At 39.6% G+C, this 72,089-nt stretch overlaps 1 protein-coding gene across 1 annotated transcript; it reads right to left on the bottom strand.

The window, feature by feature from the left end:
- Window positions 1-31,018: 31,018 nt before the first annotated feature.
- On the bottom strand, window positions 31,019-59,872 carry LOC126267147 (uncharacterized). Its single transcript, XM_049972079.1, has 2 exons — window positions 59,263-59,872; window positions 31,019-35,373 (listed from the first exon to the last, which is right to left on the bottom strand). Exons 1-2 carry the CDS (start codon window positions 59,278-59,280, stop codon window positions 33,805-33,807), a joined length of 1,587 nt encoding a protein of 528 aa, XP_049828036.1. The 5' UTR covers window positions 59,281-59,872; the 3' UTR covers window positions 31,019-33,804.
- Window positions 59,873-72,089: the final 12,217 nt, after the last annotated feature.

Below are 72,089 nucleotides of genomic sequence, written 5' to 3'. Positions count from 1 at the left end.
AACCAAATCAAGTATCAGGTGTAAAAGAAGATGTGCAGTTGAGTCACTGAGAAGGTAAAATCATTTTGAAGCAGCAGCTGTGCAGTAGTATGAAATACAGGGAAAAGTCATAGTCATAGCAGTATACAGACCACCTACAGGGGATATGCACATTTTCATTAATCATTAGAAACACTGCTTAACATTCTGTTTACTCAAAGAGCCACTTTAATTGTTTGTTGGGACTTGAGTATTAATCTTATGAATGAAATTGGGCCAAAAGATCAGTTCTCGAATTTAATATGTAGTTTCAACCTATTTCCCCACATACAGAAACCCACAAGATTAATATATAATGTATACTGTCTTATAGATAATATAATTTCAAATGTAGATTCTACAGATGTAGATTTTACAAATACTGAATTGGTATTATCAGACCACAAGTAAAAGTATTAGTTGTAAGTATTCTGCACTGACATAACTTAATTGAAAACTCACGAGAAAGTAGTGAAGTCATTACAACAAACTGAAAACTCAGAAAAGTCTGCAGCAGTTTTATGCACACAACCTTCATTGAGGCAACCAGCTCTGTCAGAGATCATTTTACAAGACATGGGCTGCATAGAAATCAGCTAGGCTAGAAATTACTGGCCAAAGAAATTCTCCAAGCAATAAAATCGGTAGGGGTAGATATGCACAAAAATCTTGCACTACCTGCAATAGGATCATTGCCAATGATAACACAAATGAAGACTGCACCAACAGCACATGAGGAGAAAACATCTCTGGCTACATCTCTAGAAGAAATTAGGCCCACATCAGCATCAGAATGGGATCCATCATTGTTATCATTGGAATCATCAGAAGAAGTAATAGAAAATGGATCAGCTATAGAAGCACCTTCACAAACCACAGCAGAAATTACACCAGCAACAATAACTACATCCCTGTGAAAAGGAGGGAATAGAACTACAGCAGAAGAAGCAGTATCAAGTGTTGTGGGTAAGTGGAAAACAGTGCCTCCTGCCTGTCTACATGTTTTTTAGTGGTACACAGCAAGAAGAAGCCCATACAATAGTGCAAATGATATTATAGCTCCTAACCAAACTGTTCATTCTAAAGACAATAACAATTCTGATCTTAAAATTTGCTACCTGAATATTCAAGGAGTATAGGACAATGAATTTATTGTAAATCATTTTGGACTAGAGAACAAATTTGATACTTTTCATCTGAGTGAACACTGGGCAACAGAGAGTGAACTTACAGCTATCAAATTTGACAACTATAAAATAGCAAATGGTTATTGTAGAAAAGTGATTAAAGGGGTGGTGTTGCATAGTATACTAACCAGTCACTCAGCCACTCCATTAATAGGTTGGATCTAGACTATCTGTGTGATGAACAGAATTTTGAAGCCACTAGTATAGTTAGTGACAACTTTAAGTTAGTGATAATAGCCTCATAAAGATCATGTAAGGGTAACATTAGTGTATTTTTAGAAAAACTCGACTTGCTTTTAGATGTATTTTGACAGTCAAAATGGTTACATTGTGACATTATAATAGGTGGAGATTCGAATGCAGATTTTGATGTAACAACAACCAGGCATAGTGCCACTGGGCTCAAAAATCTAACAAGGCAGTGCAATCTGCACTTCATCAATAACACACACACAAGAGATGAAGCATGTCTTGAGAATATCTTTGTCAGTTTCAGTACTATAGAAGAATCATGTGATGCGACAGTACTCCCGTTCTCAGATCATGATTCTGTATCATTATGTTATGTAAGTAGGTTCTGTGCTGATAAGAGTAACATTGATAAGTCTATCCCAAAAATGGTAATCACTAGATCAGTCACAAATGATAAAATTGACAGGTTTTGTAAGTCCCTTACTAACAGAGACTGGTTTGGCAAATGGTCTGGTGGCACAAATTATAGTTTATGTAAAGACCTGATTGCATTCCAATAAAGAAATGGAAAATAATCGACAAAGGCTCAAAAGGCAAGGGTATAAACTAACAAAACTCGTGGTATACTGCACAACAAACCAAGTTATGTTGTTGCACAGTATACATAAAAATCCAAAGACCAACCATGCCAGATCAGCCTATGTTCAGTGTAAGAGTATAGAGAATTCCACAAATAAATGCAAAGCTGCATGGGAACTAATAGATAATATTACTAAAGATGAAAGAAATATAAAAATGTGTATATTCCCTCAGAAATTCAATGATTTCTTTATTAAATCAGTGCAAGAAATAGGAAATGCTATCACCAAACCTGACATTAGCTCACCTGAGATTCTTTCAAAAAATGTCTGTAAACCACTAGTAAATACAGATTCAGATTCAGATTCTTTATTGGTCATTCAGCATTATTACATGCAATAGACTTCGTCAGTTCACTTAACCTATTAACTTTGCAAAATAAATTTTTACATATTTAAGTTGATATTGGGCATTTCTAAAAATTCTTCTAATTCTTGTGTACTTTGAAAATGCAGGCATAATTACTGAATCACAGCATGGTTTCAGGAAAAACTTGTCTATTTTTGTTGCTATAGACTCAGTAGTTCAACACGTACATCAAGTATTGTACTGTATTATAGATTGTACTGCAAAATTTTAAAGAAAGTAATACAGAAGTCAAAAGCCCTTTTCTATAAGGAGAAAATAGATAAATCTAATAATAAAATTAAAACAATATGGAACATTATAAAAAGTTAGACAAAGACTAAAACAAGTGACACAGATGACCTAAAATTCAGGCATGGGGGTAACTTAATAGAAAATCAAAAAAGTGTGGCTGAAATTTTTAACAAACATTTCCTGTCAGTAACCCAACAAATAGGCTGTAGCCCCTCTGTTGAGGAAGCTATGTCAGGATGCATACTCCAACATAATACCAGAAATTTACATTAATCCTATCACTGTAGAGGAAATTCAAACAGTCATCTGATCTTTAAAATGTAAGAACTCTGCAGGAGTAGATCATGTAGCCAATAATTTACTGATATATTAAAAACAAAGATTCCAAGACTTACCAAGCGGGAAAGCGCCGGCAGACAGGCACATGAACAAAACACACAAACACACACACAGAATTACGAGCTTTCGCAACTGGCAGTTGCTTCGTCAGGAAAGAGGGAAGGAGAGGGAAAAATGAAAGGATGTGGGTTTTAAGGGAGAGGGTAAGGAGTCATTCCAATCCCGGGAGCGGAAAGACTTCCCTTAGGGGAAAAAAAGGACAGGTGTACACTCGCACACACACACACATATCCATCCGCACATACACAGACACAAGCAGGTCTGCTTGTGTCTGTGTATGTGCGGATGGATATGTGTGTGTGTGTGCGAGTGTACACCTGTCCTTTTTTTCCCCTAAGGGAAGTCTTTCCGCTCCCGGGATTGGAATGACTCCTTACCCTCTCCCTTAAAACCCACATCCTTTCATTTTTCCCTCTCCTTCCCTCTTTCCTGACGAAGCAACTGCCAGTTGCGAAAGCTCGTAATTCTGTGTGTGTGTTTGTGTGTTTTGTTCATGTGCCTGTCTGCCGGCGCTTTCCCGCTTGGTAAGTCTTGGAATCTTTGTTTTTAATATATTTTCCCATGTGGAAGTTTCTTTCTGTTTTATTTACAATAATTTACTGAAATTTTCATGTAAATGGATTAGTGATATTCTGTGCCATATTCTGTTAACAGCCTTCTCTAAATTTTATCCAGTTCCATACAAAAACAAAAAATAGTGAGAGAAATAAATGTAACATGTGGAAATCGACCAATAGACAGAATGGATGTGTCTAAATTTCTTGGAGTACATATTGATAGCAAAATGAACTGGTCCTTCCATATACAACAGACCCTAAAAAATTGAGCTTCGCTATGTATGCTATCAGAATGATGTCTTCTATTGGAGATTTAACCACTATGAAGTCCACATACTATGGGTATTTTCACTCCATTATGTGTTACGGAATTATCTTCTGGGGAAATTTAGCTTTGGCAAAGAAAATTTTTGTGGCCCAGAAAAGGGCTATTAGAATTATGTGCAGAGTACCTCCTAGGACATCATGCCGTAACCTTTTCAAAAAGCTGCAACTAATGACCACTGTATCCCAGTACATATATTCGCTGATGTGTTTTGTAATTAAGAACCTTGCACAATTTTCATCAAATAAGAACTATCACAAATATAATACAAGAAAGGAAGAAAATCCTCATTGTGAACTTAAGAACCTGACAGTTGTTCAGAGAGGTGTCAAATGCTCAGGAACAAAAATTTTTAACCATCTCCCTGACCAGATAAAATGTTTAAGAGAAAATGAATCTCTTTTTAAAGCAAAACTAAAGGAATATTTGTTAAATATGTCTGTTTATACATTAGAAGAGTTTTATGATGCAAAAAGGGAATTAGCATTTAGATAGAATTATCCATCTTGTTAACAAAGAAATGTGCTTGCAATTTTTCTCCAAATTAAAACATGAAATTTTGTATTAACACTCAAAGAAATCTGCTGTTAGATGTACAATATCTGTTTTTCCTCTAAACTTTGTATTAACTAAATGCACTCGTGTAGAACATTTTTTATATATTTAATGAAGACTGTTTTGTATCTTTTGTATGTTTGTTGTTTTCTATGTTTGACTCGTTCCATATCTCATGTGACGTGCTCACAATACAAGATCCACAGAACATGAAATAAATAAATAAGTGTTTGAGGATAAAGGATTTGATAAAGTCACCTCCTATGATCTAAGTAAGGCTTTTGATGGTGGACAGCATAAAATACTCCTAGAAAAAATGGAGTACTATGGCATTGTAGGTAACAGCCTTAAACTATTAAAATCACTACAGGAATGCAAGAAAGTTATGTGTATAGGTAAAGAAAAGTCTAGTATTGAATTAATTAAAACAGGTGTACTACAGGGATCTATACTGGGGCCTTTTATGTTCCTAATAATGATCAATGATCTGCCATCATTTAACGAGTCCATGACAGTACAATTTTCATTCATTGTAGTAATGATTTCAGTAGCCCCAAAACTTGTATTGCAGAGACAATGGCTCAAGCATCCTATTGATCTAAAGCAAATGGCTTCCTGCTGAATGATAACAAAATTCAGCAGATGGTTTTTAGTCTAAAAGACAAGCCTCCATCAGATGATCCTAGCTGTGTTAAGTTTTTTGTGGTATATATAGATAAAAAATTATCCTGGGGTCAACATGTATGATGTATTAGTGGTAAATTGTCTAGAGTGATGTATTTGCTACAGCGTCATATGGACTGTGTATTTTGCATTTTTACAAAGCATCCTAACATATGGTTTTATGTTATGGGGGAACTTGAGTTCAGTGCATAACATCCTAATACCACAAAAGAAATCCATTTGGATAATTACTGGTTCTCCATATTAAGCACACTGCAAACCATTGTCCTGTGAACAAAAAATAAAGACTGTATATTTACTATGTTTTACGTCACACAAAAAGGAGTTACTGGAAGCAAGACACAGAGAAAATATACATTTCTGCAACACGAGAATGAGCAGATGCATTTATACTCTTTACCACAGCCTGTCAAAGTCACTTAATAGCTATGAACTGATGGACAGAAATTATTTAATAAGCTTCCACAATATCTATAAGAACAACATGAACAAGCATTCAAACAAAATCTGTACGAATGGCTAGTTGCTCATCCATTCTATGATATAAATGATTATTTCAAATATAATTGTGTAGTATTAATGACATGCTTCTTGTTTTCTTTGAATTAACAGTTATGTTGTGTTATATGCCTGATGTTGCCTATTGCTGTAATTGCCAAATGACAAGAAAGCTATTATTATTATTGTTATTATTATTATTATTATTATTATTTCTTTTCTTTCTCAGGTGTTATGTCTGGTTAAAAATGGAAAGTGATGCAGACCTTGATCAAGCATGAATTCTTTTTAACTGTATGGTATATGTTACATTGCATTTACGAATGTTCGGGTAATTGAACATGTATCAATAATTACAGATTTATGTAGTTGTATATACAAGTTTGGATTTAGCTCTATTGTGTTGATGTACTGGTGGATATTGTGTGGTATGACTCCTGTAGTTGATAGTATAATTGGTATAATGTCAACTTTATCCTGATGCCACATGTCCTTGACTTCCTCAGCCAGTTGGATATATTTTTCAATTTTTTCTCCTGTTTTCTTCTGTATATTTGTTGTATTGGGTATGGATATTTCGATTAGTTGTGTTAATTTCTTCTTTTTTTTTCATGAGTATGATGTCAGGTTTGTTATGTGATGGTGTTTTATCTGTTACAATGGTTCTGTTCCAGTATAATTTGTTTTCATCATTCTCCAGTACATTTTGTGGTGCATACTTGTATGTGGGAACGTGTTGTTTTATAAGTTTATGCTGTATGGCAAGTTGTTGATGTATTATTTTTGCTACATTGTCATGTCTTCTGGGGTATTCTGTATTTGCTAGTATTGTCCATCCGCTTGTGATTTGATCTACTGTTTCTATTTGTTGTTTGCAAAGTCTGCATTTATCTGTTGTGGTATTGGGATCTTTAATAATATGCTTGCTGTAATATCTGGTGTTCATTGTTTGATCCTGTATTGCAATCATGAATCCTTCCGTCTCACTGTATATATTGCCTTTTCTTAGCCATGTTTTGGATGCATCTTGATCGATGTGTGGCTGTGTTAGATTATATGGGTGCTTGCCATGTAATGTTTTCTTTTCCCAATTTACTTTCTTTGGATCTGTTGATGTTACGTGATCTAAAGGATTGTACAAGTGGTTATGAAATTGCAGTGGTGTAGCTGATGTATTTATATGAGTGATTGCTTTGTGTATTTTGCTAGTTTCTGCTCGTTCTAAAAAGAATTTTCTTAAATTGTCAACCTGTCCGTAATGTAGGTTTTTAATGTTGATAAATCCTCTTCCTCCTTCCTTTCTGCTTAATGTGAATCTTTCTGTTGCTGAATGTATGTGATGTATTCTATATTTGTGGCATTGTGATCGTGTAAGTGTATTGAGTGCTTCTAGGTCTGTGTTATTGGTATAGGATAAGTATTTATAACTTTTGTCTTGTTTCTTGCTGTCAATTCTGTTTTCAGTATTTTTGTTAGTCTTTGTCTATATTTTTCTTTTAGTTCTTCTAATATTTGTATTATCTATTCCTATTTTTGGTCTATATCCTAGATATTTATAGGCATCTGTTTTTCTCCATCGCTTCTATGCAGTCACTGTAGTTATCCAATATGTAATCTTCTTGTTTAGTGTGTTTTCCCTTGACTATGCTATTTTTCTTCCATTTGTCTGTTCCAAAAGTCATATTTATATCATTGCTGAATACTTCTGTTATTTTTAGGAATTGGATGAGTTGTTGATTTGTTGCTGCCAGTAGTTTTAGATCATCCATGTATAGCAAATGTGTGATTTTGTGTTGGTATGTTCCAGTAATATTGTATCCATAATTTGTATTATTTAGCATGTTGGATAGTGGGTTCAGAGCAAGGCAGAACCAGAAAGGACTTAATGAGTCTCCTTGGTATAGTCCACGCTTAATCTGTATTGGCTGCGATGTGATATTATTTGAATTTGTTTGGATATTAATTGTGGTTTTCCAATTTTTCATTACTATGTTTAGGAACTGTATCAGTTTAGGATCTACTTTGCATATTTCCAATATTTGTAGTAACCATGAGTGGATTACATTATCAGTAGCTTTTTGGTAATCAATGTATGTATAATGTAGCGACCTTTGTTTAATTTTAGCTTGATATATCACCTCTGCATGTATTATCAGTTGCTCTTTACATCCTCGTGCTCCTTTGCATCAGTCTTTTTGTTCTTCATTTATAATTTTGTTCTGTGTTGTATGTGTCATTAATTTCTGTGTAATGACTGAAGTTATTATTTTGTATATTGTTGGTACGCATGTTATGGGGCGATATTTAGCTGGGTTTGCTGTGTCTGCTTGATCTTTAGGTTTCAGATAACTTATTCCATGTGTAAGTGTATCGGAGAATGTGTATGTGTCTGCAATGTAACTGTTAAATAATTTAGTTAGATGTGAATGTGTTGAGGTGAACTTCTTTAGCTAGAAATTTGCTATTTTATCTTTTCCAGGGGCTTTCCAATTGTGAGTACAATTAATTGCTTGTTCCAAAATTATCACTTCAGGCATTTATGGTATCATCTTGTATGTGTCTGTTTCTGCTTGTATCCACTGTGCATGCGTGGTATGTTGTGCCAGGTTTGACCATATGTTGCTCCAGAAGTGTTCCATGTCTGTTATGTTTGGTGGATTGTCTATTTTAATGTGTGTGTATTATCTATTGTCTGATAAAAAAATTTTTTGGTTTGTGTTGAATGTTTGGTTTTGTTTCCTTCTATTTTCACTTTTTTTTGTATCTTCTAAGTCGTTTGGCAAATGCTTGTAATTTTTGCTTCTTTTCATCTAATTGCTCTATTGCTTCTTGTTGTGAGATTTTACCCAACCTTTTTCGTTTTTTGTCTGATATTTCATTTCTTTTAAATTGTGTTAGCTGTCCGATGTCTTTTCTCAGTTTTTCTATTCTGATCTGTAGCCTGTGTTGCCATGCTGGTTTTGTGGGTTTCTTCCGTGTTTTGGTTGGTTCTGATCTCTGCCTAGTGTGTATATTTAGTGTAGTGAGTGCTCCTATATAAACCACTAGTTGTAACTCTTCCAAAGTTGTATTTTCATTTATTTAGTTGTGTGTGATTGTGTTGATAGTTGTTATTCTTGTTTTGACTTGTGGGTTATTTGGTGGTGCATGCAAGAATGGTCTAATGTCTGTATTTGTGTCTTTGTATTCTATCTATGTCAGCTGAAATTTTTTTTTTCTATATCTAACATGTGTGTCACTTCGTGTTCTATTTGTGCTTGTTCTGGTGGCTGTCTTAAGGTTTCGTTTTCCTCTGATTGTGTAATTGATGCGTGTTGTTGTTTGTTTGTTTGCTCTGGGATGTTTGAGTCCATTACTGTATTTTCTTCTTCTTCTGACTGCACATTATTTTGTTGTAGTATTTGTTGTACATGTTGTTTGATGTTTTCTAATTCTGACTAGGGTATCCTGTTATTTTTGATTATTACACAGATCTGATCAGCTAGTCACTGTTCTGTAAAAAATTTTAATTCTGGGTATCTGGTAATAAATGTTGTGTATACTTGTGATCTGTATCCAGTTGTGATGGTTCCTAAGTTTGTTGCTTGGTAATAACAGAACATGAGGTGTCGGTTAACTTCATCTGACCATCTCATCCTCTGTCTTTGTTTTCGTTCTAGAGTGGTTGCAGGAAGCATATCCTGCAAAACACCTCTATTTGGATTTAAATCATTTTCTGTGAGGCTAGCAGTGTCGTTACCATTGTGGACGGGCATAGGGTTCAAGCGTCATCCCCGACCATGACAGCGCTTGTGCGAGGCTTCATTAGTTCTGTGCTGAACCAACTAATCACACTAAAAGGGGGGTTAGCCCTATTAGTGGTTTGTTCTTTTCATCGCCTTTTATGACTGGCAGAACATACCAGAGACCTATTCTTTTCCCGGGCCTCCAAGGGTTTTATTATTATTATTATTATTATTATTATTATTATTAAAAAAGCATACTTCAGGTATAAAAAAAATTTGCACATAAAACTGTAGAATTTATAAATATCCTAACAAATGAGTCCTGAGTGGAAGTACTGTCTCCAACAGTTATAAATGGTGCATATAACTCATTTTCTTGAGTCCTCATGGGATATTTTGAAACGTACATTCCAAAGATGCTGTCAAGAACTAGATCGCATGGCAATACGAAGCCGAGCTCTTATCGCAGTGCTGGCATAAAAATGTCTTGTGGTACACTAAAGAGACTTATTTCTGCAATGAAAATATCTAGAGACCCACAGTTCATACAATATAATAGGAATTATAAGAAAGTATATTGAAAAGTAATTACCAAGGAAAAATTTATGAGTAATTAGAACTTAAAAAGACAGTCTGAAGACAAATCAAAAGCTATACAGGCTATTGTGTAGCCTGAAACAGGGAAGAGATGTGAAAACCAGGATATCATACTCAAAAATGTAGAATAGGTCAAGATCAAAAAACAAGTTATTTCATAAACATAACCATTTCATTAATTTCTTCATTCACAAACCAAGAAAAACTAGAAAATTTAAAAACTGTGTTTCATAAGGACAGAGCCAACAAATAAATATGAAGTTTTAAAAGCAGAAAAAGCTTGTAATCTAATATTTCAGCAGGAGGAGATGCAGAGCCAGTGTCTGTCATAACAATGACAGCTCCACCAGCTGCAAGGCCCTTGGCATACATAGCCAATCCATCATTTAGCAATGGAGTATTTCTGGAAAGGCTGATAATCTCAAAAGTAAAACTAAATTTAAAAATGGTGACAAGTATAAGATAGGAAACTTTTGACAAATATCACTCCTTCTGGGATTTTCCAAAATATTAGAAAAATTGGTGTAGCCCAGAATAAAAAAACTTTGTGATTTATGGTCATTTAGATATTTAATATCAAAATAACCATAAATTACTAAACATAAATCAGCATGGCTTCCAGGTAGATAAAATACAGAAACAGCAGTAATGTGCTACACTGAACAAATACTCAAAAATATAGAAAACAGTATAGCAGGAGAAAATTTAGATCTCTGCAAACCATTTAATACTTTCAATCATGGCATTCTTTTAGAATAAATTGATGTGTCAGAGAAAAAGTGGTTTGAATTGTATCTACAAAACAGGACAGACTGTAGGACTGGTGTCTATTTTTATTTATTTATTTATATTAAAAACAAAGATTCCAAGACTTACCAAGCGGGAAAGCGCCGGCAGACAGGCACAATGAACAAAACACACAAACCCACACACAGAATTACTAGCTTTCGCAACTGATGGTTGCTTCTTCAGGAAAGAGGGAAAGACGAAAGGATGTGGGTTTTAAGGGAGAGGGTAAGGAGTCATTCCAATCCCGGGAGTGGAAAGACTTCCCTTAGGGGGAAAAAAGGACAGGTGTACACTCGCACACACACACACACATATCCATCCGCACATACACAGACACAAGCAGATATATTTAAAGGCAAAATATGTCTGCTTGTGTCTGTGTATGTGCGGATGGATATGTGTGTGTGTGTGCGAGTGTACACCTGTCCTTTTTTCCCCCTAAGGGAAGATTTTCCGCTCCCAGGATTGGAATGACTCCTTACCCTTTCCCTTAAAACCCACATCCTTTCATCTTTCCCTCTCCTTCCCTCTTTCCTGAAGAAGCAACCATCGGTTGCGAAAGCTAGTAATTCTGTGTGTGTGTTTGTGTGTTTTGTTCATTGTGCCTGTCTGCCGGCGCTTTCCCACTTGGTAAGTCTTGGAATCTTTGTTTTTAATATATTTTTCCCATGTGGAAGTTTCTTTCTATTTTATTTACATCATATTTATTTATTTATGTATCCTTTGACAAAATACATTGTATTGATCAAGATATATTTTCATTTCATGCACCAACAGGTACATAGTATTTACTGTCAACTGTTTAACAAAAACATAATTTATTACAAAATTATTCTAGGGCTATTTCATATTAAATTAGGTGTTTTACAATTTTTCTTTTGATACAATAATGGTATTGCAATTGTTTTGAACTGTAGTGCACATAAATTCATTTACACTGTAATAACAGTTTTCTATTAGAAAATTTATGGGACATTTTTTGAAAATATTTCTCTGTTTATTTCTCTCAAGAATGAAGGGAGTTTTTCAAGGGCTTTTTTTGTATTTTGTGGTGTTGTGTGTAGGCTAATGGAAGAGGTCCCGTTTTCTTACGTCATGGTTGTGTTGTGTGTTGTTATCTCTAGTATCAGGACACTATCTGAATTTTGTCCAACAGAGGAGTTCATATAGGTATATAGTGGGTAATGTTAGTATTTTGAGAGATTTAAATGCTGGTTTACATAAATCTTTCCATTTAAGGTTGTTTATCACTCTTATGGCTCTTTCTTGTAATTTAAATATTTTATTAATGTTTGTTTTCAAGGTACCTCCCCACAAAGTTATGCCGTAACTTAATGTCATATGAATTAATGTATAGTATATTGTTTTCAAAATGACTGTATCTTTTAGATAGCTGAATTTGTGCAGTGCATATTGGTTGGCTCTGAGTTTCCCCCTTATATATTCTATATGCTTATCAAAGTTTACATTTTCATCAGTAATTATCCCAAGGAATTCTATATATTTGGTGTTCTCTGCTATGCACTCATCTATGCACACATTGATATCTTTGCCATGAAAGTTTCAAAGTCTGAAGTTTACACGAAGTGTTTTAGTAATATTGATGTGCAGGTTTAATTTACTAAATCTTTGGATGGCATTATTTACTTCTACACTGGCTTATATTTCTAGCTCTCCTGTACCATTATCTGTGAACAGTAGAGTTATGTCATCTGCACAGGTAAATATACCACCATACCTAATCATATTTTGGATGTGATTTGTGTACAGAATGTAGAGTATTGTGCCAAGGATGGAGCCCTGTGGCACAGAGAAGTGTAAAATTCTAGCTTTAGATCTTATTTTTTCAACGGTAGTTTTTGTAGTTTCAGTATATTGGCTCCTATTTGTAAGGTATGAGAGAATACAGTCTCCTGCATTTCCTCTTATGCCATATACTTCTAATATTTCTACTAAAGCTTTGTGGTTTACACAGTTGAATACCTTTGTTAGATCCATAAACAGTCCTACACATTTATTTTTAGAGTCCAAGTTTGTTATGACATTTTAGATGAGATCTACTACTGCATCTATGGTGCTTTTATCTTTCTGGAAGCAAAACTGTCAGCTTACTCTAAACCAAACTATACTAAATTTAATATCAGATGCAATACAAAGTGCAAGTAGGAGTACCACAAGGCAGCATGCTTTGTCCCAACTTGTATCTTGTCTATATAAACCACATCCAAGTATCAGATGGTGCAGCAAATGTCATACTATTCACAGATGATAATAAGCTCTAGTATGATAATAAGCTCACCAAAGCAACTGCTGTAAACAGCTACTGATCAAGTCATAAAGGATGTCTACTGTTGGTTCAAAGCAAACTGGCTGACTCTAGATTTAAATAGTACAGATTATATGCAGTTTGGGAAAATAAGCCACAACATAGATCTCGATCCGGTGTTGGGTGACAAAGCCATAGACTGGGAGACATCCATGAAAACTGCTAACAACTCAAAGGTAAGCAAACCATATTTGTAGAAAACTTTATGACAGACTGCCTGTCAACATTAGAAAGTTAGAAGATGAAAACAAATTTTAAAGTAGAATTTGAAAATTTTTTACTCAAATAATTGTTCTACTCAATAAATAACTATGGAGGCCAATAAACATATTCTGATAATGTTTATATTAAGTAAAAACTGAAAATACTGTCTTTCATCCCTAAAAATTTTATTGTATTTGCATGTCTAATGGACTGCTGTTCCATGATGTAAAAGTTTTGCTTAATTACTGTAGAACATTTAAGGATTTGCTGTTTAGAGAGAACAAAAGGAAAGCTGTGTAGAAATCAGACTATGCTATTTTAATACCATAAGCATATGCATACTTAAAGTTGTGTTACTATGTATTACATGATTATGTATTGGTCTGTGTTAATATATATTGTACGACCATGTATTGTCCTGTGTTACAATGTATTGCATGACCTTCTATTATTTTGTCTGTCCTTTTTTTTTACTTATTTTCATGTTTTATTTTCTTTAAATTGTTTCCCATAAATTTATGTGTATATTTAGATAACATTCATACAATATTTATTGTCTATGGGTGGATAAATAAAATAAAATAAATGTATACCATCAATGTGTGGAACTAAGCACTGAAATTGGTAATAGCACATATGATGTCAAAGCTATTTTCTTAAGAATCTGTTACTGATCACTAGCCCAACAAGCTGCATTATTTTATTTTTCATCTTTGAAGAGCAAATTTAAATGAACCACAAATTAACTGCAGTAAATTGTAAAGATGATTGTGAGAAAAGTCTGAATTATCCCTCTGTCAACTTAAAATAAATGTATTTTCTTTTAATATGAATTTGTCTGGTCTATGTGATCTGATACTACACAGTGTACTACAGACGAGTGATAAAAATATTAATATATATGTTGGTAACATTACAAATTACATTTGGGCAGGTTTATGTAAGATTTTCTGCACTGAATAGTTCATGAGTAGAAGTTAATCAGAGCCAGCAGATTTACTGTATGACATATTCTTCTTTAGAGCAAAAATAGTGGCACAGCAAATTACACTAAATGGCTTTACTAGATTTTTATTGTTTTCTTTAGACTTGATACATGTAGGGAACTTACTGAACAGCTGAGGTCCATGAAAAATGCTCTCTTTTGACATGGTTGTGTAGCAGCATGTAACACAAGCAGATCTGAGTTTATTCTAATGCAACATTAGTGAATTTCCCTGTTCTCCTTTAGCCTGCCTGTGGTTGGTACTATGTAGATTGTTAAGGAATGTTATACTTTCTAGAACACATTTGCAATGAATTGATGAATAAGCATTCCAGTATCAAAAAGTTTTTTTTATAAACTCCAAAACTGTTTTTGGTGAGCTGTGATGAAGCATAGTCAAGTGATCAGTTGAATTTGGTCAACCACAGCACAAAATTCCACTAGACAATGGCTTCAAAATAAAAGCTGAAACTAATCATGGAGTAAAATAAAAAACTTTTTAACAACTGAAATCATCAATTGAAGATAGTTGTAGAGCAATAATTCTCTCGAAATGTCGAGAAACTAATAATCTACAAGCAAGACGGTATTAGTATCTCCAGTCTTCTGAAAAGGGCCTAAAATTTTGTTCGCATTAATGAACCTCTGGAGTCTAAAAATGCTAAGGACAGTTGGAGAATTACCCCAGAATATCACACCATATAATACGTGCATAAGATGCACTGTTTTCTTACTGATAAATGCATAATTGCAGCATACTGTAAACAATGCAGCCAGTACTTATTTTAGCATTTACCAGGTCAGTGTGTCTATTTCATTTTAAATTATCTTTTAGACAAGAAGCCAGGAATTAGAAGTTTGTATTAGTTTCAATTAGTCACTTATTTGGTTGGTTACATGTGACTGAGACAGGTTTGTGTTTGTGTTGTGTGGAAGTTCATGGATACATGAAGTTGCTGAGTAGTTAACATCACTGCTTTCAGGACTGCTGCAGGGTGATCCTCTTCGAGGAGCACAGTTATGTTGCCTGAAAATATAACAGTTCTGTGAGCACCAAAACACAAAACAAACCAGAATGGAAAGCAAATTGGACAGAAAACTCTTAATTCAATTAGGACTAGCCATCATCCAGATTCCAATACTGTAATAAGCATGTAATGGATCTATTTTGTATATTACCTTAATACACTAATTATATCATACACAGCCATTCTAAATTAGACAAAGAGCAAGTTAATCATAATGTAAACAAAGTAATGTGGTAATGATTTTTAAATACTAACATATCAAACTCCTAAAACTCAGTCAATTTGTGAGAACATCTGAAATCTTCATATTCTGTTTTAATTATTATATGATGAAAATGTATTTTACCAAGTTGCTCATTTTTTGTTTATTGGCCAATATCCATAAAGCAATATTCAGAATATTATAAGAGAAACTATTATCTATGTTCACAAGCAATGTATGCATTAAAGTTTACTGGTATTCAAAGTAATTATGAAGTAACTAAACCCAAAATATGTAAGCAAGTTGTCAAAAGATATTTTCCATGTAAAATACAAAATTACTGTAAATGTTAACCAATAGCTTTGATAAAATGTATTTTGAAAACATGGTAGGAACTGTGTACTTAATTTTGTTACTGTGCAGTTAATGAAATTTTCAATGTCATTGTTTATTCTGCGTACTGATGTTATTCAAATATTACCATTGTTTTCTGCCTAATTTGTATGTGTGTAGCAAATAGTATTGTTTATACTGTAAATTGGGGCTACATTGTTCCTATGGAGGTTACTTTGCTCCAGAAATGAAATAAGTTTCAAAGCCCTCTGGAGAGGAAATCTTCAACTAAGATCAAAAACTTTTATCTTTAAATCATAGATGGCATCACAAAAATAAATAAGTGAGTTTACATTTTCAACAACTGTGGGGCTACTTTGCACCACTCACAAAATTAACCCCACTCATTTTTGCAAAATGTATTTTAGTTATATTTCTGTATTATTTCTCATACATATGATTCATGAATATAAAAGAAAACCAAGCTCACATTGGTACATCAATTATTCAGCCCAACAGTCGGAACAATGCCTGGAAAGTATCAGGAATGGTACATTTTCCCATAGAAAGCCTGCATATTACTTCAAAATCTCAAGATGTATAATTTTAAACAAACTTAAACAAAATCATCAAAATACCCCAGGAATGAGGCCTGTTTTAATGGAGATGAGGAGAATGCATTTGCATTGTATATAGATATGATAAGTGATTATAGCTTCCCCTTAAATTCTGCTGATCTACATTATGTAGTAAGATCTTATCTTGATAGAACAGGTCATAATATAAAAGCATTTTCCAACAATATACCAGGGAAAGGTTGGACAAAAGGTTTCCTTCTATGATATTCTCAATTGACTGAAAGATTTGCCACCAACATCAAATGCAGCAGGGCAGCTATTGATGAAACCATGTTGCGTAAATAAATTGAAAATCTGTCCGATGTAACCAGTGATGTAACAACATCATACATCTGGAATCTAGATGAGACAAATCTCACAGACGATCCTTGGTAAAAGCAGAGTTATCTGTTGCCAAGGTGCAAAATAACCAGAAAGGACTTGTAACTTTTCTAAATCTAGTTACTGCCTTATGATTTGTGGCAGTGCAGCAGGGGAATTTTTGTCACCCTGTGTCACCTACAAGTCTGGGCAGCTGTGGAACACATGGATGGAGTGAGGTCCAGAGGGATGCAGGTACAATAATTCTAGTTCCATATGGTTTGATGCAGTGATCTACAATGACTGCTTTGAAACCATACTGTTGCCCAAGCTGAAGAAACTGGAAGGAAAAAAGGTTGTGATTGCTGACAATCTCTCTACACATTTGAACATCAAAATTTTGCAGATGTGTGGAGCAAATGACATTCATTTCATGTGTCTTCCAACAAACGCAACTCATATCACTCAACATTTAGATGTTCACTTCTTTCATCCAATGAAAGTTGTGTGGTTGTAGGTACTGTGTGAGTGGAAGCAAACACTTGAAGGAATGAAGTGTGCTGTTCTTCATAACTACCAGTTTCCTGCTTGATGAAAAGAGCTCTTGATTTGATGCAGCCAAATGTAAAAAGTAACCTTGAAATTGGCTTTAGGAAGTGTGGGATACTTCTTTGTGTTGTTGAACCATTGCTTGAATGCATCGGACACAGAGAGGTGCCACAAGATGATCTGAGTAATTCATTTCTGTTCATTCTTCAAAGAAAGGAAACTCTCAACATTCCTGGGGATAAATGTCACACAAAAAGAAGAAAGATTCCAGACTTACCTGGGAAAAGTGTCCCTCATGCAACTACTACCTGTAGTAGAATGGTGAAGAATGTGGGTGTTACAACAGAAACCGCTTCACAAGCACCTGGAGGTCAACCAGGAAAACATAAAAGAAAGCAAAATTGGCATTCTAAGAAAAGTGAAGATCACTATACATGAGAATCTTCTGATGAAGAATCCCGGGAGTCTTATAGAAAGTGATGTCTTCTAGAAGTAGAGTATGAAGAACAAGAGGGAAACCTACAGAACTCTCAAGGTCGGCAAATTAAACCAGTAAAGAGAGAAGTGGGTGCTTTTGTAATATTTTGTTATGAGAATCATCTGTAATGAGACTGGGGGAACAATAAGTGCTATGACTATGTCAAAAAATCATGGAAATGGCCATCAAAACCAGATGAACTCTTTTATGAATGGAAAGACACTGCAGGAGGTATAAATCCACCAAACATAGTGAATAAAAGGAGCTTTTTCCAAATTCCTAAACTGAGTGGTGTTGAGTGACAACACCAAATTGTGCAGTAATTAGGTTATGGTACTTAGGTTCTATAAACATGTTGTATTTTTGGCGAACAGTACATTCAAGAAAATATAATATTTACTTTTTTATAAGAATAATTTTGCAATTTTGAAAAATAAATACTTTATTTTTATATGTGGATTTTTTTCTGTTTAATAAATGTTAAAATTGAACTTTACTATGTGTCTAACATTGCTCCATATGATTTTTCCATTACAATTAAATCAATTTTGAAAGTGGAGAAAAATAACCCACCCTTATGGAAAACTTTGTCCCACTTTTAAAGATTGTGTAACTCACTATAAAATGAAAATCCAAAGACCTCTTCACTCAGAAGTTATTCCTTTGTGCTTTAGTTAACTGATTGGTAATTATCAGATTTATATGGTAACTCTAACTAGGCATTTTCAAGCATCGTGATAAATTGTCTAAATATTGGACTAAAGTAGCCCCGCTTTACGGTACTGTTTCTGTATGTTATATATGTCAAACAGATTTGATGAAATACTTTACAGTTATGTCACTAAAAACATTAAAATTAACAATGATGTAATTCTTTGAAAGCAATTATAAGGGTGAGTTGGGCAGTTAGAGGTTCACTGTTGAGCTGTTATTTGCAATGGACCACCTATGTCATTCTGAGTAATGAACTATCTTACATAGGTATAAAGGTGTACCTGTTATTTAAGTCACACTGCACGTTGATATTAATTCTTCCAATACTATTCTTCTGAAGAACACCTGGACATCAAATAAGAAGATGTTAAGAATCTGTTTCACACCACTCATCTCAGCTGTATAATTTTGACAAGGTTTATTTGCAGCAAGTTGATCATTTCACTCCTATTTTTAGAAGACATTACATCTCAACCTGCATTCAGTCTCAACTCATTGACATTGTATACAGGAGTGTATAAAGATAAAATACCAGGGATCCCTATTTCTATGTTCATGCCTCTTATACTGGAAATAGTTTCCTACAACACTCAGTTCAGTGACTGTTTAAAATGTTGCTCCTTACACAGAATATGTAAACAATAAATTGTTTTTTTTAAATTTGTGTTAGTAAACATCTCATATGTAATTCTATACCTTAATGACAAAATAATACTTTGGATTTTTTTCATGAATTTATTATGTATCCTTTGCTGTAAAATATCAATGACAAACACTATAATCCCCCTCCAAATTAAATTTAATATAGCCAATAATAAAATCATAAAATGTATTTTGTCTTATCTGATGAATATGACTGAGGTTGCTAAGTTAATATGTATTCTTATTTAGAGTGTATTTTGCTTTCTACTCAACAGTGAAATCATGAAACTAATGTACAACTTCATAATAAGACATACTGCTTAACATATAAATTAATTCAGTTACCTGAAATGATTTATTAGCCATAAAATAAAGCTCAATTCATTTGTCATTCATTCCCATGTGTGTTCTGTCATTTCATCTTGAAGGAAACCACCAATCATGTGAAGTGAGCCAAGCTACATACTAGCAGACAGACACAGCAAATTAGGACTCCTTCTACAAAGTGTACTGACAACAACTTATGACTTGAGTCAATCTATGTGCACTTATAAATATGGCTAATACTTCTAAATTAATTTATAGATGTATATGAATATTATGATGAAAACTGATACTTCAAATAAAGCCACTACTCCTCCTCTCATACTAATCAGCTGCTGTTTTTATCCAGTACTTCAAACAAAGCATTCATACAACTTTAAACGGACCACTATAGCTGTCTACATACTGGAAAAAGTTAAGATCTGTTTAATCCAAATGTTAGAGTTATTCAGAATAAATACCCCTGAATCCAAATATTCTGATAAAATATAGTAATCTCTTACAGACTTTTGTATGTGAATACAAAACTGTTTTCTGAAACCCGCATAGGACATATAGTCTACACAGAACTCATTTTTACTCCTTGTATTGTGGTTGCAAATTACAGAGGTCATCCTAAATATAATCTTGTGATTAACTACAAATACCATTAGACAAGTAAGAATATTTACATCACCAATGAAAAAATGCTGCCATTGGAGCAAAAAAAAGTGAATATGTTCTTTTGTTTTAAAAAAGGCTCTGACTGAAAAATGGATTACCAGCTGCCTCATTCTTTCTAACTCAGCACCTTTAAAAACTTTCCCAAAAGTTTGGACTTGCAAACATAGTCTCACTTTTCTAACATGCAATTCACCTCAAACTCACATAAGCTCTCCTAACTGTAACTCACTCACACCCACTAGTCCATTACTGTATGTTGCTCATACCCATCCAATCCCAGCTTTCCTTTCTCATTTACTTATTTAGCCCAACTCAACATCATCATCTCTTTGTGTCTCTCTGTCATGTCTGTGACTGTCACCTGCATTCCCTTCATTCTGTCATTCTACCTCAATCTCCTCTTAATGCAACTGTCTCCCTCTTACTCTCTCTTACTGCTAAGATCTCATTCCTTCCTTTCTACTACTGCTGTCTTTTCTCACTGGCGCTATCTCTCTCTTCCTCATTGTCACTGTCGTGTACTGTTGTCTCCCAATATCACTGGCTCTCATCCACTTCCACTTTCTCTTTCTCTTTATTCCTCCCCTCATGGCACCCCTCCTTCTCTCTTTCTCTAGCACTGTTCTGTCACTGCCCACTAAGTTCCATTGCCACTGCATCCCTCTCTTTCTCTCACACTGCCATTGTCTCCTTCGCCCTTCCTGTAACACAACCATTCTCTACTCTCTTCTACCATTTATTACCTTCCATCTCTTTGCCTCTGCCACTGTCTTCTGCTCACTCCACGCACAAAATTGTGAATATGTTCACATGCCAGAATTACTAAAGTTGATGAGGAAAGTAGAATGGAGCATCTGGTACCTCACCTTTCAGTCAGTCTTTTAAATAAATAGGATCATAATCACATTATTTGTGCTCCAATAGGAACATTTTTCCACAGGTTCACTTCTTTTCCCTGCTGCAGCAGGGTATGTAACTCATACAAAAGAAATGTATTGGTCAGTAAAATAGAGTTTACTTCTGTAGAAATGCAATAATCCAAAACTAATTTTACACCTGAGACTGGTTTTCATGTGCAAATAACTTGCATTTGCTTCCCAGATGACAGCATTTTTCTTGGTGCAATGTCAAACTATGTTTTTGCCTTACACCGGATTTCACTAGTGTATTTTACATGTACAAGCAGAGTAACTTTGAACCTCTGGATCTTGGAGAAAGATAAAGAAATGAAGAAAATTCTCAAGTTTATTTGAGATTGTGTTCTTAGGTATACATCATAAAAATTGCACTCATTTGCTATATGTAGCTGTCTAAGAATCTGCAGCTGGGTGTTGATACCAAAAAAACATTTTTTGAAGTGTATTTTTTAAACAGGAAGATGGTTCTTCTAGATAAATGCTTAGAGAACATACTGTTGAATTTTGAGCAATTTTCCATGGTTATTTATTATTTAGATTTTGCCTCATACCAGATTTTACATATATGAAGTAGGGTAACTCCAAACCTCTGTATCTTAAAACCAGATAAAGATATCAATAAAATTTTCAAGTCTGTTTGAGCTCAGGATCTTAGGAATATATCACAGAAATCTCAGCTATTTAACAGTAAAAATATAGTAAAAAAAACCTTTTTGAGGAGTTGTCCAAGGAATTGACAATGAATTAATGGTGCCTCAATAACTCCCATCAAATAATTACAGACCACATCAAATGTAAAAAGAGACAGCTGATTTGCTCCATTTGCCTAAGCAAGAGGTAGTTCGTAACAGTTATATTAGACCCTCTACTGTAGGATAGTGACACTACAAACTTCTACGAGGTATACGAATGGTCCCTAGCCCAAGTTCTATCCAAAATCCTTGACCCAATCTTTGTATCTCCAACAGAACCTTTTTATCACCAACAGAATGCGAGGTAGGAGCACCGGATAATCCTGTTTTTATGTGTGGCATTTTGCAACATATTAGGTAAGCACACTGCCACATGCATACCGACTGATGAAATTTCTGCAAGATGTTTGGTTATCAACTTAACATTATATCTTCATTACACAATTCAGTACTTTTTTGACCTTGGCTGGATTGCTTCATAAGATTAGGCCATGACACATACAATACCTTATTGCTGCTATTTAACAACCATGGGCAGATAAATTATTTATAATGGATTTCATGTCTACTTTATGGAAGACAGTTGGATTTAGAAATAAATTATTGTCATTGCACTACAATTTTCTATTTGTGTTAGCAGTGTTACAGTGGGGACCAAATGAAAGCTTCACACAAGCAATTAATTCTAAATGTTCTACATCAGCACTATTCCCAAGATGAAATAATATTGAAGTCACATTAAATTATTTTCCAATATTTCCAAGGTTAAAATGATTTGCAGTTGGGGGCCTTGTCACTGATAGGACTGCTTGCTATATTGTATGTTTTTAAGATTATTACTGAAGCACATCATTCAAAAGCTGTTCAATATAGTATTAATTCAGGTCTATAATCTGCGACTTTATTCTGATTTTACCATATCTAGCCACTCCCCATTTCCCTTTTCTTATATTATGCCTACAGTAATGTGTTTCTAAATTGTACCCACCTAGTTCCACCTGTTCAATTTCTGTGACTTCCAAATATTGTCCTGTTATGTATAACACATTTGTAGAACTACCTTTAGAATCTTCAGTTTCCAGTAGTGACATGAGAAGCTTATCCTTATTATGCGACAGGCTTCTTATATACATGGAAAGTACAAATTTATTATAACATCAACCCTTTATGCTCCCCGAGTTACCACTTGTTGCTCCACTACTTATTGCAACGGCGTCTGTTATTATTGGCAGCTCTATCTTTCAGAAAACATGTTACATTAAAAAAGGCCTAATGAAATATTAAAAACCACATATATTGGACACACTGTACTCTGGTTAAACTGTTATACTAAATGCTTCTGGAAATTAGTTCTTCAAGTAACACTCAGATGTAAACCATGCAGTGTGTAGCATGACCATGAATGGGAGAATAAATTAGTCACAACCATGAGTGAATTCTCCCCTCTGTTGAGCATTTCCTGAATCTCTGCATTTACATATTTGGCAGAACACTCTATACAGGCTTCTTCACATTGCTCAACGATAGCACAATCTTCACATGAATGCGAAGTTTATTTCCAGCAAGGTGTGTCTACCTCATTTGCTTAATTTGGCTCATGATCCAAAAGGGTCCCATCACTCTCAATAATCACTACATGATCTTTTTATGAAGATCTTTTCCCACAGCATCTAAACTACAGATAGCATCCCTGAACTGTGCTCTTGGTTCAGAAATACTAGGTATCTTATATTCACTACCCAGATGGTTCTGTATTAATTTGGGCATTTCGTTTCCATTACTGCTCACTAGCAGAAGGGCTGTTAAGGTCTTTTTAATAGTTTGAGACACTGTGGAGAAATTTTGGAAGACAAAAAGAATTATCTGTCTTGCTCTTGCCCAAAATCCTGTAGTCATAAATAAAAGGTACCATTTAAGAAAGCACTAGTGGTCTGCTATTATCTGTTGTCTTCATGGAATTAACACATGTGAATACAAAGTGCTGAGAGGTTGTGTAGGAGCAATGTTCTCCATCCCAGCTTCTGCATTATTGGCTAAGGCACATGACCATCTACCTCATTTCTACCAGTAGTACCCTTGGGTCAATCTTCTCCTGAAAGGACTCTAATCAATTCAGTCAGTTTCACAGTGATTGCTTCAAAGTTTTTTATACAATGCTTACTGGGGTGCTTCTGGGCTATGAGGGTTCATCTTCTTTTAGTATTCAGTTGCTCTAATATTCAGGGAATTCCTTTCTTCTTATCATGGGAGTCCTCCAGCTGTCACCACATCCCACATCTCTGTTTCCAAATGCTTTGATCTCGCCATTCTTCCTTGTCCTCTTCTATTCCTCTTCTCTACATTTCTCCTTAGACACCCCTTAGCCAACCTTTTCTGGTTTTCCTCTTCTTCTCCTTCCAGGTGATTGCTGCCATAAAAGTGCTCTCTTGGCCAGCTGTCTTCTTCCAGTCTTTTGATATGCCCTAACCATCCTAGCTGTCGTTCTTCTGTTCTATATGTAATACTGCAATGGGTATGCATCCTTTCTCTTATTTCCTTATTTATTGCATAGTCAAGTTGGAAAATTTTACATGATCTTCTCAAGTGGTACTTTTCTGAAGCTCTTAGTCTCTTCTTATTTCTTTCTGTGATTTCCCAACACTCATTCCCATAACCTGTTATTGGTTCCACTACTATGAATTTATATAACTGAATTGTTTTTTAAACTTATTTTTGAAGACTGAAGTACAGGATTTTTGGATAGCTTCCCACCCTGCTTGATCCATTGCTGGATACGTCTATTACATCTTTCAGGGAATTTCCAGAAAAAATATACAGTTATCTTGACTTAACATTTTCCCAGGTATGGATTACAGATGTGTGGGTTATTATTTAGAGGTGTGATAGAAAAATAGAAATAAGAAAACATGTATTATTTAATAGATAGACTCAAATTTAGTTAGTCACTGCTGTTTTCACAAACTACACATCATGGAGACACCTTTCTTTTCATCTTGACAAGAGGACGAAGCAAATCTTTTCCTTGGGTGACCCAAATGACAAGACATTACAGCAGTTCTCAGAACTTGTGAAATTTGGTCATCCTTTAGGAACTTGTTTGATAGCTCAGTTAACTTCACGGAATGTCCCGCGCGCACGTGCGCTCTCTCTCTTTCTCTCTCTCTCTCTCTCTCTCTCTCTCTCTCTCTCTCCCACACACACACACACACACACACAAACACACACACACACTTACTGATTACAATTATAGCTCAAGGGAGGTCCTGGCTCAGCACAATATTGTAAATCATTGTAAATAATTATAAAAATGATAATTATTGCTTTTTAGTGGTATAATGGTTTTGTAATCCCATAGGTAATATATCTGAGAGTAATGTGTGTCAGTGGAGTATCATGTGTATACCAAAGAAATCTAATTACTTGTTACATGGAAACTTAATTGCACATGCTGCATGGATTTTGTTGTTTAATGATGCTGCTGGTTGTATTTAACTTACTATTGAGGAATTTTTGTATACATGGTAAATTTGTTTTATTTTTTATCGTGAACTGAAGAGTTTTACAGTCTTGTTTGTAATAAAATTAACTCTAGATGGCAGCTTGTCATCTGAATTAGATACAGGGTCTCTTTCCCTACCATGAGATACTTTAATCTGTGTTGTTATACATACCTTCTCTTCAGTTCTGTTAAATTTTATCTTTGTTTGTTTTAAGGATCAATTTGTCTTGTGTCCCATCAACTACACATTTCCTAAGCACATTATGCCATCTTTGGCCACATTTACAAGTTACTGCTACCACAAACTTGTGCTGAAGGAATATATATAAGGAAAAGTTAAATTTCCATCAACCCCATCTGATTTTTAAATCTCTTCCCCATGTTCCTATCATAACTATTCTCTTCACATCAGTACCCGTCATCATCAGTTTCTCTTAAACACTATTTTTTCTTCCTGATCTGAAACCAACTATTCAATGTGTTTTATTCTCAACATTTGATCATCATGGTCAGCTGAACCATTTACATTTAAATGATCTACATCTACATCTACATCCATACTCTGCAAGCCATCTGAAGGTGTGTGGTGGAGGGTACCTTGAGTACTTCTATCGGTTCTCCCTTCTATTCCAGTCTTGTATTGTTCGTGGAAAGAAAGATTGTTGGTATGCCTGTGTGGGCTCTAATCTCTCTGATTTAGCCTCATGGTCTCTTCATGAGATATACGTAGGAGGGAGCAATGTACAGCATGACTCCATGGCGAAGGTATGTTCTCGAAACTTCAACAAAAGCCTGTACCGAGCTACTGAGCGTCTCTCTTGCAGAGTCTTCCACTGGAGTTTATCTATCATCTCCGTAATGCTTTTGCGATTACTAAATGATCCTGTAACAAAGCACGCTGCCCTCTGTTGGATCTTCTCTATCTCTTCTATCAACTGTATCCCACACCGGTGAGCAGTATTCAAGCAGTGGGTGAACAAGTGTACTGTAACCTACTTCCTTTGTTTCCAGATTGCATTTCCTTAGGATTCTTCCAAAGAATCTCAGTCTCGCATCTGCTTTACTGATGATTAATTTTATATGGTCATTCCATTTTAAATCTCTCCTAATGCTTACACCCAGATAATTTTTTGAATTAGCTGCTTCCAGTTGATGACCTGCTATACTGTAGCTAAATGATAAAGGATCTTTCTTTCTATGTATTTGCAGCACATTACACTTGTCTACACTGAGATTCAATTGCCATTCTCTGCATCATGCGTTAATTCATAGCAGATCCTCCTGCATTTCACTACAATTTTCCATTGTTACAACCTCTCGATATACTACAGCATCATCTGCAAAAAAACCTCAGTGAACTTCCGATGTTATCCACAAGATCATTTATATATATTGTGAGTAGCAACGGTCCTAAGACACTCCCCAGCTGCACACCTGATATTGATCTAACTTCCGAAGACTTCTCTCCATTGAGAATGACATGCTGCATTCTGTTATCTAGGAACTCTTCAATCCAATCACACAATTGGTCTGATAGTCCATATATTCTTACTTTGTTCATTAAACGAATGCAGAGAACTGTATCAAACGCCTTGCGGAAGTCAAGAAACACGGCATCTACCTGGGAACCCATGTCTATAGCCCTCTGAGTCTCATGGACGAATAGCGCAAGCTGGGTTTCACACAATTGTCTGTTTCAAAACCCATGCTGATTCCTACCGAGTAGATTTCTAGTCTCCAGAAAAGTCATTATACTCGAACATAATACGTGTTCCAAAATTCTACAGCTGATCGACGTTAAAGATATAGGTCTATAGATCTGCACATCTGTTCGACGTCCCTTCTTGAAAACGGGGACGAGCTGTGCCCTTTTCCAATCTTTTGGAATGCTACGCTCTTCTAGAGACCTATGGTACACTGCTGCAAGAAGGGGGGAAAGTTCCTTTGTGTCCTCTGTGTTGTTTAAGAAGACACTGGCTGCTGTGCTTTTACCTTTAACTCTTTGCTGTGACAGTGCTGTTGTTTTCTGTATCATTTAGGATACATGCAGAGTTATTTTTGTTTCCACACCCCATTTTTGTCCAACACATAAACTGCTGTTTGACTAATTACCTAACGCTGATGAGACATTTCTCAAAGGCAGGTAGAAACTGTGTCATTTTAGAAGTTTAAATCTGTCAATTACTTTGACAGCTCTTGAGTAGTTCACCAGAGATTTGACATTTAGCTCTTACTGTATCATTCCATGAATAACACACACATTTTTATCCCCTACAATTTCAAGTTAACTGGAATTTGCTCCTTTAGATAAGAGTCATATGTTATACAAATGCTGAAAAAGTAAAAGATAGAAAATAATTTCAATAAATAATAATTTTTTTCCCTACATGTTTGTATTTTGCCCTGTCCATGGTACAGTTCCTGGACCTTCAATATTGCTTAACATGTTTACTGTCATGATTCTGCTGGCACACACTCCTGACATGCACCCAATGGCAGCCCCATGTTCCACCGTGTTCAATACTGTACCATTGTTGTTGTTGTTATTATTATTATGGTCTTGACTGGACCACACTTGTTAAGTATAAAAAGGTTTATACAAGCAACTGTTATTCAGTGGTACAAATTAACAATACAGGATTATTATAATTCATTTTTATAGAAAGGGCTTTTTATCTTCTATCTTCCAAATACTTATTCATTCTTCCAGCTTTTTCCCCATTTGTTTGAGGTCACCCTTCCTGTGGTCATGTTATGGATTTTTGTTTGTTGTGTTATGTGTGTGTTTTGGTGTATTTTGGTTTTGTTTGTTTCATTTTTTTATGTCATCTAATGTAATTGAAGTCCTCTCTGTCTTCCTTAATTTCTGTAAATAATTTAATGTTGCTCTTGCTATTCTATAGTTTTTCTACTACTCTCTTGCACACTCTTTTTATGGTGTTCTGATGAGATGTCCGAAGAATGAAGTTTTATATTTTCCTGATCATTTGAAGCTATTTTCCAACATACGTTTACTTGATACTGCTTCTTTCTTTCTTTCTTTCTGTCTTAAGTATTTTTCCAGTTTCTTCTCTATTAAATGTTTCGATGATGAGTACAGTATGTAACATTGTATTATGCATTAATTTGTATTGCTTAATCAAGCAGATGCTAGTGATCAGAAATCATATCTTCTTTGACATTTTGAACTCTGTCTTTTGTAATCTTACATACCATCCAATGATATACTATACTTAACAGAATAGAGCATGTGGCCGCTGGCATACACTTTGTGTTACGTGTCATCTGCTTTTGTGTTCACTGGCATGGCAGTTAGTGTGTTCAGAGCACAGTGGGAGTTACTGCCACCTTAATCTGGTTCATTTCAACAAATTATAGGTTGAAGTTTTATTTAGCAAAGCATTTGACTGCTTGAGAAATATGCTTGAAATTCAGTTTATTCACCTTAAATTTATTACATTATAAATATTCCACTTGATTCTTTTCTCAGATCTTTCCAGAAACATGGCAAGTATTAGTTATGATGTTGATACTGTAGAAGGAATTCTGCAGTACAGCCCTGGGGTCCTGGTGTGTGTGTGTGTGTGTGTGTGTGTGTGTGTGAACTTTATTCTTAAAGCTGGCATATAGTCAAGCAGAACCAAACCAGTGAAATGTAATAAGTTCTTAATGAAACTGCGTACTCATTCTAAAAATAACTTATATGAGTTTGTTCTAGTTTAGACAGCAGTGCATCGTAAGACATGGCTCAAAAAGGACTAAATGAGTTATTCTGAATATAGTATTTTCTACTGTGCGCTCAATCACAAAAACAAAATACAGTAGAGATACCGTGAAACACTCCAGTAAATCAACAACTGTGTTGTTTACCAGGAATTGAATGGAACAACTGAGATGGCCTGCTTAAACATGTAGGCATTGGTCCAATATCTTCCTTACATGAGTGTTTATATTATGTGTGTCTTTTTAAGTTAAGATGGCAGTTCAAGAACATTAACACACGTAGCTCCTCCACCTGCTAAGCTCCGTGGTCAAGAGATGTATTGTTGCTGAATGTTCTGCACCATTGCTGCATAGAATATCATGGTGAGATGAAATTAACGCAGCATTGTTTGTTTTCTGCAACGATACTGTATGCTAACACCTCTTTGCCTAACATTCCAATTCTGATGAAAAATATTGAAGAAATAAAACATTCACCAGCTCTCTTCAAAGCTAACACTATATCCTAATGCCTAGATTATAAATGAAGCTTATTTTCCAATCAAAATGGGTGTCCAAAATATTAAGGTGATTTTACAGCTGATGGTTACAATTACTGTTTTGCTGGCAAATCATATCTATTACTGAGAATGTTAATATTTTGTTATTAGATGCTATATGTTTTATAAACCCCTTCTCATTTCATTTCATTGTACAAATACAAAAATCCTGAAAGTTATTTGTTGTACAAGTGCTTCCATAAAGGAGGCATGCAATGTGTTCCAAGTTGTTAAAGTATTTGCCATAGAGAGTGAACTCATGCACTGAATGTATGATTGGCTTATTTCGTACACCTGAAAATGGTTACAAGTTTTTTTAACAATGGGTAAGGATTAGGACACACACTGACACCAATCACAAAATAAATTCTGTGTAAGTTTTAGTTGTTTTGCAAACCACTGTTTATTGCTCATTGCTTTCTTTCCTTCTTCTGTACAAGGACGATTGTGTACCTATTTATAGCATCTGAAATAAATACATCTACCTAGTTTGATAAACTATTTTTATAAAGCACAATATCTCTTTATGTTAGTTGCCATATTCCCTAATCCATAAAATATCTTTGGCTTGCTTAAAAAATATACAAATTTCTTTGTACATTAATGCCATTTTCTCATCCTGTGCTTGAAATTTTCATTTAGTTGTTAAGTAGTGAGGCCTAATATTTGGGGTGCACTGTAGTTTTGTCAATATTATGTAAAGTTTGCCTGGTTATACAAAAATATCTTCATTTAAAAAATATCATACATAAGGTACATCATGACTTCCAATATAAAATTCCTGTGCAACAAATATTGGCACAAGTTATCTGCCTAGCACATGACATGAAGAAAAACCAGTGATACAATCATATAAAATCAAACTATATTATTAATTTATGTAAAGACCATATGAAACTGTTGTTTATAAAGGAAAGTATTTTCGTTGGCCGTTAAGCTTTCAAAGACATGTATCATAAACCAATCTGTGTAACACTTTTTGAAATCTATATGACAAATTATATCAGCATGAAGGACGAATTTTGTACAATATTATAATCTGAAGCACCAGAGGCCTTTGCAAACGAACTGTTGGTATTACGGATGTATGGTGTTAACTCATTTACATACTAAGCACCAAAGATGACTTCATTGTGTCACTTCAGTCACTGCCAAATATTGTGACATTGTGCAACTGAAAAATTCTTCTATTTTACTAAATGAATTCATTCCAACAACAGGATGACCATAAAAGTGTGACACTTAAAGGTACATTATGTGAAAACAAAATTGTGTGTGTGATGTGACTGATGCTGAAGACAAATACTCGAAACTTGACAATTTTATACACATTCTTTGAGACATCACTGTTTGCTAACATCGGGAGATGCATTTTAATGCCATGTTATGTATTTTATATTATAGAGTATTAAACCTTAATTTCTGCATATTTTTTTGTTTGACAATGCCTTCATCTCAATTCAGTCAAGTTGTGGGAAAATATAAAAATTCAGTCAATCATGTTTAATGTGTTTTTTTAATGAACTTTCAGTACAAATTGGACATGAAAATAACAATTTTTGTAGTTTAGTACTAGTGATTGTACGTTATTGTTCCATAATTTTACCTGGTCATGATATTTAAACAAATAATTACTGAGGGAGATGCAACGTTCAGTTTGGTCGTACATTCTGTACCGTATTTCTTTCTTCCCAGAAAAAAAAAGTGTCAGAAGGCATTTCAAATAATATCTTCAAATGCCTGCACATTAAATTAATTTTTACAAACACATTCAATAAAAGAAATGCAGGTCCCTGAATAGAATTTCATTTCACAAACATCCAAGATGCCAAATTGATGTAAAAATATATGGATACAGTTAAATTCTTACAGTAAAATAATATTTTGTCTTTTTATAACTATCTTGGTCAATGTATAAGGGAACTATTGTACAATGCGTGTTCATGAAATAGAGAACTGAGATGTCATTTACGCAATTTCAATATATTATTTCCCCCTATTGCAACAAGGTGCAAGTGGGTGAAATTTCACCGCTAAACAACAAAACAGAATGGTGAATTGGTATAATTATTTATTTATTTATTTGTTTTTTCTTTTAAATAAGGGATTTAACAACATGCTTAATATTTTATATTAATTTATTGCAAATTCATCACATTTTATCTACATATATATATAGATATATATATAATCATGAATACCTACCTAACATTAGCAGCCAATATTTTAGATTTAACAGAGTTGTACACGACAATATCACAGCACAATCATTTAAAATTTTTCTTCTGAGGGCACCATTTATATGCTTCACTTGTCATATCATTTCTCCATCACAACCAAGTACTTTGGCAATAGAAATAAATGTCCATCATATAACCTTAAAGAGCACTTCACAGCAAACAATCTACTGAGTTAACTATAATTTTGTTTGCCATTACTCAAGGCACTCAACTGAGTTTATAAATTAGCTTTGAGCAGAAATATCAACATACATTCAAAATTAAGAGTTTAAAAAAATGAAATAATCTCAATGAATGATAACTAAAGATTATTTCACTGGAAAAATGATACAGCATACAGTGAAGTTTCAACCACTTTGTGAAAACATACATAATGGTATCCTGCAATACACACAATATTTTCTATTTGTGGAATTGTGACAGTACTCCTCACAATAATACTCAACCATCAACATGACAGCTGCAGACAGCTGGGACAGCCAATATCTGGGACAGCCCAATTTTCTGACTCCAGCTTTAAACGTCAAAATTGTGACGTATTTTTAAAGGACTAGATTTTCATAATCAAAATTATTTTAGTGCAAATATTCCTTCTGGAACATTTCAAAATATATTTATATAGACAATATATTTATGGCATATTTTTATATTTATGTATATACTTTGCAACTATTTACACTCATTATGGAGATATATTTACAGCAGAGTACACAGAAAATTGGGCAATGCCTGAAAATCACTTCCACATGACTGTCAAATCATAATGTGAAGGACTTCTTTTTACATAAAAGAAATCTACTGTACACTAAGCCTACTCTCCAGTAGGATTGTAAGTAGGATTATTTTATACTGTTTAGAGCAAATCTTCCACATATTCATTAGCACTGTAACATCTCTTCAAAATAAAATATCAGTCAGTACTGTTTGCACCATTGAACAGTTTCTTAATTGCTGAATCAGTAACGATTATTTAAAAAAATTTGAATGATCTGAGGGAAAAAAAAAAAGCTTCTTAAACTGCAATAGAGTGATTCCTTTCTGTAGTTAAATAAATCTTAAAAGCTTAATATTGTAATTTTAAAGAAGAGTTCGAAAGGACAATGCAATACGGTTTTCAGTCATACTATCTAAACAGTACATAATAGTCCACTTTTATATACAACTAGACAAGTCACCAACGTTACAGGTAACAAGGGCTTTTCCATCACTAATTTCTCCTGGATTTGTTTATATACTGAAGTGCAAATCATCACTTTGTATATAATCTAGTCATCTATAGAACCATTTCATTATACTGTCATCTCTTCACAAAACCAACAAGAACTATATCTTTAGTGCACAATAAGTTCTTCAAAAATATATTTTTTAATGCAAAGTTTAACATACGTATTACTCTGAACAAGGGAACAAAACATGAAAGAGGACAAGCTTTACGAAAAAGGGACAGAGGCGTATAGATAAATGAAGCATACAACCTATGTAAGAGCACCTCTTGACAAAAATGTGGATGTTAGCCACATGACTTTACAGAGACCTGAGATATTAATTCAGACAAGCTTCAGACACTCTCTCTCTCTCTCTCTCTCTCTCTCTCTCTCTCTCTCTCTCTCTCTCTCTCTCTCATTCTCATTCTCATTCTCCCTCCCTCTCTGCAAAAGAAAACAAAGGTATTAAGACTATGCCCAAACATTGGTAAAAGCTCTGTACTAGAGAACCTTCAAAATAAACATTCTATAAAAACCTTTTTACGCAACAGTCACCGTAGACCTACATCCATTTTCTTCTGTCGAATTGCAAAATGTACAAAAAGTACTGTTTAAGTGATAAAAAGGTGTCGAACGGAGAACGAAAATATATTAGTTCAGACTAAACGTTCTTTTTAAGTAAATTTAAAGGACCACGGGCTGCCAAATTGAAATATAAGAATATAAGTATCAAATTGAACAGCCCTTCACAACCTGAGCACATTTGAAGATCAATCGACTGACCAGTAATCTCACTCCCATTCGATGATACCGAAAGAGGCGCACTCTTCGCGTCCCATTACGTGCCGACGAGGACGTGCATTATGCTGTCCAGTTCGCCCTCGCCCTGTCGCGCCGAGAACTCCGACGGAGGGACGGACTTGAGAATGTCGTCGGCACTGAGAGGCGTCAGTTTCCAACTGGGGAGGAAATCGTCGAACTCGTGTCCCAAGTCCACGTCTCCGAGCAAACTGAGCGAACTGTTCGAGTCCCCGTTGGTAAAGCCGAACGACGACGACGACGTGTGAGGGGGGGAGGGAGAGTAGAGTTCATTGTTATTGAGTGGATCGAGGTCGGACTGGCTGGAGAGGCTCAGCACGGACCCCCAGTTGATGCCCCGGGCCGACTCCTCGTCGCCGACGCCAGAGTCGGCGTCGTAGTCGTCGGCGCAGGCCGCGGGAAACGGCGTGGCGCGCCCGCTGGCGGAGAAGTCCCTCAGGGTGTGCTCGTACGGCGGGATGAGGTCGGCGCCGTGCGCTGGGACGCGGTACTGTGGCGCCGCGTAAGCGGGGGCGGCAGCGGGCGAGGGGGCGGACACGTCGGCAAAGTGCGGCTGGTAGCTGGGCTCCGGCTCGGCGGGCGGCTGCGGTGTCGGAGCCGGGGGCGGGGGGGCGGCGGCCGGAACGTGCGTCACGCCGCCGCCGAAGAAGCAGCCCTCCTGCTCCATCTCGCGCTCGATGTAGCGCAGCGTGTTGCAGATGAGCACCGACCTGCGCAGGCTGGGGTCGGGGAACTGCCTGTACCTACCCAGCTTGCACATGGAGATGTTGAGCACCGCGAGCCGCCTCTGTCGGTAGCAGGCCGCGTCCGGCCCCCGGCCGCACCAGCCGGTCCTGCCGTCACAGCACTCCACGTCCTTCCCAGGGGCGGCGGGGGGCGGCGCGGCCGACGCCGGCGGCGGTGGCGGCGGCGGCTGCGGCAGCGGCGGCGGAGGACACCTCGCGGGGACAGTCGGGGCGGCGCTATACCTGGCACTGGAGCTGCCCAGATCCAGGTACGACTTGCCGTTCTCGTCGCAGCGTATCGTCTGCTGCGAGTTCTGCGAATAGTACTCGCTGCTGCCCCAGTACTGGTGCACGGGCCTGGGGGCGGCCGGGGACGGCTGGTAGCGCACGGCCAGGCGCGCCTGGGGGCCGTACGGGGGCGGCGCACCGCCTCCCGCCCCCGCGCCGTAGGCGGACGCCTCCTCCGGGTAGTAGCCGGCGGGCGGCGGCGGCGAGGGCGCCGCCTTGAGCTCGGCCACGGGCACGGGCACGGGCACGGCGTGCGGGTAGCAGACGCCGTCGCCCTCGGCGTAGCGCAGGCAGTGGTAGGCGCGCGCCGCGGGCGGCAGGTACTTGTCGGCCTTGTCGTCGTCCTCGTCGTCGTCGTCGTCCTCGTCGTCGTCGTCGTCCTCGTCGTGCTGGTGCGGCACGGGGCTGGCGAGCGCGCCGCCCAGCGCCGACGCGAGGCGCCAGTCGTCCAGGTCGGCGGCCGTTGCGTCGTGCGCGCCCTCGTCCAGCCGCACCAGCTTGGCCGGCTGGCACTTGCTGTCGTACTCCAGCTTGCGTTTGCTCGCCGTCGCTTGCAGCCCCATCATGGCAGGGCTCTGCAACAACACAGACGGCGACCGTCAGGCGCGAGCGGCAGCGACAGGGAGGACGGCAGGCCGGAGCCGCGCTTACGACTGCTCCACGATAGCCGTACACGCAGCCTCGCGGCGCCGGCCAATGTGGGCGAGTTTATCTTTCTGCGCCTAATCTACGTATAGGCGACGGCCGATATAAGAACTGATAAAGGGTGCAAGAAAGATAAGTTCTTGCGACGCTCGAATCCATTGTTTCCTCAACACAAACTCACAAATTTTAACCAATTCCTAATGGTTTGCCGGCCGGGGTGACCGAGCGGTTTTAGGTGCTACAGTCTGGAACCGCGTGACCGCTACGGTCGCAGATTCGAATCCTGCCTCGGGAATGGATGTGTGTGATGTCCTTAGGTTAGTTGGGTTTAAGTAGTTCTAAGTTCTAGAGGACTGATGACCTCAGAAGCTAAGTCCCATTGTGTTCAGAGCCATTTCAACCATCGTAATGGTTTCACACGGTTCACACCCAGTGAGAGAAATTTATTTTATAAATTGTAGCTAGTCCCCTATCTGTATTTCAGTTTTTCAGGTTTTCCTGTACTTCAGATTATTAACGATGTATTTGCAATGAAAAGCAAAGATCTTAGAATTTCAGTACGGATCACCCGTGAAGCAAGTGCGTCAATTTCGTCAGACATTGAGTGAGTCTGGAAAGCCTGACGATGGAACTTTCGTTCCGAATTAAGTACCGGAAATAAAATCCCGAAAAACCGAAACAGATTGTGGTGGTAAATTCCCATGGAACCAAACTGCTGGGATCATCGATCCCCAGTCTTACACACGACTTAAAAATAACTTACGCTAAGGACAACACACACACCCATGCCCCAGGGAGGACTACTGCTTATAAAACAAACGCATTATTTCGTATTTTAACACACCAGGAACAACTGGTTATCGTTATACAACTATTATTACTACATCTCTCCACGACCATGGTTGTTGCCGTTTCTTAACTAAAGGAGCGGCCCTGAGTGGCCGAGCGGTTCTAGGCCCTAGTCTGGAAACGCGCGACCGCTACGGTCGCAGGTTCGAATCCTGCCTCGGGCATAGATATGTGTGATGTCCTTAGGTTAGGTAGGTTTAAGTAGTTCTAAGTTCTAGGCGACTGACGACCTCAGACGTTACGTCCCATAGTGCTCAGAACCATTTGAACTAACGGAACCATGTGCGTCCTTAGTAAAATCAACTCTGATGCGACAGTCAAACACAATAATGCTTATACAGTGTGTCTCGGGAAGAGTGGTAAATATTCAGGAATATGACAGGGACGATCATTCGAAGCACGAAAGTCTAGTAATCATGGGTTCTAAAACGCGTATCTTCAGAGCTATGAGCACTTGTTCACTGTAAGAGAAGTTTTGTTTCACGGAAAGGAAGATCAGCAAATGACTATACCTCTTAATGCATGCATTTCAGAGCCCATGTTTACTACACCTTTTTCTTCCAATCATCGTTCCTATTATATCTCTGAATACTGGGATACTTTGTAGTGACACTACCACCTCTGCGAGATATACTTAGTATACTTCCATACCGAGCTGCTTTGTTGTATTTCTGAGTCTATTGTCACAAATTGAATAACCGCCGCTTCCGATTTGTTAGTGCGTCGTCAAATGTTTTGAATCCGGTACATCGTAACTCGTCAGTTTTACACGCCAAGAGACGCGCTCTCGATGTGAGCCTGTTCATTAGTAGAGTTATTAAACGGAATCAAATGACTGAGCACTATGGAACTTAACATCTGAGGTCATCATTCCCCTAGAACTTAGAACTACTTAAACCTAACTAAACTAAGGACATCACACACATCCATGCCACGGGCAGTATTCGAACCTGCGACCGTAGCGGTCTCACGGGTCCAGTCTGAAGCGCCTAGAACTGCTTGGCCACATCGGCCGGCGCCTACTCTGCACTCATCTATATTATCAGCGATTAGAACCACATCGCCAGAACGGAGTGCGATATTTCTTTTTGTGCAGATTCGAACCCATGGGCCTTCTCTTACGGGAACACAGCTGTGATAGACAACCACAGCACGTCCCGTATTTTTTACGTGCACAAGCAGGCTTGAAAGCTACTAAATGTTAACAGTTGAATATCCTCCTTAATTATGAATAATGTGGCTAATTTGACAGGTGGGACACGTCGTCAAATTTTATATTTATTTCTCTTTTATTCACATAGTAAACAAAATTGCCAATGCTCTAAGATTAGCGCTTCCTACAATAGTGTTCTGTGAAATCTCTGAAGTTCCATGACATGAAAAAAAGAACAACTTGACGGCTAGAGTTAATAAATTAAATAACGTAAATGAAAATTTTACTGATATACTGCAAATCTACTTATCTGTTACAAGTATAGCGACATTAAACTTATTCTGCGTTATAAAATAGCACCATTCGATATAATGCTCCGTTAAAAAGCAGTGACAATAGGTTCTGAGAGTTTGTATTCGAAGTCTTCTGTGTCCATAGCCCTCGCGTCTGCACCAGTCCAAGTAAGTCATCAAAATATGATTACGGAGGCCACACAGATGGTACAACGCTTAAGTTATCTGTATACTACTGGGTCGTTATAATTACAGGGCAGCTACTCAGAGGACCAGTGTGGAATGTAATTACCGTATTGCAGCGAAACTTGATAAATATTCTAACGTTTTAATGCGGAAAATATTAACGATTGAAAAAAAAAAACATAGTTCCCTTCTTCGCCAGCAGGCGAAAATCTAACGGTGTGAATGGGAGAAAGGCGTATAGAAATGTTTCCATTTATAATGGATTAGGAACGGGACGTGGGCAGAAAAGGTCAAACGAGTGAGAACGGGATAATGTTGATTTTATTATTAACTGCCACTTACGCAATTGACTCAATATGAGTGCCGGTAACCGAAGAAATGCTGTACAGCGCCAGCTTTGCACCTGGTGGCCAAAATTGGAACTTTTTTCCAGCGTAGATAGGTTCCTCATTAACGCATTACAAGTTTCGCTGCCGTAATGTAATTGTAGCCCATACTATTCCTCCGTGACTACTCAATTATACTGATGCTGCTGAGTCAATCCATGTGAAATTCGTGCAAGTTTCCTCTGGTGGAGGAAATTGGGTACAATCTTTTGAACCGTAAAGTGATATAAGAAACAGAGCAATAGACCAGTTGACAGTTATAGGTACTACGATAGCTCAGTATTTCGTTTTGTCAGTACTGGTGATAGTAAGGAAATGTTTCGTTAGTCCTCGATTCGTAACAGGAAAGTAGGGGTGCGTGGACGAGCTCCCTAGAAGGAGAGATGGCCAGAAGAACGGGCGGAAAGCGTGAAGCGGCTGAGCTCGTCGGTGGCGCGGCCGCTAGCCTTGGAGACAAGGCCCGGCGCGCGCGCAGCGCCACGGGCGGCCTTCAACCGCACGCCCCGCAGCCGCAGCGCCTTGCGCAACCAACAATGCCGACTGCATTATTGTCGCGAGGCATGTCCGCCCTGTCTCACTACCCCACACCACGCATCTCTATATCTCTTCTGTACCACGAACTCTGTCGGGGAACGGAGGGTCAGAGAGTGGGCTTGCATTTCCGCCGCCAAAACTCACGAATTTACAAGGCACAGCTATTTCAATCTCTGATTCGAAAGCTATCTATTATATTTTGTCGTCGTTGAAGGCAGGAAATTTGTGAAGATGATATTTACAGCTGGTGCCGAAATGCGCAAACCTGCTTTGGAAAAGAGTAACTTGCCTACAAATATTCCCAAATTTTTTTTATTATTATTTACTATTACGTCACGATATCACATCACGATTTTTCGTATTACTATGTGTTATTTTTAATAACAAAAACATCTGACTACTCTGTACGTTTTCTTTTCCTTCAGAGATCGGGGAAACGGGGTGACTCCCCTTGCAATCACCACTATATGAGCAGCAGACAATCTTCGAAACAGGATCACAATCACCATCAGCACTGCACCACTCTATAATGAAAGTTCATTTTCATTTGAACTTTAAACCTCAAGTCCCAACGACTTAATTTCGAATGGAACTCGAGGCCACCAAGTCTGTTTTCGTTGTGTTATTCGCTTCTTTCTGTCACGAAGATTAACCACTGCATTTACTGTAACGGATGCATAAATTTTCGGTTTTAGAAGAAGACTGGAGAGAAGAAGTTATCAATGAAGTGTCGGGCAATATGTGCTGAATGTTACGTTACTGTCTTTGTCTTCGTCAGGTCTTATTCAAATACGTAATTTACAGCCAATGAAAATCCAATTTATTGATTTTAAAATGTTTCAATACGGCCTAACTCGTGGTCGTAAAGAATAAGCTACAGAATAAGTTTTATTTCTTAGAGTTAGATCAACAATTTTATTAACCGATGCAGAATTTTCATGGCAGGCGCTAATGTAGCCAACGCATTATTATTTATTTCCTTTCTCAGGTTAAAAATGGAAAGTGACGTGGACCTTGATCAAGCGTGACTTCCTTTTAACTGTACGGTATATGTTACATTGCATTAGGTATTATTATTATTATTATTATTATTATTATTATTATTATTATTATTATTATTATTATTATTATTATTATTATCATCATCATCATCATCTAATGGAGTAGCGCTTCCTCTTAGCATTCGTCGTTTACTCGTCACTTGCTTACTGCGCGTTGCGTGATATAATCACGTTGCCGAATGAAGACGTATTACCCTTCTCCACGTTACGGTTGCTAACAATTTTCGCAGTCAATATAGTAAAACTTTTCGACAAACACATTTCGTCTATGATCGGAACAGTGTGTTAACCTATACACTCCATTCTAGTTGGTGCGGTACAGCTCACGAATTAACCCCAGACTAAAGCAAGTGAAATTAACTTTTGCGCACAGGAACAAAACTTTTTAAAATTCCATAGCTACGAATAATGTTACAGAAGTGTGGGTAGAAGCATTTTAAAAAAATAACTTTTCATTGTATTTAGACATTTGATATTAAGTGATTTCATTTTCCGAAGACGATACAGAAATGAATCCGTTCTGCTGCAAGGTACGCAACTGTTTATTGAATGACTACGAAACAGAAATAAAAACCTGTCCCGTGCTGACAGTGGTATTCTCTGAGTTGAGCAGGGCACCAGCTAACAACTCGTCGAGAAGCAGCGCAGTTTTGTTCTAGCGAGCGAGTGCCGACTGCATGTGTTCCTGCAAAGCGCGCGGCGCGGTCGGGGATTTCCCGGCCCCGCACTAGCCAGGTAGTTTCTCCTGGTGCCTGTCCTACTTGCGAGCTCCTGGGACCTTTGCGCGCAGTAGCCCACGAGCAGCAGCAGCAGCAGCAGCAGCAAAGTCAGAACTCCCGCAAAGGACTGTTCTGTGTCTTGTCCAACCGTTGACGACAGAGGATTTAGCGGGAAGATCGCAGCTGTAGTCACGTTGCAGCTCCGGAAGCTAATCCCATTACAACAACGTACACATCGTTCACGTGTTGCAGGCCTAAGTTACAAGCACTCATCGAACAGACGTTTTCTTTGAAGACTACAATGCTCTATTGGACGTGGCACTGTTGCCTCCTATAATATTCCGAAAATTTGAAACCGTTTTTCATCTGAATTCTCACCTTCAGAATCTCATTTCTCCGAGGTACATCACTTTTGGCACTACCTATAGCATATTTCTTGTTATTTTATTTGACGAAGTCTTCCTCGAGATTTACCACACCGCGTTAAACTGGCATTTACCCCCAAATCACCGTTATCGTTTGTAGTGCAGTTGGAATACTGCTTCTAGATGTATAGCTCCCCTCAATCCAACAATTTCTGTTTCTTAAGTTCCTTTTTCCGCATGTCTGAGAAGTGGAAGGTTTGCAGTCGATATGAACACGAGTTTTGTGTCGCCACCACGATTTCCATTATCAATTATCACGCAAGTGAAAATTTATGTTTATTCTGGTCAACACGCAGCAAGCGTTCTGATAAAAATCGTGTAAGTCCTCTCGAGACAAAATTGTGCACTCTGAACCGGGGACGTTTTCTAAGCAACCAAAACCAAACTGTCGATGTTTACAATTATGTATTGTAAATATACTAGTTAATTCCTGCAATAAATGAAACAAGCAGTTAGCCCCAGTCTTCTGACTGATACAGCGCGCCACGAATTCCCCTCCTACACTACGCTCTAAGTCTCAGAGTTACACTTGCACCCTAAGTCCTCAACTATTTGTTGGATGCATTCCAATTGCTGTCTTCCCCTACAGTCTACCCTCTACACCTCCCTGATATCTGAACATGTTCTATCATCCTGTCCCTTCTTACTGTCAGTGTTTTCCATATTTTCCTTTCTGTGCCTGCTCTGCAGGTAACCTTCTCATTCCCTGTGTTGTCAGTTCACGTAATTTTCACGTATCTTCTGTAGCACCCCATCTGAAATGCTTCGACTCTCTTCTGTTCCGGTTTTCCCACTGTCCACGACTCACCTTCACTGAATGCTCTCTGCTCAAATGTACTGCCACAGAAAATTTCGTCCCGCAATTGAGGGCAACTTTTGATACCAATGGACTTCTCTAGTGCAGCAATGACCACTTTGCCTGTGTCAGTCCGTTTATGTACTCCTCGCTTCGTTCATCATAGGTTTATTAATACTATTTCTTAAAATCAAAATTCGCCGCTGTCTGTTTCGAACCATTATGTTTATTCAAAAGTAGTGAACAGTGATACAGGATGACGAAGGATTACGAAGGATTTTCGACTGAACAAAAAAACTAACCATTCCTTTATCTTAAGAAGTTGTTTAAATTCATCGTCAGATCTAGTTACAGTAAATTAGCTCTTTCTCTTATTTCTTTGCTCTAGGGCGCTACCACTCTGACAAACTTTCACCACAACGAAACCAGCCAACATCATATGTAGACTGGAGGCGAATCTTATGGAAGTGGGGAGCGATCGGGCTGCAACTCCCCTCAGAACTGCATCTGTTTCTTCTTAATCTCAAACAACAATAATGAATTCTTTGCAACATGGCTTTCAGACTTAACCCTCGCAATATAAGAGGGGAGGGGGATTCTTCGTATCCATCTTTTAATATTGCAATCTAGTCTGGTAAGGTATATTTTAATTTTTTTAAAAAATTGTTAATGATTTCGCACATGAGAATCCGAAACTGTTTTAAATTTTTAGTAAAATTTAACCCAAAAATTCATGTCTTTTGTGAATGTGATTTTTCACAACATTTGTTGTGATATTAGTACTTTCAGTTTCAGGAGCTTTACTCATCTCTTATACTGAAGTTAAACACATTTAACGAAACTGGCTAGTTCTACGATTTTTTGCGGTAGGCGCAAAATACCCCTCCCCCTGGTATTTCACATTATGGAAAATGCGTTGGTATTATTAGCGTTAACAGTCTCGAAAATTTCCTCTCTGTAGTAGTTGTATTATAAGAGATTAAGAAAGCACCTTTGTTTACTCTACATAATTTGGGGGCACGGTGAATCAAAATGACTATGAGCTCAGCCCCCATCCTCATTCCCATTCCCCACACCAAGGCCAAAATCCTGGTTTCGACTGTGTGTAGATCATAATCTCTTGCCTATTTTTAACGTAAACAGCCGACTGATGCTGAATCTGTCGGTTTGAAACCAAAACCACTCACGGCGCTGTTTGTTCTTAGTAACTACAATTATTAAAAGTTTCTGGTTGCTCTTTTACTTACTATAAAAATCAACCTTATTTTCACTCAGCCATGATCTACTCTGTTTTCGACGAAATATTGTTAGAAATAGTCCTCTGTTCTTTCAAACAGCCCCTCACTTAAAATCGTGCCAGGCAGAACGGAGCTGGGGCCCACAGGCAGGGCGGTCCCGGCCAGTGTGTTCCGGCCCGGCGCGGAGCGGAGCGGCGCTCGCAACCCTCTAATTTCGTCCCCTTCACTCCGCCACGCACCCTGCTCTCTCCCTCTGCCATCCACCCCTCGGCGCAGCCGCGCTGCGCGATGCCTGCGCTCTTTCCTATTTGTGTGGGGCCGGTCCCCTCTCGCAGTGAGGTTCGTGGGGGACCCGGCCTGAGGGTCGGCGAGGGATGGAGGCTCGGCCTACGTGCATCTGCGCCGCGGCTAGAGGTCGCGTCGGTCTCTGCTCACCTCTCTACGAACCTGTTCCCCGGGCACGGCGTTGCCTCTGTGAGGCGGCAAAGTCCGTGCGCTCGCTGCGCCCCCAGAGTGCTCACTCTGCAGCTACCAGAGACCTTTATTGTCGCCCCGTGGCTGAGCCCTTGTGCAGCATTGTTGCTGCGAGGCAGCCAGTGGGGCTGCGCCCACACCAACTGACGGCGCACGTAGACTTGGCAGCGCCGCAGACGCGCGCGTTCCGTGCTGATACCCACGCTCGGCTCGGGCCTGGCCACCCGCTCGCTGCCCAGCGGCCGCGCTAAAACTGCTTCACTCTCCTACTGACACTATCGTTTTCCAGTCCTCTTTAACACGCATACTCTTTTCATTGCTGCGCTGGTTCTTTTCGCTAGAACACGTGTCGCCAGACGGACACTGCGCGCAGCGAATCTCCCGATCGAGTGATCTTTTGTCACCTCCGCCCAGAATTTGTTATCTGCGCATGCGCCGTGCTTTGCGCCTGGGCTACTGACAGCCCAATCTTCGGCAATTTTGGCGACAAAAGAGTCGGGCCGTTACTTAAGTAACGAAACACTCTTTTAAACATTCTTTGCTTTGCAGAAATACCAGCGACAGTGGAGATATCTTCACAACTAAAAATTTGTTGGAGTGAGCAGGTTCGGCAGCAAGTGTAAAACTACTCGTTTCATAAATTAAAAGGCCCTTTTTCGCTGCAATTAACAAAATTCAGTTTCCAGAAGCGTTTCGCCTAGCATATTAAAGAAATCTTCTGGGAATTAAATATTATTAACTGAAGCAAGAAAAACGCGTTTAAATTTATGAAATGATTATTTAACTAGCACCTGCCTGGTTGTGAGAAGGAAGCTGTCTATTGTATCAAAACAGTGGGGCCTCTGACGAGATAACTGAATACTGACTAAAAAAGAAAGTTGTTGATCCGCTCATCTGAGAGACTGCTTTACAGCTAACCTCAATATATTTTTTATGAGCGTTTAGTTTTGATCCTCTTACTCCGCATACGTACGACGACCTGAAAACTTCGGCTACCTCGATAGAATAGTTTTGTCGCGGATTACAATGTAAATAAATGCTGTCCAGAACGTTATTTCTTAATGACGTGTTTGTTGGCGTAACGTAAAATTAAAGAAATTTAGTGGGACGGACGTAAAATCCATCTTTCTACAGACTACAGATGACGTAAAGACAAAATTCAACAGCTTTGGATGAAATCTTGTTACTGAAAAAAACAAAAGAAGGCTGAGCTACTACTTTCGCATGATCATTTCTGATCAAACAACAACTACAAGTAACGATTCTTTCGGAACCTTTTCTTTTTAGTTCTGTTCAAAAATGGCTCTGAGCGCTATGGGATTTAACATCTATGGTCATCAGTCCCTTAGAACTTAGTACTACTTAAACCTAACTAATCTAAGGACATCACACAACACCCAGTCATCACGAGGCAGAGAAAATCCCTGACCCCGCCGGGAATCGAACCCGGGCGCGGGAAGCGAGAACGCTACCGCAGGACCTCGAGCTGCGGACTTAGTTCTGTTCTCCCAAATGCAAACACGAGGGTTTTGTAGTGAACCACAAGTTCCTTAAAAATTATATGTACTTGTTTACAATACCGGTTTTACAGCGAAAAATATCAAATGTATAAAATATCAATATGTATTTGACTAACCGAGCAGCCAACACTATCATCAATTTACTGATTTCAAGTACCGAATAATCTCTTCGTTTCGAATAATTGTTCTTTCGGTTCTGAAGTGCCAGAACAGTCACAGCGCCATATGTTGCCTAGGTAACGAAGGTGTAGCTTTAGTCTGTCAGACTTCCCTATTCTCGTTGTGCTTAGAACTCCCCACCACATGCGAACGTTTGAGTCCAAGCTTTGGAAGACGGACGCTACGCGGCGCTGCTTGTTCTGTTATATTATCAAGTTCCTAAGCGAATTATTAAATTAAATTACTTTTGTGGAACTGATCATCGCAGAGAGAGAGAGAGAGAGAGAGAGAGAGAGAAGAATTTTAAAAGTTGATGGAAGGAAACTGAATAGGTGGCATTGACTGCTAGAAATTAACTTTGTGAATTATTGTGATACAATCTTGAGACTAGGTACGTAACGCGCTGTCGCCATTAATCTGGTAAAAATGTCATGCTTTCAGATAATTAATAACCTTGCTACCGACCCATTTCAGGTTTGTAAATTTTTTATGTGACGATTTATACCGTATTTTTATTTCACTGTTACTATTAACACAGTAGCAAAGATGCCATTCCACAGAAATGTACATTATTTCGTAACCGTTCTGTTTGCTGAAACTGACAACCTTCTGACGGGTAAGTAGATGAATCAACAAATTTCTGTAAAGTTATGGATTAAACCATATTCAGGAGTAATATTAGTTTCATCCGAAACATATCCAAAGTAATACTAGTTTCAACCGAAATAAAATTATGTTGTTAATGGTAGGTTCGACATTGACAGGGACTACGCCATTTTTAAAAGAAATACGAAGGTCAAACATGTTTTACAAGCGCTTTTGAAGCTAAACACATTTCCGTAGTTTCTGGTGTCGTAAATGGAAGTACCGTAATAGGTTTCCTTGTATTAGGCCTGTTTAACTAGGCCTAATGTATTACTAGAGCGAATTCAGTGCAGTCTGCAGTTTACGGCTAATTACTTAATGGAATTCGCACCTGCTTAAGCAAAATACAGTTTTTAGTTTTCTTCAGACTGATTGCAAAGGCTTTTATCTGATCTCTACTTTTACACAGTACAATAGATAAGAGGAAGCTTTGTTTTCAGCTAGCTTCAATACACGCATGGAGTGTCACTAACTAAACTCTTAGTAATACTTGTGCATGGTGCGAATTTTCTAGCGCAACTGATACGAACAAGTATTCGTTGTGTGCGGAAGGGCCACAATTTTTTTCAGGGATGAACAAATTTATTCTACTTACGGAGAGTCTGTAATAACGTTTTATAGAACAAGGAACTAGGGTGACATGAAACATTATTTTGGGTGACTTCGGATGTTCCAGAATTCAGGTGAAGGAATCAAGAGACCGTAATTCTCAGTAGCAAAAATCTTGCGTGGGAAAATCGCGGAAGCAGTGTGGTCATTAAAGTTTTGTCACGACTAACCCGCATCGATTTCTTGATTGTTGCGACACTAATGATCACTCAAAGGGAATACAAATGTTCAAGAAAATCTTATCTGCAGTGTGAATACGACAAGTTTTCTAAGGTTATTGCGGGTTACTGTGTGTGTGTGTGTGTGTGTGTGTGTGTGTGTGTGTGTGTGTGTGTGTGTGTGTGTGTGTGTGTGTGTTTTGATAACAGTATGTTCAGTGCTCGCCCTCAAGCTTGCGTTCCGTGCTGGTCGGTTCTTTCTCGGGTTTGTTTCCCCGGCAGTGTTAATCGTACGTTAACAGTGAAACACAGCAGTATGCGTAATTTTACTAATTTAGAATTGGCCGAAAATGACCTCGTGAATGAGAGTTTACTCATTGTCGTCCCCTATTATCGCAAAAATAAAGGTAATTATCTAGAAAACCGTACAACACATGGTTACATTGTTAATCTGTAACGAATTACCACAGATTACGGGTTCCTTATACCAAAATACTCTGAAAATAACCCTGAACAGCCTACGAAATTTCTTCGGTGGAGCTCGTAGTTGTAGCTCAAATGGCTCTGAGCACTATCTGAGATAATCAGTCCCCCAGACTTCGAACTACATAAACCTAACTAACGTAAGGACGTCACACACATCCATGCCCGAGGCAGGATTCGAGCCTGAAGCGCCTAGAACCGCTCGGCCACAACGGCCGGCGTAAATGTAGCTTCTATAGTGGCCAAAATATTACTAGAACAAACTGCTATCGACTTACAGTAATTATTTCAAAATATTTAGCTATAAGATTGCCGGAAGTGTCATATGTTTTATAGGAATCATTTCTTCTTTTTCGAAAATCTAAAATATTCCAAGAGTCCACGCTCTAACGAATAAATATGCATGCGGAGTGGCCGGTGGATTCACTCTGTCCCAACGTGCTTTATTACAAAGAGATCTCGCACGTTTGGATGCCGGCAGGCGAGGAGAAGCGGCCAAATGGGGTGGGGGGAGTGAGCAGCCGAACAATGAGGGGGCGTGTGACAGGCGTCGCGACCCAACAGCTGATCGTCAAACGGGAGCGGGCCACGGCTGGCAGCGGAGCTAAGGCGAGGCACACAGGAAGGCAGGCACGGCAAGCCAAGGCGGCTGCGGCGGCCGCGCTAGGCCGCTATCCCCTCCTAGCGGCGCGGCGCAGAGAGGCTCCCCTTGGGTTGCTTGCCGCCGGCGGAGGCAGCTGCGCGCCTAAAGGCCGGCCAGGCTCGTCTCGCCTCTACACGAGGAAAACTTGGCCCGCTGCCGCTGCCAGCAGCACTGACTTACGGTTATGGTGGCGCCGCGACTGCCGCCCGCCTAGTGAAGGAGGTGGGCGCTTGGGGCGCCACAGTTTCAGTACAACAGGGCAAGCCCAGGCCTGAGTCGGTAAGACGTGAAGGTAGACCCAATCAGTGTTAATCTATAAAGCTTCACGTGAGTTCAAAGGGAAACTGCGATGACATTCGCTGCTGGATACATTCACGAAATGTTTCCCCACAAACAGCTGCATATTTTTTTGTACATCTCGGGCTATTGCTAATTTGCGGCAATATTTTGTGATGAAGCAACGGCTAGCCTTTTGTTAACTGTTCCCAAGAACATGGTAAAATGTGTTAAGCCCACCGTGCTTTCTCTGAAGTAGGGGAGAGGGGGAAAAATGCGGCGCTCGCTTACAATGTAGATACTGCTTTTTGACAAGCGATATCGTAGTGAATGGCAACCCAAAAAGACGAATTAGTCAGCAAATCTGGGTGCGCCGGAGTTCTGTTAACAGCAGGAACTAGCCCTATCTTAATCACAAGGTGTAGGCAAATATAGTACATGTCCCAGAAAAACTATGCAGCAGAGGAAAACTACACTGTTTCCTTCACAGGCATTTCAGACCTTCAGTGTCTCAGTGAACCATCAAATACATGTAGGTCTACTTTTGCAGGAGCCAGCGATACAATGCTCTTAGCTGTAAATTTATTACGTGATCACTGTCATATTTACTGATTCGTTACGCCTCATCCGATAAGTTCCTATAGACCCACGCAATTCGGGACAAGAAATATTTTAAACGAAATTATTGAGCAAAAGGGCGGGAGCTCATTTTAAAGATTATCATAACGTGAAGCAATGGTTCAAATGGCTCTGAGCACTGTGGGACTTAACCTCTAAGGTCATCAGTCCCCTAGAACTTAGAACTACTGAAACCTAAGGACATCACACATCCATGCCCTTGGCAGGATTCGAACTTGCGACTGTAGCGGTCGCGGGGCTCCAGACTGTAGCGCCTAGAACCGCTCGTCCACGTGAAGCAATATTAAATTATTTATTTTGGGTTGGACAGAAATTAATGGGATAGTAGAAACAATATCACTGAAGAAAGTCCTTTAGATAGACAAAGTTTAACGCAAGTGCGCGTAAGTCTATATTACGGATGACGGCTTTTATACGTAGACAAAGAGTGAATGCCATCTGATTCCTGCGACAAATCTGACTGCACGGTGGAGGCAGGGTACGGCAAAGACAGTGCGATACGGCGATGGGGCTGATAGGTCTGCGAGGATCGAGCGCGCAGTCGACGCTAAGTATCGATATGCTCCGCGGCGAGGGGCGAGAGGCAGGAGGGTCTCAGCGCAGCGCGCACACGCGCGCTCTCTCCTGTTCACGGTGAAAGCAGTTCCGTGGACGGCGGTTGCCGCCGCCGACACGAGCACCGCCACAGACGTCGTCGTCGTCGTCGTCGGCGGCGGCAGGCCGAACCGCCGTGGCGCTCGGCGCTTGCTCGCTGCCTCCACTTCTATTTGTTTCTCCGTCAGGCTGGCAAGGCACATGCGGCTAACTATAGCCAGTATGGCGGCGCGCTTGGCAACGCCGCCACTACCTGCGCCGCTGCCCCTGGCGCTCTGCCACCCGGCCAGCACAACGGCCGCGTCGTTCCTCGGCGAGGGGACCGAGTTCCGCCAGCCCACGTGTGGCACCGCCACAGACACGTGCAGAGCTTTCGCGAAACCGGCGCTATGCGGCGCTCCCGTTGCGGCTCATTTCGGCGTCATTTACATATAGTTAACTGCCAACTTATAAAAAAGGCTGTTGAAGAAATCATCTAATTTCAACTAACAGATGATGTCTCCGCCTGGACGCACATCAAATCATCAAATTATAAAAAAGAAAAGATTTCAACCACACAAGTCAAATAAAATTTAGTTTTTTCACCCCCGTCTCAGGACGCACGAGCGATAAAATGAACATCACTTGGATACTGTACTTCGCGAGTACGCCGACCAATAAACATGTATACCTTTTCAGGAGATGCGCCCGTTGGCCTGTTTACATGCCATGTAGATGCTCCCGATGCTGTATATTAAGTGGTTTAACACAGGTTATAACTAACCAAATGATTTCAACGATATGGTTCTTCAGCAACACAGTAGTTGTGGATTTACACCCATAATTAAAATTGTACAGTTTATTGAGAATGTAGGAGTAGGCTCCACCTGCATTTTTTTCAAAACCCAGCCCTATCATCTTATCTGCAAACACGCTTTCTATTGGAACATCACAAAGCGAATGACGAGGTGCCCTGAGATCCCAAAGCCGACCTACCGCTAGTTCACTCGGGATATTTGGGAAAACTGTCTCCATGCAAGAGCGTACTCCAACTTAACATATGCTTTTCTTAATGTAGCAATCATTTTTCGGCGTTCACGAGACGGGCAAATTTAATAACAGATCCAAACAAATTACATTATATCCATCAAAACTGCGTCAAGCTTTTGTACGGGTAAGCAAATGATCAGGACGCGGAGTCATCTACACTTCATCTATTCCAGAGAAGCCGCCCGGTGCTCTAATCTTTCGTTGGAAATGAGATAAATTTTTATAATACGGTTTCTGGTAGTGTATAAAATATTTCGGTGTGTAGTCTTTAAAATAGTTGGCTCACCTGTTTTTTAAAGACATTTGATAGCAATATTTATCAGAATTTCCTTCTTAGAACATGTTCTATCATAAATTTTAGTCTAATTTTATGTGAAGAATAAGCAAACATCTTAATTAGTGTGTGTTTCAGTATGACTGCCTACTATATCATGATTGTGAACCTTTGAAGCACTTTCACACTATTTTATTGAGGTCGCTAATAACAATGGTGTTGTGTGGCCTTTACAGTAATACTAATAAACCAGAGAACATGCCATAGACTATTCATCTACAATGTGGGCAGAGTATGGCTGTTGAAATGATTACGTAACAGAGCCTAGCACGTGGAGCTTATAATATTTATTCTCTTTTGTGGAAAAAAAAAGTTGCGCACTTTCACGAACCTCCGTTTGATGGCACTAATACCAGTTTTCATTTAATATCACACGAATAAACAGAACCATTTTCGCTTCTATGTATTCGAGTGCTCGACTTTTTCTATTTTTTTTTTTTACTTTTAAATGTTGTGTGTCTACGGTTAGTTCAAGAATCCTCCTTAATGACGTGAATAAGTTATGGCTGTGAAATAGTAAGATAAAGCATCAAATTACTTCACGAAAAGAAATCGCATACAATTAAATAGATAAAACTTATTGGAATAGATTTATCAAAATGTAAGATGTGATAAACGATCTGTGGAGGGCTTCTGTCATTTCGACTATTTGAAAGTACGTATCTGTGCAGTTCTATTATACCTGTCTTTATGTTAAATGCTATCCCACATGCCACGAAACCAACCGAGGAGATGGCTAAAATTCAGTAACTCGAAAACATCGAAGGACATTACAGGCTTTACACTCACTAAGTTAGTTTAAAGAATCCCAGTATTGGTTTTAGATAATTTAGGATTCTAGAGAATTCACGCGAAATGTGTATTGCGGTGTTCACAGACTACAGGTTTAGAACGTGAAGGGGAAACAAAGCTGTTATTCTTCCTATGGGACATGCCACCAAAAGCGACATAATTTCTATGATGTGGTTGATTCTCGGTGCAAGCCAGTTTCGTGTGGTGGATGTGTGAGTGAGGCGCGGAGGAAAGGCGCCACGGAGAAGCGATAGCGGCCGGCCAGCCGCGGCGAGCAAGTTTCGCAACGCAAAGGTCGGCCTCGCCGCTGCTGATACCACGGCGCCTTCCTCCGCTGTGGCTGCGTCGCGCTCCTGTCCTACACCTCACTGGGCGTCTCAAATCCACCTCAGATCCTCATAGCCGAGCATGCTTGCTGAATTAGCGTCAAAACAATTGCAGCCCTGAAGTTTCTTATGCAAAATTTGTCCTACTTCATGTTCGCTCCGCTATCTCTGACTACCAACTACTTCATTCTATGTACAGGCAGGTCGCAATGAACGCATTACTCTGCTTAGCCGTAATGTCAACCAGTTTGAGTTTTACAAGTGGCTGGAGTCAGTTCAGTACTATTAGTGCTGCTCCCAAAGCATCTCAGTATATGGACCATAATATTTTGAATTACAACAAATAAACGTACTTGTGAAATTGGAGATCAGTCCCGAAAAGAACCATGCGGCGTTATCGTAACTGCACAAAATGTACGAAGAGCATCCTTTCCCCCCAGTATCGGAAATTATCAGCAAGGAGCATCTTTTACCAGTGGTACAAAATGAGCTTACAAGTGATCTGCCTTCAGAGAAACAATACGCCGTCTACCAACATCACAATTCAGTTTTACCTCAGCGCGTAATTCCGCAGGCAGTTCAACTAATACGAACTGAAACAGTTACTGACGTATACCCCGTTTCATTAATTTAGAAATTTATCTAACGTGTCATATTTTATCCGTTAAGGCAACCTCAATGTCCAAGGAAACCTAGTTTCCACTGCACCGAGAACAAGCAGCAGTCTAAGATATCTGATCAATGTACGCCACACCCTGTATGTGGTCGGTGAAAAGTCGGGATTCCATGCACGGGGAATTTCCACGAGTATCCATTTTTCACTTTTTCAGGGTGCCCCCTAATTTACATGATGTACTTCGCACTGTTCCGAAGCCTGAACTGATGCCCGAGGTCCACCGGCGTATTAAGAGTCCGCTGTTTCTTCGATACAAGCGTGCGCAGCAATACAGTGTGGGTTCACATTGCAGGGCTAGAACATTTTTGTGTCTATCTGACTCCCTGTCTACTGAAAGTACAGCATACAGGCTTACAGAACCGTGTAACTACCCACATGACGCGCTGTTACAACAGCTTTTTAAACTTTTCCTGGGGATAACGGCAGAAGGCTCTGTGGCGCCAGCATAGGCAACACTATACGTAGGAACTGCGTGTTGGAAGGAGCTATTTACTGTTTAAATTTCACACAACACACTGCACTTCAGGTGTCGCTAAAACCCTCATAATAACTTAAGTTTCCTTAACTGAAGTATCAGCCTTTAGTATTTGTCATATAATTAAACTAAGTTCAGGTGAAGGCAGCAAATCCGTGGCTACAGGATGACAACCTACGAAATGGAAACCCAGACACTTAATACAAAACTGTTCTCGAAATGTCAGTGCGTTACTATAGGACGATAGCGTTCTGAATATTTATTTTATACAATTTTTCCATTTGTTGGTCATATAATGTTGAACAATGAATACAAAACAAAAGAACACAAAAAGTTCGCTTTCGTCCAAATCTTTGGAGAAGTCTGCAGGCACTTGGTGGCACACATACAGTAACTTCTGCATTGTTAGCTGGGATATACTCCAGGACCTACAGTTTCCACCGCCTGAATTAGAAAGGCTATTGAATCTCGTCCGTTGGGAGTATCCCTTTTCGCCCCTTCACACTTCTGTCTTAGCTGTACGATTCCATTTCTACCTGTGATCCATTTTGCTTGGTAAGATTATGCCATCTACCTTCATATAGTACACGATTTCCAAATAATTTAGCCATCAGAGGTCTTACATCTGCTGGCAGGAATGAGACAGGTTGAATAAGTAAAAGCAACCATGTCTAATGCGACGGAGATACTGCTGGAATGTTTTACGTCAATCACTTGTGGATACTGGCAGACCTATGTTTTCAATAGATGGCACGATTAGAAATAAATTTCTAGTATGATATCCGTGTGAGTTACACCTGGCAAAAAGAGCAGAACGTGGCAGTAACAAGTACTTTTTTTTAAAGTAGGGGAGCTCGGAAGCTTGTATGAAAATGAGGGGCATTAAACCGGTAGCCGGACTTGCAGGGGGCGGGCGCTATTAGCTGACGGCCGGTGGTGACATGCGGTGAGCTCGGCGGCGCGGCGGGACAATGACAGCGAGGCGCCGCAGGTGGCTGAGGCGGGCACGCCCCCTCCCCTCCCTGCGGCCGATGATCGGGTCGGCTCTGCGCCGCACAGCGCGCGTCTGTAGCATCCGTCACTTGGGGGGCGTGGGAGTGGCCCCGGCGCGGCCGCAACCTGCCCCACTACTGCCATTTGTTTACACCGCGTGCCCGCGCCGCTTGTCACTTGTCACCGCGCCGCGCCGGCCTGACACGTGCTCCGGCCTCTACGGGTCGAGAGCGCGCAAAGACGCCGGCGCCTGTGTGGACACACGCGCGCGCTGCCGCGACTCTTACTTGTCTTGGAAATCTGCCGTCCCGAAGTCGCCAAGTTAAAGCCGGAGTGGCATGTTTTTACTATTCTACGCAGTTTAGCGACATACGGCTGGAGCAACTGAAGAATTTATTTCATCATCTTCTTCACTAACTACCATGAGAAAATGATTAAGGCAACGCGCAAAAAAACTGCAGAATTCCCGAAAGTTGACAGTCTATATGCCCTTATGCTGTCTCAAATAGTTAACCCATAGCTTCGAAGTTGCATTTAAAGTGGACGAAAATAAGCAGTATTCAAAATTTGGCTTCGTTAGAAGCGAACTGCTAATTTTCTTTTATTGTGAACGATTCCCTTCCTACTTTTACATTCTGTTGTGTTTCTTGCCTAAATTATTTGCCGTATACTTCGAAGCAACTACTGCTCCATCTTCAGGCATTTTGGTGCTCATCTCGTTTATGTACTCAGCATCCTTCATAGTCTTGTAAGTTACACATTAGAGGATTCTCGGGGGGCATTAACAGGACATACTTGCGATAGTATATCAGATCGATAACAGTTCCTGAAAACAGCCGTCGCTGCTTCGAAGTCAATTGAAAGTAAATTAAAGCAAGCAGCACAGCCGAGTGGAAGAAAAGATAGTAAGAGCAATACTCTATTCTTAATAATTTGACAGCACCACAGAAGCAAGACGTTAACTACAATACAGTTTTTGTGACAAAAAAAGGCGACAAAACATGTATATAATCGGAGTCTGTCGCAATTCCTTAGAGAAGTCTAACTGATCTGTAATAATTGCAACGTCATCTCCGAAAGTCAATCGAATCTTTATCTTTAAATTTCGCCGTCTTATCACTTGCGATCAATGATTCCGAACCGTCAACATAATATTGAATGAAACTTTCTTCACGGCCCAAGACACGTTCGTTCTCCATGCATTAAGAATCGAGTTTCTTATACGTTATCATATGATCGTTTATCCTTTGTGTTAAACATGCAGAGCTAACTGATGCTGTATTGTGGAAGTTCTCTCCTGGACAAAGCACACTGCTTTTAGCCGAAACAGCGACCTATCATTGTCCTTCACATACGAGTTTCGTATTACACACAATATCAGTATTTGGGAGTATACACAGGCCTTAGTGCCAGTGCAAAATAAAAACTGATTCTTATTGTTGGGAAATTCATCGGAAGATAAGATTTCCACTGGTCGCGGAGCATCCGTATTGCTGTGCACTTTGAAATTATTTGTCGACTGAGTTACCCTGCAGAAACGTGGTTCTAGTACGGCAATCTACGGGGAGCAACAGGAAATAGTGAATTAATGGAGAGCTAGTATGTATGGCCTGTTAAACTTCTGAAGATGCCGGTATTTCTATGACTGACAGATTTAGTCTGACGACCCAGTGACATACGCGTTTTTAGTGGGGTGTTGAACAAGGCCGAGGGAGTGAATCGGTTGTGGTCTTTTTGAAGAAAAGATGCCGTCTTTCGTTGCAATTGATTTACGGAAACGACAAAGAACAAATTGTGATGATGGCACGTAAAATTCACACTCTGATCGTGTCGAGCATAGCGAACATGAATACATGGAAAATGCGCTACCGCGAAGTACAACAAACTTTCTCTAACATTTAAAGAAATGTTCTGCGACTGTAACAGTTTGTTCAGCGTGTGCTGTATACCCTTTTCCCTATTTTGGGACAGTATTGGTGAAGTTGACTTTCTCCGCAGCAAAACTGATTTTTACTGAGAAAAGAAGCCACGTTCCTGCTACAGCGTACAAGATCGGCACGTTTGAAACGAAGTGGGGTATAAGTGAGCTGCACGTACAGAGAACGCTGTCGAGTTGCTTCTATCTGAGGCTGAGATACGGAGATGGCAAATAAAATGTTATCTGCCATTTCTTCACTAACTGCTCCGCCGTATCTCTACCGCGTTTGCCGGTACCGGTAACACATACTATGTATTTGCTAGGACTCTTTTCCCCTACACCCCTTCTGTAGTACATACTCCAGGGTGCAACCATAAAAATACGAATAAATATCTGCTGCCACAAAGTGAATGAGAACAGGCACCCCTCTCGGCGAGTCCTCGTTTATGCCGCCGTTTTTGTTTCGAAATTACTGTGTTTTAAGGTTCGAACGCGTTCCACGTTTTCCACGAAATTACAGGGCATCTTAAGGATCATAACTCTGTCCCGTACCCCTTTCCATTGGTTTAAAAATCAGCAGTGACAGTATATACTCCAGGAAATCACCTATTCTTGGTTCAAAATTGCTCTGAGCGCTATGGGACTTAACTTCTGAGGTCATCAGTCCCCTAAAACTTAGAACTACTTAAACGTAACTAACCTAAGGACATCACACACATCCATGCCCGAGGCAGGATTCGAACCTGCGCCGTAGCGGTCGCGCAGCTCCAGACTGTAGCGCCTAGAACCGCTCGCCCACCCAGGCCGGCTACCTATTCTTGCCCGATGAACATTGTTAGTAAAATAAAGTACGAATTACTCTTTCGGAAATGTTAAATAGCTCGCAATAATTTGTGCGACGACTCTCTTCAATTTGCCGAGAATGGCGTAACAATGTCCAACAGTACTATTCAACGTGTCCATACAATTACTTAAGAGAACGTTAAATTGCCGAGTTTCCTGGAAACTTTCAAAACTACACCCTTAATTGGCAGCTTTAGTACAGTGTAGATATTCCCGCCACAGAAAATACGTAGACATCTCGAACTCCGAAACCTTTCTTGAACAGAAACGGAGCTTGTTTCTGGCGACAGGTATCTCATGCTAGATTTTGCTGCGACACAAGCAAATCGCGAAACGTATTCGGTAAGAGCACGTGGCCCATCACAGGCAGAGGTACTAAGGTGGAGCATCGATTGCCAGACACCGGCCACGTGCGTAGGCCGGACGCATATGAGTACAAACCCGCGAGCACGCTGCTTCTAAACTAAAAAAAGGTGCATTTAAAGTTTGATGAGTACAGACTAAAATATGTCCGGGGACTCTCCACAGATGATCAAAATCAACACCCTACTTACATTTATGAACATACTCGCGTTCTTACCTCCACCGATAATACCTAAACTGGCTGAAAAAGACATCAGTTACAAAGAAGCTCGTTTACAGCTATCATCAACTGACTTACACTGTAAAAACTATTTGCAGCATTTTGTCAGCTCTCGCTAACTTTTGCAGCGGTTCTTGCCATCGATGCACTGATTCGTTTCGTGCAGAGTAATGTACAGCAAGAGTAACTCACTTGGAAATGTGTTATAGCTTTGTAATAATTTGGACAGGGACTGGCAGCTCTATCTACTCTGTCTACGGAATATCACTAGGCGCCTGACGATCACCCACCGCACAATGACGGAAACAACCCAGAACTGTACCTGAACAGCAACTGCCTTTAAGTGCAGGCTGTACGAAGGTAATAGCTTTCAAATATTTTGCACCACCGCGCAAAACAAATGGCACGAATACTTCAAAACCTCATCTTAATAATGTTATTGTATTGAGACTCAAACTTCTCTTTATGGACACACAAGTCGTCAAAGTGGCGTCCAATTGAAAGACTTGCACCAGGCCGTAGTACCACACGATATTATTAATGAATAATGCTGGCAGAATTTTAGTTTAAGTTTGTGTACTACCTTGCTAGACGATAGACACTCCGAATCGTGATGCCACAGGCTACCAAGACTAATGACCGCTCTTCGTTCCTTACAGATAGGGATCGGCTGTTTCACTTTTATTAAATTGTAGCAAGTGGAGGAAAAAAAAAATAATGAGAAAGAACAAACAAACATTTATCCATCCAGCGTGACTCCGTCACCATGAAATCACAATGTAGTGCTTCTTAAAGTAAAGCTTCAAAAGCCAAATTTACATTTCGTGTGTTTTTTTGTCGCCTATCATCGATGCCAACCGAACAAAGGATTTAAATCATCGGAATTAGGTCAAAAATATGAATGTGACTGCATTTCTTTATTGGACAATTAATCGTGTCTTCAAACTGTTCTAAGGAAAACAGTCAACGTTTTCCACGTTCTTTCAGTCATCAGACACTTCGAAAAAGAAGTTCGTTAAATTTGGCTAAAGAATTGTCGGTCGGCAAAATTCTTTTTTATCAATGAGTTTCATCATCTAGATCAAACAGAACCGAACGCCAACTGACATTAAAAGGTGTTAAGATACTTTTATCTTTTTGCTTAAAACTTCTCTTACGTCGTTGCTACAGAATAAAATTCAACAGTCAGTCCCGTCGCAGCACATGTTACGTAAGAGAGAGACAGAGGGATATGTAGGAGGCGTTCCGTCGTAACCATAGCAACGCCAGTCGTAAAGCAAGGTGCTAGAACTTCGGATGTGACTTGCTGGGTTTGATAACAATTCCCCCTTCCCACCCCGAAGGGCATTGGGCGAGGGGGAAGCGGAAGAGGGGAAAGGATGTGCATTCCGCTCCCCCTTCCACTGGCTGAAGACCCGCTCAAATTCAAAACGATGAAACACACGCGGACAGTCCCGAACTTATCTCCCCCACCCACTGCCAACATGTGGCTGCCGAAATGTCAGCCGCGAAATAACCTGCTACAATATATCTAGCGTCCACTGGGCAACAAAGCAGCGGCTCCCAGTGACAAAGTAGTACGTTTCACAGATCTTCCAATATGCAAGCACGACAATGGACTAGAGATAAACGTAAACAAAATCATATAATTACATTAACAAACACCTATATACATAACAGTAAGTTACAATAATTTTCCTAACACATTCCTAAATTTAAGGTGAAATCTCAATTTTTCCGAGTACCAATTTAAATTAGAATTGAAAATGAATCTAGACAAAGTAAAAAGCACGGAATCAAAAATTGTCAATATTATGCGAGAAATCTGTGGTGTGTTAAAATAACCGCACAAAAAACCACTACATGCGATTCTGATAAATAAAATTTTTGACAGTAATTAAATTAACCCCGTACAGCAATGACAGGCGTGTTGTCATGCCATAATAGCTATAATACACAAAATTATGGACCATAAGGACGGCGACAAGAAATTTTTGAATTACTTCTTACCTGTAAATCACACCACATCTTGTTTCACGTCAGCCAGAAGCCATATCCGCCTATACTGGCCGGTTGCACCATGTCACACACGTAACACCTCTGCTTCAGATTCTTCGCAGTCCGCAGTCGGCGTACTGCCGTTGCCGCCGGCGAACAGCGGGCAGAATTACAGGCAACAGCGACTTGCTCTCTGCAGACCGGTTTGTTTAGCTCGGGTACGAAACGGCACGGAACCCACCTGCGCCTGTCGCACCCGCTACGACTCAGCTCTCAGCGGCTACACTGCCCACAGCCTGGCGAGCTTGGCTCGGCACAGCTCCGCTACGAACACGCCGTTCTCTTCCCTAAGTCGGGTTCGTACGCCACGTTCCTGGAGCCTTCGGCTATCTCCGGCAGAGCTCGGTTGTTGCCACCACCTCGGCAGTTTCCGTTGGCGCTCGGCTCAGATTGCGGTCGGGTGGCGTGGGGGCTTCGGCTCCGCTCGGGCCCCATGACCCGAAAGCCTTGGGCTGTGACGAAATTGTCATGACGTGTTCGGCGCCGCTAGTGGACGAGCGCACCAAGTGGAATAAAGCTCAAAGCGAGATCCCCTCGCTCTCCCCCCCATCATGGAAATGGTTGGGTTTTAACGAAACGGGCTGGCTGGTTGACTAGGCTCGTCCCCAGCCCTAATGAACAATAGTTCGACCGGGTCGACGCTGCTGCCCTCTGTCAGAACTTTGGAGGCTGCATTGACGATCAACTTGGCGTCTGCCCGTCGTGCTGGCTACAATGACAAGAGAGGGGGCGGAGGGTAGACATTGCGATTTACAACGCAATTCCATATGAACAGGATATTCGTACAGGCTCAACGTCATAAGAGGGTTTCTGTAGGGCAGTAACATATTGCACGCAGACACTACTTAAAAAAAAAAAGAAATATCTCCGTATTATACGGTATTTACCCTTGAGTGGAACACAGTTTTTTATTTTTATTTTTTATACTGAACTTATTTATAGTGTTGTTGCATTTGCTGCTGATGACGAAATTTTACCAGACCCAAGCTCAATAAAGACCGTCCTTTTCTTTTTAGCATGTAGTAACTGTAACACAGGGCGTAGTATACGAACAAAGGGAATCTTATTTTACTTGAAATAGAAGATATAGATGCTTTCCGCTTTGCACGCATACGCCCCCACTTCCTACGATCATCCGCCGGGAGCAGCATCGGCTTCCAACCTGTTCGCTAGATGTCTCTGGCGTTCCCTGGGAAACGCAGGCATGGCGCGATGGAAGTTTCCTCGAGCCACTCGTTCCCAGCTTGAGGAGCGAGATACTGTGGACGGAAGAAAAACGTTTTCCGATCGCTTTAGGAAGAGGGTCGGCGTTTACATTTTCATATGCCGTAATGAATGTATTCTTACAGTAGCGGATACGCCTGACTGGCTTAGATTATAACTTAAATAAGCACACGCGGAAATGTGTTTCTTTCAAGAGGAAGTAGCATATCTGTTAATCGGTAAGGAGTTTCGCATTTTCCAGAACGTTGTTTCTTCGCTTCGAAACGATGCCTATTATTGAATATGTTGAAAACTTCATTACAAATCGACTTAGATACTCCTAAGCTCTTGTATTTCTGCACTATCTAATCTTTCTTGCATACGTTCATTTTTTGGGACGTCTTTGACGCATTCCCTCCCCCAACGTTATCTCACCGAATGTATGCAGAATATAGTAATTTTTGATTATGCCCTTTATTTCTGCGTTACTAATTCCATGTACTTTCGAGACAATGCACTACGACAATGTCCCACCATAGCATAGAATCCTTTTCCAGCCAATTTGTATACCACTGTCGGATTGATATTATGAACATTATGAAACTTTTTTAATAAACAAACTTAAAAATCTCCTGAATATTTATGTTTAGAAATATGTATCGGACGAAGATCTGTTCTACTTTTTTGTTTGGTCACTGAGGAGTGTGAAGAAACAGAAATAAAATTTGTTTTTCCTTTTATGATATAGTGAAAAGATGACTTTCGCTCTTGTACGAGCTGAGCGGTCGAATCGAGGTTTCAAAGAGCCTCGTTTAATAAGAAAGCAAATCTTACGCACCCACTTACGATGAAAATATGGGAAAGCATCTTAATCATGGAGGTAGCATATCGGCTGAACGAAGTAAAAGCACTCAGGTTTCGATTTGGTCACATCGATTCCCTAAAGTCATGACTCGTAGTGCATTCAGGTAGCTCCCTACTGTTTCCTTGATCAAAAGAAATTAATCGAGCCTTTATAAATACTGGACAGGAGAAACCGTCACAGAAAACATTCTTAAGAAAGCATAAGAACTTCGCTTTTACTCTCGAATGCTAATTAATGTGTGTCTTAAATCTTAGCTGGCATGAATAATTGTTGAACGCATTGAATATGTCCACAATCAAGGTGAAAACGCTTAGGAGAGTCACATCAGCACAATGGTTCGATGTCGTCATAGATTATGGGAAGTGCGCGAATATTGTAGTTGCGTTTACACGCTATCATTTGGGGGAGGAGATGAACAATCTGATTCAGCGATGTTTCACCGGGAGGCAAACATCATCTGAAATCTGAAGCCTTTGCGTAAGTATCAGAAGTGCTTCTTTGATTCGGTGTTCATCTGAAATACGTCTTGGCATAGCTGAAAGCTAGTGACAAAAATTCACTAAACACCAGGACTGACTTCTATACATACGGCAGTCGAAGTCAGAGTGTTAAGAAAGATCAGGAAATTATCAAATTTCTGACTTCTGATTTGGGAGGGGATAGATGAAGAGCATCCACTGTCTTAGATCAGTTGACAGTGATGGAACTAGAGGCATACGTGACTATTTGTAGTTGAGATTTATTGAAATCAAGATCAGTGTCATAGGCGTTACAGGGCGTTATAAAAGGGAAAAAAATGTAGGAAAATAAGGTTTAACGTACTCCCGACGGTGATGACTAGCTCAAATACGATGAAGTTGGAGAGTGAAACAGACTGTTCGCTGTTGAAAGGAACCATCCTTAATCAGTTCAGGGAAACTACGGAAAACCTAATTTTGGATAGCTTGACGATTTGAAAACCACTGGAAGTGCCTCAGTGACCTAATCACTGCGCCCCCGTGCTCGTTCTGAACGCTGTGAAAGCTGAAAAGACGAGTTGAATGCAGAATTGGAACGTCCATAGTAAGAGAAAATAAGACTGAACTATGTTATCGACGATGGATTTCTATCCACTTCAGAGACACTCATCCAGCGGAAAAAGGAAGGTATAAACTAAAATTGGATCAGCAGCGGCAGTGAGGTAACAACCTAATGTCAAAATAACACAGCCGTCGCGTGTTTCAGTCTAACAATAACAGAGCACACATTAATTGGTGGAATTTGTTGTGAAGCTGCGGCTAAGGACAACAATATTTTGACAAGCGATGAAACCTGGAAAATGTATTTCAGGAAAGTGACAATTTTTATTGCGATTTTTTAAAGATATCCTTCAACCGATCTAAAGGAAGAAACTTATGGTGGAGAACATGATGCCATCCATGTATCAAGCAAAGTGTCACTCCTCGCAGCTACCGTTTCCATGAGGAGGCCAATGAAACAGTGTCACGGCGTAGTGTAAATAAAGATTTTGCTTCCAAAATCTTACTTCGACACTCAATCATTTCATTTTACAGTAGACCTTTCAGAGAGACGAAAATGTCTTAGCTTTTGCTGAAAAAGAAAAAGTTTTGATGTTGTTCAGATTCGCTGCTGTTCACTTGTAGCGCTCTTCGACTTCATGCGGTTTACATAAGTCTTTGTTTTTGCAAAAAAATGAAGTTTGGATATAGCTCAACTTACCTTTGTTCACTCAGTTCGTGTTGTTTCCAAACGGATGTGGTTTCTTCGGAACATTTTTTCTAGTAGATCAGAAAACGGCAAATGGAGGGATGGAGGTACTGATCGTGTGAAAACTGGGAAGAAATAAAATATTTAATGAATAGTCTTTCAAAACGTACAAGTGGTGCCCAAGGAGAGTATAGTAAATAATTTTAACATGTTGTTTAAGCAAATCCTTCTGGATAAATACTTTAAAACCTGTAGTTATAATTCTTATCTGAAGCCATAACGCTTAATCAGTTAGTAACAATTAATAATGTGCTTTATTTATAGACGATAGTGATTTAAGCGTAATGCTCCTAACAATATTCTTCCTCCACTTCTTTGCAGTGTTTTGAAATTATAGGTGTTTTGAGGAACCAAACAAAACCCCTGTTTTTCTGAATACTTACTGTCACGTCTAAAGGTTATCTTATTTACGTTAACTGCAACGATGCGTCCTCTCGGTCTGTTCATGGAATGCTCCAAGGTGTTATCTTTGGGAATACTGTTCAGGAACACTTCGTAAGCACAGACAACTGCTTTCGGAAACTGAAAAAGATGCGTATGGATAATATTGATCGCTCTGAGGAAAAGAAAGAAATCATGTAGGGTCACATCTGTGCTCCAAGAGGGCCGGAGAAGGGCTCGGATACAGGACGCCTCGAGAAATGCTTAGTGTTTTAGCTAACCTGTAAGAAGGCATGTTGCCTCAGTGGAAGAAACTTCCGTGCAAACCCAGTTTTGATCTCTTCTCTCAGATTCTTGTGGAAAGGCGTCCTCCAGCATAATATATTCTTTATAAATGGAAGTGGAGAAGTCTTCATTTGCAGCGAAGAATATGCATACCTTTCCTTCGCTCACCATCTTTATTCTTGTCATTTTTGTCGAACAAAAAACATGGTGGAAGGTGCAGATGCGTGACCCGACCATAAGTGGCTATGTTGGCTGATAGTCACGCTAGGTCACGTGTTACGATGCTGAGTGACGTATTGGAATTAAAGTCATCGTGTATCTCTTTATAGAAGCCATAATCGCTGATGCTTTTGATACAGGGCTAGACAGTGTTGTATACTTCAGCTGCATACTCTATGGTATAAAAACTCATATAGATAACCGCAGATCCAATTACAAGAGTATACTCAGGATGCTGAAAGATGCACTAAATAGTGTCTTCAGTCGATGTCAGAAAATGAAACTAATAGTTGTTGCTGACTCCCAGACTGATTTTTTTACCTTCAGCGACCTAAAATCTAAATAATCACCTCTCTTTCATCACTTATCGTATTTTAGAATTATCTCAGGGAAAGCCAACAGTAACGTTGTCCTCAAATTACAGAGAAAGCGGTGTGTAGATCATCGGACTGCAACCCCTAAATCATTTGCTGGGAGGCCCGCAAATGCTCAGACGGTAACAACATATCATCGAAAAGACTAACTCATGATTTGAATCTGACAATCGCAGAATTTGTTCGAGAACCAGCAGAGACATTCTGTAGAGGAATGTGTTACCTGTGGTTTCAAATGTTTCGTTGAATAGCATGGTTGCTTGTAGGCTAGTGGAAACGTATCCTGCAATTAAATGAACCAGGTATTTGGCCTAAAAGGTTTAGAGAAACGATGGAAAATCTAAACCTGGGTACTGGACGGGATTTGAAACGCTATCTTTCCTAATGCGAGTCCAGTGTACTAACAACTACGCAACATCGATCTGTGCTTTTCAGTCTATACCTGTGTTCTTAGGTAGCAGAGCAACACCTTATGTCGTATCTGAGGAAATACGACTTCGAATGAGTTGAACTATTCAATATTAACGACTTCGTGCTTCCCTAGAGACACGAAAAGTGAATTTGTTCGTCAAGAGCTTGTCCAGTTTATCGCGAAATCCTAACGAGTGCGCTGGTTTTGTAACGATCCTGTGTCGTGGTGTCGCTCAGCTTGGGAGAGCCATCCGGCGACGTGACACTTCGGATTTATTCCTTTAACAAGAACCAGTATTCTCGTTATTACGGAGTCGGTGTATTCGCTTGCTTATCTTTTTATCCAGGTTCGTTCCACCGCTGTCCTGATTTCTTCAACTAAACGAGTGTTTTCGACAGACTTGTGTTCGCAGTCAACCACCAAGGTACTTAACTAACGCGGTGCGTGTTATTGCCAAGTTGCTGCGTACAAGGGCACAGACTTCAACTTGACCTACTGACGAACTTCGCACGCGAGGCTTGGGAATTGCGTTTTGCTGCCCGCCGCTGCCCTGTCACAGAGCCGTCCCCCCCCTCCCCCTCCCGTCACGGGTCCGTTCAAATCCCCTCCCCTTAGCGCCAACACGCTCCCCACCACCGTACCTTCCATTCCCTTTGACATTAACTTTGGTGTTGTTGTTGGAAGCAGGGAAGGGAGTAAATTATCTACAACTGCTGTTGCGGAACACACATGAGAAATGCGTAGATGAGGGATAATAGTAAATGAGACTACTGTCTGTGTTGCGAAAGTTACACAAATGCTATTGACATGACCAGTCTTAACATACCTATTAGTAGTGTCGCCACTGCTGCAATTACTTATTGCTAAGAACGGTTTTACGATGGTGATATTTTAAAGTTGTTGAGCGTAAATAATTTGTTTTTATTCATGTTTCACTGCACAAAACATCAGCAGCAGAGCGTTATTCGGTCGAACCTGTCAGATTATGATGCAGTTCAGATGCACATTTATTGCACATTCATTGTAAGCTTTTTCTCCCTATTATAACATAAGCGTAGAAATTGTGTAGGGAATGCGAACAACTAAAGTTTTGATGAAACTATTGTGTTCTCTCAAACCTTCACAAGGAAGTGTCACTAATGATACTTTCCAAAAATTAAATCAAATAAACAGGAAATGGTAAGCAGTAAGAGGTAAAAATGGTAACTTAAATCTTATGCTTGAAATATATCTAGGAAAAATGTAGCGTCTTACTTTCCTGTTTTGGAGTCTTCTGTAAACAGATGAATCCCTAATATGTTAACTTGTGTGGGGTGCATTTGTTCCGTGGGCGGTTTATGTCAATAATTTTAAAAACTGTGTGGCTGTTTCCACCTAGTTTCATGTGTAGGAAAGGAGACAAACCTGTCTGTTGTGTGAGTTTAGAAGTGTTTATCACTGAAGCAGAAAAGCTGACTCAGACTGGTATTTACATAAGCACGCGGTCAGCGTGGAAACTACCGGGTGATCAAAAAGCCAGTATAAATCTGAAAACTGAATAAATCACGGAATAATGTAGACAGAGAGGTACAAATTGACACACATGCTTGGAATGACATGGTGTTTTATTAGAACCAAAAAAAAACAAACGTTCAAAAAATGTCCGACAAATGGCGCTTCATCTGATCAGAATAGCAATAATTAGCATAACAAAGTAAGACAAAGCAAAGATGATGTTCTTTATAGGAAATGTCCACCGTCATTCTTCAACAATAGCTGTAGTCGAGGAATAATGTTGTTAACAGCACTGTAAAGCATGTCCGGAGTTATGGTGAGGCATTGGTGTCGGATGTTGTCTTTCCTCATCCCTAGAGATGTCGGTCGATCACGATACACTTGCGACTTCAGGCAACCCCAAAGCCAATAATCGCACGGACTGAGGTCTGGGGACCTGGGAGGCCAAGCATGACGAAAGTGGTGGCTGAGCACACGATCGTCACCAAACGACGAGCGCAAAAGATCTGTCGGACATTTTGTGAACTTTTTTTGTTCTAATAAAACCCCATGTCATTCCAAGCATGTGTGTCAATTTTTACCTCTCTATCTACATTATTCCGTCGTTTATTAAGTTTTCAAATTTATACTTATTTTTTGATCACCCGGTACTTTACATGGCGCACAGACTGCTTTGATACATTTTTTTTTGCGTGTATACACAGTAAGTTATAAACATAAATGAAAACAGCTTGAAAGTGAACAATATGTTACTGATAGGTCGGGGTCTAAACGTTGTGAAGGAGCTGATTCCACGGAAAACTGAAATAAATTAGCTGGATCAGGTTTTTAATGAAGTTCCTTCAGAATACGAAACCAGAGTTTCACAGTATGAAACCATCCATGCAACAAAAAATGTAAATTAATGTGATGATGATTACAGAAGGTAGAGGATGAACCGTGGTGACGGCACATAGCCTACTCCTCTCAAAGAGTAACACTGGGGAAGCTGCACAGCTTAACGTTCCCATCCGACGGACGGATCACCTTCAACAGTGTCACATGCCCTCACTTCATGGGACACTGCGGAGAATTTGGAATTAAATCCAGGACATTGACGCAGAGACTGGTGATCAGTAATTTTTCGCAACCACCTCTCATCCACTTGGCAGCCAAATACTGCCGGTGAAAGTTTCATCCAGAAGCAGGGTTCGAATCGGTTACCTCCGCGTCGAGCGCCACCACACAAGAGTGCGTTAGCTACCTCGCCTACGGTTGCGAATAGGTACGTAATACCTTTACTCAGAGTTTGACTGTTAAATGTGATTTTTTTTTTTTTCGTCGCTCGCCAAGACATCGCCGCTAACAAAATTGTTACCATAAATTTCTTCATGAATTTGCAGGCGGTCTACTGTTTTGAATTGGAGGTCTTTAGATTGACGTGTAACATTATGACGACCGAGTTTGTGAAAAAGCCGTGTTGACGCCGGTTGAATGAAGTATCACTTAACAATATTCTCAATTTTGAACTCTCGACTTTTTAGAAAAACCGTCAGCTATTACAACGGATGTGAGTGTCTAAGTGCCACGCCAATCAAGAAGTTCAGTGGAGCCGGCCGCGGTGGTCTCGCGGTTCTAGGCGCGCAGTCCGGAACCGTGCGACTGCTACGGTCGCAGGTTCGAATCCTGCCTCGGGCATGGATGTATGTGATGTCCTTAGGTTAGTTAGGTTTAAGTAGTTCTAAGTTCTAGGGGACTAATGACCACAGCAGTTGAGTCCCATAGTGCTCAGAGCCATTTGAGCCAAGTTCAGTGGAAATGACTTTAGTTTAATCAAAGTTTTTAATGGGAAAGTATACCTCCCTTCACTTTGTTTCTTTTGCTTTCACTTTTCTTAATACTGGTGTCGGGATGCCAAAACTGTAGTTCTTTAACGACCATAAACGTTTGTAATCTTCACCTCAGGTTCAAATGACTCTGAGCACAATGGAACTTAACATCTGAGGTCATCAGTCCCCTAGACTTAGAACTACTGAAACCTACCTAACCTAAGGACATCACAAACATCCATGCCCGAGGCTGGATTCGAACGTGCGACCGTTGCAGCAGCGCGGTTCCAGACTGAAGCGCCTATAACCGCTCAGCCACAGCGACCGGCTCAGCACAAGTATCAGGGCAATATACTATTTCATGAAAATATGTATCTGGCCCCGCTAAAACACATGTTTCTCTTGCGTGTATGTGCAGCCTGGAGGTTGTATAATGTAGAACATAACAAGAACAGTGTGCATTCGAGCAAAGACGCTTCCCTTCTCAAGTACACTGCCAAATACCAACCAGTAATCTTCGTTATTCTCAATGTTCTCCGACTGTTTCTAGTATGTAGTTGCTGTATATTTGTGTTTTAGTTTACATATTGTTACGAAGATTTCAATCAAGAAAATCTGGATGAATGATTAAATGCCGATAATAGTTGTTGCACATACCTTTCATTCTTTTTTTGGGTTACGAGTTACATTATGTTAACAAGAGATATTCACATGTCGCTTCCTCTCCCCTTCTTCGTCGTCAGGAGAAACCAATTTACGAGCCACAAGATTATACGATATTTTAGTGAGGAGGTTACCTACAAGAAACTACTGGTTAGTCCGCATTCCGTAATACAGAAATTACAGGTACCTATGCTTTTTATGGACAATAATCGGTTGTAATGAACCTGATTACGGTGATAGTTGTATTATTACGTAACTGTACATATGAACACGTTTTATTTACTAAATGAAATAAAAGTTATAGCATTTCCCGACCGACACAAAGTGCCTGGTTAATTGATCTGTCAAGTCAATAACTGGTGATAGCCTTTCAAGCTGAAAACTAACGAAGAACAAAGTAAAAGCAGCGGAGCATATGTAATTTTTAGTTCTTTATTTGTAAAAAACTTGGTGAACTTTCATTATGTGTGCAATAAAGCACAACAATAGCATTCAGTAGTTGAGTAGTCTGCGCATAGAGATTTAAACTATTCTATTTATTAAACGAACGTGACTTCATAACTATACAAAATTAGGTATGACAGTTGTGCAAGCTCAGACTGTGCCGAGGTAAGCCTTTTACAACTAACACCATGAGGCTTACGGAAGTGAGTGTGCAAAACATTCCACCCCGGGCCGTCTGCTATCATTGTGATGGCTATGTGTGTCAGTAAAGAAGATGTGCTCGTACTCATTGCCACTTAATGAACTCCATTGGGTATTATAGCATAAAACCGTGTAACGGTTCTAGGAAGGAATTAAGTCTTCTTTGGTGTTCAGCCAAGAGCTCGGAAAAAAATCAATACGTTCGCTTTTCATTTTGAAATAGATTTGAAATCGCAGCACTCAAATAAATAGTAGATAAACTCATATTTTTCCTTGGTAATTACTATGGCCTATGAAACATACAAGCCAACGTACAGGGGAACAGCTGAGATAACAACAGAAACAGCGCATTGTGAATTATTTTCCTCGCCGATGGTATATGCTCTCTAGGTAACTAGCAATGAATAAATGGGTGTTATTGCTCATATACAGTAGGAAAATACTCTTAACACACAGTAAGTAGCGATTACCAAATGATCGCTGCTGCCAATAAAAACTAAGTTAAAACTACTGATGGTATCTGCGAGTTTCCAATTACGTTAACATTCAAAAATTTAAGTTATCAAAGTATCTTATTCCAACTTTGTTTTCGTCAGTATATACATTTTTCGAAAAGAAAAAGAAAAAGAAAAGTAAAAACATACCAAGGGAGACACCAACTTTATCTTGTTAATTATCACCGGTCACATGGTTAATGGGAGTTCTTACATGTTGTGTACATCGCGAGTTAAGAAAACCATATGGCGCTTGTCACGGCGCGAGAGATTTCGACGTGACGGAGTCATTTGTTGAATTATGTAAGGTGTTCAAAAAGCATGGAAGGCATGCAATTGAGTTACAGTCAGTGAACCGAAAATTAGGGCAACGTCACGTACTGCTAAACGCCAGGTATTCTTCGACTAATGTAATGTGTGGGTGACTAATCTGGCGATCTCACGACGCAACATTCCATTACGAGCATATTTTCTTGCTGCAGGATGTGACTTATCACATGCAGTAGTAAACAGAGAAAACAGGATCGTGTAGGCACTACAATAAACATGCTGCAGAAACGTGTGCCAAATAATAAACACGCTCTGGGTTTCTCACCTTAATGCAAAACGCTGGGTTAACTTCCGTTCCGTCTCTCCCCCGCACACTCGTCGCCAGCTCTGATTGAATCTGTTCCTTCATAGATGCTATTCCGATGATATGTCACAAATTTTTATTTAACAATGCGAACGTACTGTAAGACGTTCTGGAATAACATCGACAACGTGAAAAACATACGTTGAAGCACATTGCACGTTCACTAAATTGCAGGCAATCCTCTTCTACTCTACATATCATTACGTTAGTGCGCTAAGACTTGAACTTGATGCTAGCAGCATGTCTCAGTAGGATCCGCCGGTCTCCTTGTTTTGCTACACTTCCTGTGAATCCTGGCGCTCACTGTAGCTGTCCACGTATGTGCTGCGATACAGGCAGCAACCACAGTGCGCTTCACATTGGCAACTCGTATGACGAGCTGGTCAACTTTGCTTTTGTAAACTTGCTGTATGTTGTCGGTCGAATGGCTGCCCTTGTTGGTTGACGAATTTCTGTACTGCATGGTGACATTTCCACAGCAACTGCGACATACGCGAGCTTTGTTGGCCTTGCATTACAATGGTGCGACGTAACTGCATTCTGCATCAGCTGCGTTGTTTTGTGATGTGTAGCTTCGATCGTGTTAACCGGTTAGTCAAACAATAACATATTTACCTCTCTGTAAGAAGCTTTCTCTGCCCCTGTCATTCTACCCATTATTCCCTATATTTTGATTTTCTTTCCTGATATCGCTTCCTTTAAAGAAGCATGATTCAAATCTCCAGGTATCTTCCAGTTTTCATGTTACCGGCTTTTACTCTTGTTTCTGCTGATCTTCGTTGCTTTTATCTTTGTTTCGTTTGTACTTAACCCGAACTTCATGCTCAGGATTTGCCGTTCTTCGCAATATTTCTTCTTAGACTTACTTACTTTCAGCCAGAAGTACATTGTCATCACCGGAATGGAATCCCGTGAGCGGACAGTGCAATGACTGCGCCGAATCAATTCTGTAGGGATAAGAAAAGATAAAGCTGTTATGTTACTGAGATCTCAGAAGACGTTACCAGGCTACATGAAACGCTAAAAGATTGGCATCGTTCAGGAAAGTTTACAGATTTGCATTTTTCATGTGCAATGACGAAATCCTATCGATTAAATAAAATCTGATTCAATAAAATGCCTTGTGTTTACTTCGGCGTTCTTTAATATGTATTATAATACTCGTTGACATCGGAATGGCGTACTGATGGAGACATGATTCGTCTTAAGATATGTTGTGTAATAAGTGTTAGTATAACTAGTAAGTTATTAGTAGGATAGCTGTCCGCCCCCGGTAGCTGAGTGGTACAGCGTCTTCGGTCAAAGGGTTTAGCTACCCTCTGTAATAAAAAAACTGAGTGAACGGATCAACGAACAACCTAAATGGGTGTCAACAGATGTCCGCCAAGAACAAATTCAACGAACAATATAGAACAAAATGAGATTTAAAAAAAAGTGGTCAGCGTGACAGAATGTCAATCCTAAGGGCCCGGGATCGATTCCCGGCTGGGTCGGAGATTTTCTCCGCTCAGGGACTGGGTGTTGTGTTGTCCTAA

The sequence above is a fragment of the Schistocerca gregaria genome, chromosome 4, assembly GCF_023897955.1.
Source record: "Schistocerca gregaria isolate iqSchGreg1 chromosome 4, iqSchGreg1.2, whole genome shotgun sequence".
Classification (NCBI taxonomy): Eukaryota; Metazoa; Arthropoda; class Insecta; order Orthoptera; family Acrididae; genus Schistocerca; species Schistocerca gregaria.
This window is presented reverse-complemented; position numbering and strand designations above follow the sequence as displayed.